The sequence below is a fragment of the Hypomesus transpacificus genome, unplaced genomic scaffold (assembly GCF_021917145.1).
Source record: "Hypomesus transpacificus isolate Combined female unplaced genomic scaffold, fHypTra1 scaffold_235, whole genome shotgun sequence".
NCBI classification, from domain to species: domain Eukaryota; kingdom Metazoa; phylum Chordata; class Actinopteri; order Osmeriformes; family Osmeridae; genus Hypomesus; species Hypomesus transpacificus.
The window spans coordinates 55,024-125,393 of NW_025813769.1; the positions used below are offsets into that span (position 1 = coordinate 55,024).

General features: G+C 47.2%; 3 protein-coding genes across 12 annotated transcripts in view; 1 reads left to right on the forward strand and 2 right to left on the reverse strand.

Annotated features, from left to right (window-relative positions):
• Positions 1-536: 536 nt before the first annotated feature.
• Positions 537-5,108, reverse strand: LOC124462718 (ras-related protein Rap-2a-like). The gene is made up of 2 exons (XM_047014316.1): positions 4,280-5,108; positions 537-1,136 (listed from the first exon to the last, which is right to left on the reverse strand). Exons 1-2 carry the CDS (start codon positions 4,591-4,593, stop codon positions 899-901), a joined length of 552 nt encoding a protein of 183 aa, XP_046870272.1. The 5' UTR covers positions 4,594-5,108; the 3' UTR covers positions 537-898.
• Positions 5,109-9,862: 4,754 nt separating this feature from the next.
• Positions 9,863-49,146, reverse strand: mbnl2 (muscleblind-like splicing regulator 2). Of its 10 annotated transcripts, XM_047014308.1 has the most exons (10): positions 45,648-45,944; positions 39,495-40,396; positions 20,510-20,674; positions 20,043-20,243; positions 19,021-19,272; positions 15,853-15,906; positions 15,188-15,338; positions 13,957-13,992; positions 13,026-13,120; positions 9,863-10,070 (listed from the first exon to the last, which is right to left on the reverse strand). In XM_047014308.1, exons 2-10 carry the CDS (start codon positions 39,666-39,668, stop codon positions 10,056-10,058), a joined length of 1,143 nt encoding a protein of 380 aa, XP_046870264.1. In that variant the 5' UTR covers positions 39,669-40,396; positions 45,648-45,944; the 3' UTR covers positions 9,863-10,055. The 10 variants fall into 10 exon arrangements, with proteins under 10 accessions (XP_046870264.1, XP_046870262.1, XP_046870263.1 ...); XM_047014306.1 differs by lacking the exons at positions 13,026-13,120; positions 45,648-45,944 and adding an exon at positions 48,865-49,146; XM_047014307.1 differs by lacking the exon at positions 13,026-13,120 and having other exon boundaries at positions 20,043-20,240.
• Positions 49,147-60,525: 11,379 nt separating this feature from the next.
• LOC124462709 (myosin heavy chain, fast skeletal muscle-like) overlaps positions 60,526-70,370 on the forward strand; it is an 11,994-nt gene continuing 2,149 nt past the window's right edge. The window contains exons 1-33 of the mRNA XM_047014293.1: positions 60,526-60,565; positions 60,810-61,028; positions 61,138-61,281; positions 61,389-61,545; positions 61,667-61,694; positions 61,855-61,969; positions 62,391-62,483; positions 62,579-62,642; positions 62,758-62,856; positions 62,996-63,099; positions 63,182-63,335; positions 63,423-63,541; positions 63,703-63,852; positions 64,059-64,229; positions 64,419-64,722; positions 64,868-64,932; positions 65,063-65,150; positions 65,283-65,400; positions 65,484-65,607; positions 65,884-66,020; positions 66,157-66,412; positions 66,491-66,733; positions 66,825-67,001; positions 67,174-67,319; positions 67,811-67,901; positions 68,073-68,462; positions 68,550-68,676; positions 68,816-68,934; positions 69,056-69,252; positions 69,375-69,558; positions 69,762-69,927; positions 70,025-70,149; positions 70,242-70,370. The exon at positions 70,242-70,370 is cut by the window's right edge and continues 180 nt beyond it. Coding sequence (XP_046870249.1) covers positions 60,822-61,028; positions 61,138-61,281; positions 61,389-61,545; positions 61,667-61,694; positions 61,855-61,969; positions 62,391-62,483; positions 62,579-62,642; positions 62,758-62,856; positions 62,996-63,099; positions 63,182-63,335; positions 63,423-63,541; positions 63,703-63,852; positions 64,059-64,229; positions 64,419-64,722; positions 64,868-64,932; positions 65,063-65,150; positions 65,283-65,400; positions 65,484-65,607; positions 65,884-66,020; positions 66,157-66,412; positions 66,491-66,733; positions 66,825-67,001; positions 67,174-67,319; positions 67,811-67,901; positions 68,073-68,462; positions 68,550-68,676; positions 68,816-68,934; positions 69,056-69,252; positions 69,375-69,558; positions 69,762-69,927; positions 70,025-70,149; positions 70,242-70,370 — 4,791 coding nt within the window. The 5' untranslated portion in view covers positions 60,526-60,565; positions 60,810-60,821. The remainder of the gene's footprint in view (positions 60,566-60,809; positions 61,029-61,137; positions 61,282-61,388; positions 61,546-61,666; positions 61,695-61,854; positions 61,970-62,390; positions 62,484-62,578; positions 62,643-62,757; positions 62,857-62,995; positions 63,100-63,181; positions 63,336-63,422; positions 63,542-63,702; positions 63,853-64,058; positions 64,230-64,418; positions 64,723-64,867; positions 64,933-65,062; positions 65,151-65,282; positions 65,401-65,483; positions 65,608-65,883; positions 66,021-66,156; positions 66,413-66,490; positions 66,734-66,824; positions 67,002-67,173; positions 67,320-67,810; positions 67,902-68,072; positions 68,463-68,549; positions 68,677-68,815; positions 68,935-69,055; positions 69,253-69,374; positions 69,559-69,761; positions 69,928-70,024; positions 70,150-70,241) is intronic.

Genomic DNA, 70,370 nt, shown 5'->3' on the forward strand with positions numbered 1-70,370 from the left:
CCTGATTCACTGATAAATCATGTCTGGTGATACCATCAGTCCCTGTACTTCCTGTAATTCCATGGCCTGTGCCACCTCCCAAGTCAACTTGCTGTTGATCCTCAGGGTCTCTGTCTCCAGGGCTTCTGCAGGTTTAGGGTTCGAACGTCCTGTTAAGTTCAGATGAATACAGGAGCAACCCAGAGGCCTGTGTCTTCCAGGAATTGGAGGGGTTTTACCTTTAGGTTGTGTAGTGTACTTACGTATATACTATGTAAAGATTTCATAAAGGGTCTCAAATGAGCTTTTCAAGCCTTTGGCTTTGTTTGAAGGCATAAAGTTCCTGCTTGGCTCCGCCCACTGGACTAGTGGCTGGCCGTTAAGTCTAGAGTAGTAAATCACATTGAAATTCCCAATAAAGATTTGATAGCTAGCTAAGATCTTGCCAGCCATAACACCAGTGCTGGCGACCAGCTGTCACATCCAAAGATGCTTTTAATCAGTGGCAATGGTGTTTGTTTTGTTACCCAGGACAAATGCCATTAAAGGATAGTGAGACCTTTCCAAGTTAATTTATTGAGGTGCTAAAATAAAACAGTTTTACCATGTCTCCACAGTTGAGCGCAATGTCCTGTACAAGTAGAAAATCTGTAGTCAGCGATTAATGTAATGAGACAAGGCAACTAATTGACCCACAGACAGAGTCTAACATTAATTGTGTCACACATCTGTATGTCTGTCTGACTAAGGTTTGGTTGTACACATTCAACAACAGTGGAACAAGAAAGTCCAGACTGAAGTAATCAACACACTCACACGAAACCAATTCACATTTGATCGTTTCACCACTTTTGCCACACGAGCTAGTAAATATTCAGAGTTTTGCGTTTGTTGCGCTTGGTTCCTCCGACCCTCCGGGTTACTGCAGACTGCAGGCGGAGCAGCATGGCTTGTCTCGGTCAGGCAGGGAGGACGAGTCCATCTGCCTGACGATCTCAGTGAACAGCTGGTCCACCATGGTTTTGCTCTTGGCTGAGGTCTCCATGAAGGGGCAGCCCCAGTCCTCAGCCAGGGCCTGGCCCTCATCACACGACACCTCCCTCTCGTCCTCAAGGTCCACCTTGTTCCCCACCAGCACCACCGGCACACGCTCGAACCTAGAGAGAGAGAGAGAGAGAGAGAGAGAGAGAGAGAGAGAGAGAGAGAGAGAGAGAGAGAGAGAGAGAGAGGGAGGGAGGGAGGGAGGGCATTCATTATTAAGAAACTGAATGTATGGTACATAGAGCAAGGAGAAATGCCATTCCTGAGATCATGGCCGCGCATGGCATCATGCTGTTATGCCTTAAAGCGACCTAAGCTTTCCATGGCGCCTGTGTTTTCGCTCCATGGTTTGAATCCTTTCCTCTCATCTTGTCCCTTTCCCGCCGTGCGCTCCAGCTTGTCTCAGGGTCCCCCAAAGCTCTTCCCCGGACGTGTCGCTGACAGTTCACATCAGAGGAGCCTCCCTCAGGCGGCAACACGAACAGAGAGGAATGGGACCGCTCGTTGAATAATTGACCAGATCTAATGGGAAGTTCTCAGAGAGCCTGTGAACGCAGCGCTGGGCTCCCTGTTACAGACACTTCCTCCCGCCTGGGAACCCGCTGGAAGGGGGGATTTGGGTGTTCAAGACAATCTGCATGGCGCTGATGGGAGAAACGATCTGGATTTCCGCCCGCGAACGAGAACGTTCATTTCCGCTTTTTTTTTATGAGGTCTTGGAATACAGACCGTTTGTTGGATGGACTGAACAAATGATTGTCCCGGACGTCGCGTCGCCGGGGAAGGATCGCTTGGGGCTCCTGGGAAACGGTATCAGAAAGGAGAACCTGTGTCTCCAGAAGGAAGGATCACCATGTGGTGGCTATGCTCAGAAGTGTCTCTTTGACTCAGGAGTGCTGAGTCATGGAAACAGCTGGGAGCATCATCACTGTTATTCTTATCTGCAATTGGGAAACAGGAAACTATCTCGATTTATTCACTTGGCATGCACACGACATACCACAACACACACGCACACATACACTCATGCAGACAATGGTGCAGATATCTTTGCTTTTTACCAGTGCTAAGCATGTGTCACTTTGGGAGTCTTGCAGCCTACAAGGTGTGAAGTGTGTAGGAGGAAAGTACCACACAGACAAAATGTCATGTGGCAGAGATGCTAGAGAGGCTCTAAATATAGCTGGCGAAGCAAGCGCCACCTCGAGGAACTGCACAAGAACTGCAACTGGTCCTTCTGCTAGCTCAGTCACCAGATACAAACTGTATGTGCACACCTATGATGTCGCATATCTACACAGTTGCTGTGTGTAGGTACACAACTAGGGAGCTACGAGCCATCATCGATTGTGTCTCTGCTGTACAAAAGATCCTTTGGTCTCAGTTTTGGCTGGGATTGGAAGCGGTCTCATTGTTGAGGGGGGTCTGTTTGAGCTGTTATGAAAAGCATCGCTCCAGCTGAGAGGCAAAGATGGATGCCTCGTGAAAACGTCCACACCGCAGATGCTCACAGCCACTGTGCGAGATAAACACACGTGACGGAAAAAGGTTTCCTGATTTTGGCTAAAAGGAAAAGGCTCCATTCTTCGGCCATTTCACCCTCAGGCCAGCTTGACGTGGCCAAAGGCTTTGACGAGAACTTCACAGGCAACCTACCCTGTGAACTCGACACCAGCTTCACAATCCTCCGTGCGATTCGACTAATTACAGAGCAGCACAGTCTCTCTACAGCTCAATGGCCCCCAGGCCTGGAGATTCTATTGTTCTTCAGCGTTCATATGTCCTTAATTAACAGGGAAACTGGCCTACGCAGTAAACAGTTCTCACCACTGGCTTAGCTGTTATTACAGTGACGCAAGCCACTGTATATAGCAGAGTTGGAGAATGGAGAATCTTATTTATGGTCTCAAGGGATGCAGTTACTGTATAGTTTCAAACCCCCCAGCTGCTTCTGATGGGAGTCTTTTACAGTGACTCCAACTCTTGTTGAAGATTTATGACGCGAGCCCGAACCTACTTTAGAAAGCTATATTTTCAAGGCACTTAACGGCAAACCGGGACACCTCCAAGAAAATAGGTTTCTGTGTAAAGAGACGTGACAAATGGGAGAAAGAGGGCTAATAAAGACAGAATATGCACAGGATACAGAAACCTGTTTTTGTCGGTGTGAGCCAGTGTACTGCTGATGCGACTCGGGCCACAGCACACAGTGGGTGCTTGGAATACAGTAGCTATGTGAGGAGTTCAGAACTTAGGTCAAGATCTCTTTCACCAGTTTTTAAGCCGATATTCTAGAGAAATGCAGAAGGAATCCTGTCCAAGCAATTATTTCGCAAACAATGACTGCTCTCTATTGGCACCTCACTCGCGGGCCCATTGAAGTACAGTCGGTAGAGGATATGGGTTGGGCCTCAGTGTTTAGCAGTTCCCCCCTGGGAAATGTTGTTTCAGTCTCCATCCCATTCCTCGTCTCTATACACTTAACGGCTCACTGTGAACATGCTGTTATTAGACACAGCATAAGCACAGCGTGAGAACCCTCTGATGTGCTGGGCAAACATTGGCCCTCCACCCCATACAATCATAAACCTTAGCAAGCCTCGGAGGAAATCATTAAATCATTATGTGGCACACCCAGTTTGGATTTCCCTGTGAGGGCTCGGTTTATTTGGTTCTTCTGTGGAGCATTGCAGTTGGGGGTTACACCAACAGCATGTACTCTGATGTAACACATGTGACAAAGACACTAGCCACTGTCTTTGTCTAAGATGTGAAGACTTGCTTTCCTGAGAATCTCCCTGGGTTATAATTTAACAGACCAAGGATTTGGTTTGCAGGTACCTGGGTTTAAATCCTGTTGGTCACATTGAAACAGAACAGCCTTGATGGTACCTCTCTCCAGCTCCCTATTGCTTTCCGGGTGCCAGGAGTTAAAATGTTCCTCATTGCTCACTAATGGAGGCCTGATGTCTTCTTGGCTTCCAGCTGAACACAATCCCATTAGGTTCTGGTGAGTTTGCAGAACTCAGCGTGATGTGATTTCTGCTCGCTGGCTCAGCACTTGCTGTTATTTTAGGGGGAAAATCCCCTCTCAGAGATGAATGGCCATATTCATGAAGACACTTTAGTAAAAGGTATAGTGCGTGCTGGATAGCTCCTCGCCAAAACAGTACAGTTACAAAGACACAAATACACCCACACACAAACTTATGACACCTGCTCAGTCTAGGAGTGCTGTAATTTGCTTTTTCATACTCACCTTTTAACCCTGATAATCTGATCTCTCATTGGTTTGATGTCCTGAAAACTTTGTTGATTGACAAGACTGTAGACCAGAATGAAACCTTGTCCGTTTTTGATGTAAAGGTCTCTCATAGAGGCAAACTGTTCTGTTCCAGCGGTGTCGAGAATCTCCAGCACCGATGGAGAGGAATCCACCTCGATCTCTTTCCGATAAAAATCCTCAATCGTAGGATCATACTTTTCGATGAATGTTCCAGTCACGAACTGAACCGTGAGGGCGGACTTTCCCACGCCACCACTGCCGAGCACCACCACTTTGTACTCGCGCATTGCGCTCCAACGCAATGTGATCTGATCAAAGCTCAAAATACAGTGACATCGTACATCGGATCTCAAAGCATTGCAATATAGTACAATGCATATATCATGACATTGACAAGGAAAGGCCAATTGAGAAATACAATTCCTACTCCACGTCTCATCAAAAGCAAATAAACCGATTAAGAAAACACGAGAAAACCATATTATTAAATAGAGTGACTTAAATATGCGGCACACTACATACAATTGTATAAACTTCCTGTCCAAATCTATAGCAGTCTTATGCGCGTAGTTTTCTTTTGCACATGAGCAGTATATATGATGTCCCTTCTAAATCGCATCCCTAATAGCGTAATCTCGCCTCTTGACTACGTCCTTCAGTCGCCATTTGAAGGAAAAAATAACGGACTCCGTGTTGTCTAGGCTCCTCTGCGAAGATGCCAGCCAGCCAGAGCCACATTCAAGCAGCACCACAAACCCATATTGCTCGTGCGCGTTTTGCACAGCAGGATACTCTGCCGGTGTAACACTGACATCTTTAGACGGGGGAAAGCATCGAACCAGAACTAGGATGCTAACTGTTGAACTGTAATGTAAACGACATTGGATGCTGTTTCTATGACAGCAAATTAGTCTTTCAAATGGGTCGTGGAAGAGACTTGCTGTTTGTTTAGACTTTTATTTTGAATCTGGCTAATCTTAAATCCATACAATTAAACAAAATAAATGATTTGAAGCATACACATGCTCTCATTCTATATAGGCCTAATGAAAAACAACATGAAAAACCTACATTTAAATACAAATAAAAGGATAACAAACATTGAATAACATCAGAACACACACATCAAACAATACCTTGCTTATAGCCCAAGTCTACATGTTACGAGCTTTGTGGGTTAAGAATGACGTTCAATGTGCACGACCACCAACCTGCACCGGCACATTTAATGACGCAAGGCTGGAAACAATCTGATCCGTGAGTCTCTGGACTTGACCGAGAGGATATAGGTAACAGTGACGTCATCGGGATACCGATTTCATGCAAGTGTATGGCAATTATGTATATCAACTCAAGATTTAAATATCCTCACACATGGAAACGAAAAAACGTACGGGAATTTATGACGTACACAAATAGGAATGCTTGTTGCATCTCATCTTGTTTTGTGTTTTGCTGTCGTTCACACGTAGAAGCTAGTAATAATCATGCGTATGAGGCCAATGTATCTAGCGCCATCGTGTGACATACAGTTGCAACTTTTGAATAATCCGATATCTAACTACTTTTGCAATTAATTCTCACAATGTCCCCTTGATAAAAGCATTTGTTCGTCGATACTAAACAGATGAAAGGTCCACCCGACAAACAATCTTTAATTTTCTTTATTTCTTTCAATAAATTGTACACTATCTTGCTGGAACCAAAACATTTGACTATAGGAACATAAAGTAGCACAAAATATATGCACAAATCAAACATTGAGAAATGGTTACATTGAAACTAAGAATCCAATGAGGGTCTCGGTGTCTGTTTATGTTTTAGTTACATCTTCGATCGGATACTGCATTTCGGATGGCATAGCAGTCACAAGTGATGGCCAGACCCTCCCGTTATGAATCGCACCCACAACACCAAGTTCTGAACTGGAACAAGACACGCGCCGACTTCCTGTACTCCAGTCAACTCTTTTGGCCTCATAATGGAAATTAAAAACAGAAACAATATAATATATATTTATATAGATATATATTTTTGTTCAACTGAGAAGTCACTTCAGTGGAGACCCACTTCACAACCTTTTTTTTCCTCCTATTTTAAGAGCTCTGGAACATGAAACCTTAAGCACGATGGACTAAAGATAAGGCAGAGTGTTTGGATAAGCGTGTCTGCTCAGTTGACCAACTGCTCAGAAAGTGCTTACATTTTCCTGTTACCATCAATCAGTCATTGTCAACACATTTCAATACATTACAATTCATTTCAATACAATTCAATTCCATTCATAATGCTTGGGTCCATTCACACGGACCCAAACTGGGGACAACCTGAAGTTTGTCTCAAGTGCAGACTTTTTTTTTTGTGTGTGTTTTTCATTATAACTAAAAACATTCAGTATGTTATCATGTAGTCCTAAAAACAAGGTGAGTTTCTTCTCATGCAGGATGCTTAATGAAGATAATTTACTGGTAGTAGTAACTTGTAGTGATTAATACACAGAACGACAGTGTTGCCGATGTGTTGCTAAGAGTGCTAGATCCTACAGGAATCTGCACATCAGTCACATATTACATTTTCTTTAACAGGAAGAAAGTGCAATCCATAACTCTGATGGACCATCAAGCATACAACTTTGATTAACCATTGCCTCTGATGCTGATAAAACCAATGGTCCTTTCTTAGGGGTTTTTACATCTTAACTAATTAATAGACAATTCACTTTTTTATCCTACAGAATATTGGTAACTTTGCCTAAGTGCTACAGATACACCTTTATAGAGGCTGATAAATGCTAATGAAAATATTAGGTAATTAAAATCTCAACAAATAATAAGAAATATTCAAATCTGCTTTACAATCTAGCTTGTGTACAGTGTTCTAGAAAAAAAAAAGATTCAACTTAACAATTACATCATTTACAAAAATACCGAACTTTAGTATTTGCAACTTTAGGTTGCCACAGCAACAACTTAATATCGTTATGAAATACTAGAGTGAAAAGTACATCCTTTTAAAATTGTCTTTTTTTTTTTTTTTGTAAAATGTCATCTTTACAATAAACATTTTATTTTTTATATTTTTTTTACGATACAAGCAATTTCAGAGCCTTGCTCATTACTGCAATGCGATGACCTGTGTTGATGACAAGGCGAGAAAGATCCAGTAACTTTCTATTGGTGGTTTATAAGACTCCACCCCTTAACCCTGACCAGCTCCTCAGTTCCTGAGCTGACAGACTAGACCTTGAGGAGGGACCACCGTGCAGAATGGAGCACAGCTCAATAAATTACATTCATTTCCAAATATCATAGGTTACAACATTGTCAAATTTGAGTTGGAACAAAGTAAAATAAGATAAATTACAACAAAATATATCTCATTTTTTCACCACACCAAAAGTTACATTAAAACTGTAACTTTTGTGAAGAAAACCTTAGTAAAAGTGAATGAAAAACAAAAGGAAACGTAAGCGTCAAGACCAGTGCCGTATTTTGCTGAACTAGATGTGTCTTGTTGTGGATTGTCTATGTAAATCAAGCACCATGAATAAACATCATGATTCTGATCAAATTATTTCGAACACAAACACACACACATTCCCCTCTCTCACACACACACCCACACCTACTCCCTCCCCCTCTCTCTCACACACACACTCCCATGCCTGCACACACTCACATACACTCACCCACACACACACACAAAAGCTGTGTAATACCACAGACATTGAATACACTGCCATAAAGACAGCTAATATAGTATGGAGGTTGGTTTAAAACAATGCTAGTACATTTTAAAACATATTGGCATGTAAATAACTGATTCTTCTAATGATAGTCTTGACCCACATACCTTGATAGTTACATCAAACAACACAATTTGAAATTTATATAGAATACACTGCTATGACCATGAATATAAACTCTCAAAATAAGAGACATATGTTACGTACACACACACACACACATCACAATACATCTTCGGTGTCACTTTTCCCATGTAAACTACTTTAAACCATGGTAAGAATGAATATTACATCATGAAATATTCAACAAACATTCTAGCAAGCTATCCTAATTTGACTGTTGTCTCTCTTTGTATATATTTTTTTTAAGTGACAAAATAACTGGTTGTGTTGGTGAACGACGTCTACAATGACATGCACATCACACGACTGTTTATGTTTTCTGTAGTTTTGGAGCTTTGCTTTGACCAACCTGTTTCTATCCTGCGGCAAAAAAGTAAGATTCTCCGGATGCTTATGGTGGTAAAGGATTTTTTAGGCACTTCTACTGTTTCTCGAATGGAACAGGATTATCGGTGATAGCAGGGTTGACGACTGACAGTCACAGATAGCCCTCCAGTCAAAGTTCAAGTCATCTCACTTGACGAGGATCGTCGAATGCACCTTTCGAGTCTTAGCACTTGTTTCCCTCCTCTGTGACACCTGCCCCCCCCCCCCCCCCCCCCCCTTCCCTTCCCCTGCCCACCCAAGGTCTTGTCCTGTGTTGAGGAGCTCGGAGGCCTTGGCAGGGGCCTCTGGGGGCCCCGGGTCTGTCTGTCCCAGTCTGCCGGCAGACCTCCAGGCCCCGCCACACTGCCAGGGCTGGGCTTCACCACAGCCTTCACCACAGCCTTCACCACAGCCTTCACCACAGCCTTCACCACAGCCTTCACCAGTCCTTGGCACAAAACACCAGCTGGCCAGAGGGCCTCTACTCCCTCCCCATGGCCCGTGACTCCCCCCGGATGAGCACCCCCCCCCTCCCCTCCCGCCACCCCCCCCCCCCCCCCCCCCCATAACCCAGCACCTATTCTAAAGACAAAACTGAACGGGGCACTGCTGAAACAAACTAGAAACCCCCCCAGGTGTCCTTTTCAGCAGGAGATGTGGACAGCAGACATGGCCTGGCTGAGGTGGTTAGAGAGCCGTTCCTCACCCAGACTCCTCCCTCGTCTGTGCTCTCAGCGATGGGGACTTCATGTTTGGCAAGATTCATATCGTTTGTGGTCTTTACACCCCAATCTCTTATGTTGGCAAGTGGTTCCCATTGTAGACACGGTTTACCACAGCATCTTAAAGGGGGGTAGTGGGAGTGTGTGCAGGTGCGTATGGGTGGGAGTGTGTGTGGGGTGGAGGGGGTCATTTCCATTATCACTAGGACAGTCCATTTAGTAAACACTGAGCTCATTTTGCCCTGCGACATTCATATATATATATTGTTTTTAAAGAAACAAAACTTAGCTTGGCCAAAGCACCAGGAGTAACTGGTCTAATTACATTGAGAGGGGGTTCTCTGTGACGTTGAAAACAATGAAGCACTTGACAATAAGCACTAAGTCTCTTATAGTGCAAATAAGGAGTTCTCAGGGGTGAACATTGTGCAGATGTTCCTCGTCTCTGAACGAAATATGAAAAGAGGGACCCACATTGGTTTGGGAGAAGAACAATCATTAAAACAAACTCGCCACCTCTGCCTCTATGGGTCTACGTAGAAATGTACATTTTCTTTTTGTCTTTTTCCTGTTAATAGTTTTTCTAGCAATACATATACATCTTTTTTTTTTTTTTCTTTCTTCTTGTCCGGTGCATCTTACATCAGCACTCAAGTCTTGTGGTTAACTGTTGAATGACTCTCTTAGCATGCAGGTTGCTGTACCTCGAGCTGTGAGGGTTGGTAGTATTTACATAAGAACTGTTTGGGTCTTCTTAGAGCAGCTTCTTGACACGCCATGTCGTGCCTGACCATTACTTCAGGATTATCTGAGAAAGGAAAGAGAGAACAACGGATGAGAAAGGATTCGACTTTGCAAACAACGCCAATCATTTGCTCAGGCTACTTAGAAGCCACGCCACACAAAACCTATGTGCAATGTACACCCTGCAAAGCCACTGCTCACACTAATAGAACGGGGCAGTGCAGATGACGTCTACAGAACGAGGAAGATTCTGGTGTCCCACACAGACTGAGCAGATTGAGTTGGCCGAAGGTCTGAACATGTTGGGCTGGATGCCAGAGAGTCCGAATGACAGTGAGACGGCGAGAAAGACAAAAGAGAGATGAATAGAGATCAAAAAAAGGACACGTGGCTGTCTCAAGTCGGGGAGCCAGCTGATAGGCTGGACCTAGTGCCCATCACAGGGTGTCCACAGCGTACCACAGCACAGGCCGGAGGCATGCAGGCAGGCAGGCATGCAGGCAGGGAAGTAGAGCACACAGACCACTGAGCTGAGGGGAGAGCCAACACCACGTGGAGGAGGAACAATGGAGGGATGAAGAACTTGTGATGAACTTGTTTTTGTGTTGTTTTTTTGTTGTTGACACAAACGTTGGTGCAACTAAGTGTACAACTAAGTGTGTTTCTCCCCCTTTTGCTTGCTACCTTTTAAGCCAGCTGAGCGGACATGTGTGGGATCGTTATGGAGGTTGGGATGTGATCCGGGTGTCTGGCCTCTCACTTTCCCAAGCCTGTTGGATCGGCACAGCATCAGCCCAGAGGACCGGTCAGCCCTGCTAATCTCCAACAAGACCTTTTCCGGCTGACCTGCGCCGCCTGCCTTCACAGCCAGCAGAGGGCGCCACAACCTCAAACCTCGGAGATGATGGACGGTTCCGCTTGCGGCTAAGACAGCGAGTCTTATTAATATGACCCAGACAGTGCGATATGGGCCTGGCCAGCTGGGAGTCTAAGTATGACTAAAGTCATGTGTTAACCAGCTCACAGGGACAGTGACTCAGCGATGATGAGATTCACATCAGGGACCTGTGGTGGCAGCCATCTGGGACAGAGAGCCTGTTCACACACACACGCACGCACACGCACGCACACAAACATGTGCAGCGAGGGGAGTCAAGGGTGAGGGTGGGGGGTTGGGAGGTCTTGACGCGCACACGCACAAAAGCATATACACACACAAAAGTATATACACAGAGGTAAACAGACATAAACACACACGCACACACACTTGTCTGTTTGCTCAATCAGCATTCAGGGCGGATGCTGTGTACTACAGGGAAGGGGAATGGAATGACAGAGAGCAGGAGAGAGAGAAAGAGAGAAAAAGAAAGAATGAGAGAAAGAAAGAGACAGAGTGGAGAGAGAAAAAGAGAGAGAGAGAGAGAAAGAGAGAGCTGAGAGAGAGAGAGAGAGAGAGAGAGAGAGAGAGAGAGAGAGAGGGAGAGAGACAGCGAGAGAGGGAAGGAGAGAGACAGCGAGAGAGGGAGGGAGAGAGAGAGAGACAGCGAGAGAGGGAGGTAGAGAGAGAGACACAGAGAGAGGGAGGGAGAGAGACAGCGAGAGAGGTAGGGAGAGAGACAGCGAGAGAGGGAGGGAGAGAGACAGCGAGAGAGAGAGGGAGAGACAGCGAGAGAGAGAGGGAGATGAGCAGACAGACATCAGCATTGCTCCTGCTCCCAGTCCCACGCATGCATCTTTAACAAGGCGCCCTGCTCCCCGCTGCTGCAGCCAGTCACTCACAGGAAGCGGCACTGACTCACAGGAAGTGAGCTCACTGTCAGCCAATAAGGGGGAAGAGCACAAGGATCCTCCCAAAGGGATGAATGAGTAGTCAGATCCGAGTGTTCAACCACAGTCTACAGCAACATCGCCCGGTGCTCAGGGTATTCTATTGTCGCTAATAAGACACATTTCACAACCCCCGTCTTCTAAAGTGAGATTGCAGATTGTAAATAAAACATTGAAACGTCAATAATGTCACGTGACAACAACGATCGGCAACAATCCGGCTACAGATGCCGTTGGTGGGGGACACGTGAGGAGTGAATGCTGTCTCGTGCTGTCTCATGTAGCTGCTGGTGCACTGAAAACAGAGCCAAGCAGGTGGAGTGGAGTGTTTGGTAGATGCACGGACTCTGTTCCACCGCAGGCAGAGAGCTCTAATTGTCAGCTCTAAATTGGCGTGTGTGTGTGTGTGTCTGTCTGTAGGCACACACACACACATCTGCAACTTCCTGGCCCCTGCTGACACAGAGCCACGGGTGGCCAGACCGGAGCCATTTTTAGCCCTCGTTTCCGGAATAAAACATCCTTCCTGTCTCCTGCAACAGTAATAGAGGGCAGGAGCTGGTGGATCTATAGCAGGTCTGAACAGGCAGTGTCCTCCAGGCCTCCGACCCCCCTCCCCCCCCGCCCTTCCCCCTCCCCCGGTCCCCTCCCCCAGTCTCGCTACGCCCCGGACTGGCGCTCTGCACACAGACACCACCCAACATGGCTGACGGATCAAGACTGACCACAGGGGTCTGTGTGTGTGTCTGTGTGTATGCATGCGCGTGTGTGTGTGTGTAAGCGTTCAACAGACACACAGACGACGTTCTAACGCAGATGGAAAGTGATACTTGAGACACAAACAGAAATGGGGGAGGACCCCCCAAAAGAACAGACATGCTAAACAGGAAGTTACGCGACACAACACAACACAACACCCATTTGCAAACGTGAAAAGCTCTGAATAAGTGAGGGAGTTGGACATACAGTCAAATACAAGCCCATTAACACTAGATATAATAAAAGTGGCAATGATCCTAACACTCCTACTCCCTCTGTAACCGAGCCGTTCGGCCTCATGTTTTGTGTGCCGTCATCCTGCCAGCCAGGACGCTAGCAGGGGCAGACCAGGCCAGTGAGACAGCCTCAGCTGTGTGGAACTTATTCAGAGCTCAGGGGACGGATGAGAGGAAGCTGGAAAAAAGGAGCAAACCTGGTTGGCTGGTGCTGTTGCTGCGTAGGGGACACTTGTGGCAGGAGTTGCTGCTGCAGAGACAGCGGCGGGCGAAGCGCTGTACATCATGGGGACTTTGTTCAGGAAGGGGGGAGGGCAGGCACCGTGGAGGCAATGGACAGGGAGGGGTGGAGCGTTACGGTAATGGTGGTCGATTGTGTTTTTTGTCGATGTTGTCGTCGTTTTGTTCATTTGGGAGTGGTGGATTGGTTACAGAGCGGCAAGCCATCGTGAGGTTAGACCAGCAGATGGCATGCAACCACAATGCAAAGCGAGAAACGCATGGGAGGAGAACACAAACACAAAACAGAGGAGAGAAGCTGATTACAATCACAAGTAAGGAAATTTAGCCAGACAATCAGTTTTTCCCCAGAGAAGATTAAGATACAAGTTGCAAAATGAAAAGAGCTTCCTCCTGGGTTAGATTGCCAATCGAGATCACATTTGTTCTCTGAGAAACTGATTAAATTTCCTAATCAACAGTGCACAGCAATGGACAATTTCTATTATACAACAACAAATTCAACTGGAACTGTACACACACAGTTTCATTGACACGGCATTTATGTAAAAAAAGAAGAAGCTAATCGACCATAAACTAAGCATTGACAGGAGAGTTAGAACTCAATCGGAAAATAAAGCTTCGGCTTTTTCATTCCGGGCCCCATTCATCATATCTCACAGGTGAGCTCAAATCTCCCCGAGCCATCTTCTACGGCCTACTTCACCAATTTCTTTATGCACCGTGTATGTACGGTGCGCTGCGGTCAATGGGGGGGGTCAACGTGATCGAGTCACCTGTGAGAGTTGAGGAGAGACCCCCTCCTCCTCCTCCCCCCCCCCCCCGTGTCAGTGAGCGAGAGAGAGTGAGAGTGAGAGAGAGAGAGAGTAAGGGAGGAGAAAAACCTACCAAGGCTGCTAGCAGGAGTCATGCACAAGACTGACCCTGTGTGCCCATGCAGTGGACAGTGAACAGGAGTTAACAAGGGGGAGGAAAAACAAAAAAACAAGGTTAGAGAAGAGCCAGAGGTCTGACCCAAAACAGCATGCCATTCATACAGGTTGATTCACAGGGCTATCGTCGGATTCAAAACTGCCGGAACATTCTGGAAAAACCGGGGTCCTCACATTTACTGAGGCCAATTCACAGCATGGTCGGTAGAAAATAACGTGAAAAAACAAAAAAAGTGCTTTTACCACCCTATAGGACTAAATATAGTTCTGTGGGAGGATGCTACAAGTAGGTTATTTTCAGTGCGAGAGGGTAGAAGGAGGTTAGGGGGCTGGAGGCTAGAGGCTGTTATCAGAGCGGAACATGCAGTGAGGGTGGACCGTGGCAGTCTGAACAAGCTTCCCACACAGGTCTGCTGTCGAGAGGGGATGGGGGAGAGGAGAGGGGCCACAAGGCATCAACCACCACAGAGGAGAGGGAGGGACAGATTGTAGTCTCTTCAAGCGCAAGACCGAGCAGAAATGGAACCATTAGCAACCGCTAACTCCCTTATCCGCTAGCCTGAGGTAATGTTTGGCGTAATTTGGGGGAAGAGAGCTGACTAGAGAGTCTCTCTGGGAGGAGACGACACTGATGAAGTCTGCACTCCTTCGCACAGCGAGAGATAACCCTTCTTACTATCACATCGGGCTGAACAGCAGGTGTCGAGCGTTTTTTGTCGACGCCCGCTGGCACCTCATGGGTGCTGTCGTTAAATAAGGAGGTGTCGAAAACGCCAGGTGTATTTTATAGTATTTTCAACAGCCATACATCCCGTCATCAACGGATTTAACTAGAGGCCTTTTATGACCCTGATCAAAGCTTAGCCATGCCTCCACCCAGTCTAACCACCTGGCAGCCATTACCTGTCCTTACACGGGTGTGGATTCACTAAAGTACAGGCATTCATGACCACCTCCATCACGTGTGTAAGCTTCTATTCTGATGCAAATTCATATACTCTGCTCAAATGTTTGTTAGTTTGTTAAATAAGGAGATGCCATCCCGTTTTTGGGGGGGTTTAGGTTTTACAACTATTCAGCTATGTTTTGAACTTGCCTGGGGAATTTGAAGAGTTAGGGGAAGCGACATCCAGTGACTGTGTGTGTGTGTGTGTGCGTGAGTCAAGTTGTTCGGGCGCGTCTCCTACCTGTGGGAAAGAAAGCGGGCTGCTGGAGCTGTGCGTTGGCCAGGGCCTGCTGATAGTGCAGCACACTGGGGTTGAAGAGAGAGCTGGCCCCGTTGCTCTTCTCCAGGGCTTGTCTCTTTGGTAGGGGCTGCAGCATGCCGTGGGGGAACGCCTGCGTGGGGGGGGGGGGCACAACGAAGGAGGAGGAGGGGGGGAGGGGGGGCAGGGTGGACGTTAGACCAGAGGCTGAGGCCTCGCACCAGCAACATGCCAGTCTTGACAACAAGATCACACTCTGCTCTGTCGTGGCTCTAGGCACAAGCACGGGTTACGACAAGGTCACGATGGCAACTTAGGTTTAAAATAGTCACAGACAATGAGGGAACTACACACAATATCTAGCAAGGCAGTAATCAACAATACACTTACAGCGTAAAGAAAATCATGAAATACTTAAGAATTAGTACAGGTAAACATTGTGTAACTGATACACAATTCATGAACGTAAATCAGAGTTAAACATTACTTGACCAGTTACTTAAGCAAATTGTAGGATATCTACTTCATACACATATACTGGGTGTGTCTTACTGGTTTCAAAAGCAAAAAGCCAAATTATATTCTGTGAGTTGCTACAGTACATTACAAAAGCTACATGCAAAGCAAAAGGTGAAAGGTCAAAGTACCAGGTCTACAGTTGCCTCGAGGGGTCGCTTCATTGCTTTGGCAGTCGACTGAGTCTTTTAATAGCAGGCAGCGAGCACATGATGGCAGTGGGCCAATGGGATTCAAGCGTATTAACATACAGGTAACAGCAAGCAGAGGTGCATCATGGGGGACAGCATTGCATTGTGGATAGGTGAGAAGGAAAAAAAACAAAATACAAAATAATCTGAATGCAGTATACCACATACGAAACAATAGGCATGCACATAAACAAAAATTTGTTTTTTTTGTCAAAGAAACATTGCTACGTTCTGAATTAGTACGAAAGCAAAAGCCTCTACGTTACCTTTGGTTAAAAAAGCGTTAGAACTTACAGAAGACTTGTCAAATGTACTTTGCTGCGTGCTAAACAAACTACTGGGATAGTATAGCGTAGATAGGTAAAAGTACTTATCAACAAGTAAATCAGCTTGGCTAGGATCAACAATACAGACGGCTTTCGGTAAACATGATCAAAGGCGGCAACTGTAGGAGGACGGCCGAATGCCAACTCTTTGGGTTGGGCACCCGGCCGATGCACGTCGTAACAGAGAAAGCCGCCACCAGTGACTGTGCAGACGCTGTCTGTGGTGTTCAACTGGAATAGGTGTCAGTGTGTCGTGGGTGGGAGTGGGGACCACTGGGACAGAGAGGGACATGAGGGAGGGACTGCTACCCAGACCAGGGAAGCAGGACCAGAGTACTGGTGATGGTACCGGTCTGTCCCTTGATATTCCCATTAAAAAGGGGCAGAAATACTTGTAGCACCATGTTAACATGGTGAAATGTTAGAGCGCTGGCATTTTGAAGCAGACGCACGTCGTCAATATATAATGAGACACGCTCTGGGTTGTCAGATAATCACGTCCATCTGGGTCACAGGTCGAACCTGTCTGAAGTGTAGCCTGTAGGGGCGATGGAGGGCACACTGGTTATGACAGTGACTTTCACTCTGAAAGTCTGCTCGGGGGAAGCTAAATGTGTCTTGATCGTGTTCAGGGATGAACGGGCTAGAAGTGAATGTTAAAATGTAAAAAAAGCTATCAAATGTGGATCTTTGTTCATTCATCTTGGATATGTGTCGATGGGTTTGTAAAAAAGATGTGAATAATAAACTAGAGCAAAGCAGCGCAGTCCACAAATACTGACTGGCTGCGGGGCTCAGACTTCACTAGAGGATGTGGTTTTATGAGACTTGAATGGTCACTGAAAACGATATGGGTGAGGCAGGAGCTGCGAGGCCGCGCACCAGACTCGGGTTCACACAGGATGAACACATTCCGAGTATCATTCCACATACTGCACGCCCCACGTCCAGTGTTAACAGGTTGAAATGGTCTGGTTAATATGAGCACAAGGAAGACAAGGGGGAGGGGGGGGGGGGGGGGGGAAGCGAAAATTGCGGCGTTGGACGTCAAGCAGCTTGCTATGACAAAGGAAATCAAACAGACGACACGGGTGAAGATGGAGCGCAACGCCACGACGCCCGAGAAGCTAACGACAACTCCGAGCAACAGCAGCCGCGTGGGCGTGAGCCTCCCCCCCCCCCCCCCAAAAAAAAACCTGTCACGTTTCCGGAATATTCCGTTACGCTCCTTGAAATCCCGACGGGGGAATTCGACCCCGTCGACGGAAAAGAACGAATGTTTTCCATCTCCGTCGAGTGGAATGGTGACACTTGAGGGGGCGGGGTGGCTTCGATAAGGGGGACTTGGGAGTACTCTGGGAGGAGCTTGCTCAGCTGCAGCGGAGGCCCTGCTGTCCTCAGGTCAACCTCTAGCTCTGCTCATAACCGGCTTAAGAAAACCCAAGTGTCATCAAGGTAGACAGGCGGGGGGAGGGGGTGGAGAGAGAGGGGGAGGGGGTCATGTTTCTGGAGCGCAGGGCTACCAGTGCTCCAGTCACCTTGTCACCCAGACAGACAGAGCAAGGGCAAAGGGAGGGGCGGGGGGGAGAGCGAGCGGTGCTGGAGCAGGCTGATGGATGTGCAGGCACGCCGTGGCCGCGGGGGAGCACACTGCAGTGGGGGGGAGGGGCGGCGCGGGAGCAGCAGCAGCAGCAGCGGACCCCGTTGACGACGGTGCTCGCTTGAAACCGTGATTACGGAAATGGGTTAACATGGGGGGTGGGGGGGGGACTAGTCGGTCCCCTATAGTCAGAACCTGCCGGCGTGGGTGTCTGTGTGCATCTGCTCCTCCGTCCTGGTGGGGCTGAATGGGAGGGGGAGGGGGGCAGCAATGGTGTCAGCCCGGCTCCGAGTTCTCATCCATCTCTCTTGATTCAATTTGGAGCGATCTGCAGAAAGCTGCACTTCTCATTGTGACAGAGGAGGTGGAGGTGGGGTAGCCGGGGGGGGGGGGGGGGGGGGGGGGGGGGGGCTGAATGTATTTGTATGATCAAGGGCACTGGAATAAAAAGGGCTGGGGCGGATGATAACAATATATTGTTGTGGTCTGTCATGTAACTGCACCTTCGGCTATTTCTTTTCCCCCCCCCCGCCTAAAGGCCAAGGACTCCTGTTTGGGCGGAACGATTCGACTGTAAACGTTTAAGACGGGAAACCGCAAAGGTGGTTTGCGCCTGTGTGGTGGGAGAGCGGGGCTCCGCGTTTATGAGAGCTATGCTGGCTGTGTAACAACATTAATCACTCGCTTGTGTTTGTGCACACTCGACTTAAACTAGCACCTTCGCGGAAAAATCGCGCCTAAACGATAATGCAAATGCTACGTGGGCCGAAAGCTGACACGGAGAGAAGAAGAAAAAGAAAAAGGTGGATATTCATGTAGGGTGAATGAGTTTTGTACCAGCAGAGCACAGTATGTCCACTGTGTACGTGTATGTGTGCTGGAGGACATCCACAAATGTGTGTGCGCGTGTGACTCCAATGCGAGGGGCGGTGTGTGTGTGCGTGCGTGACTAACACTAGGAGGCCTCTGTGTGTGTGTGAGTGTGTGTGTGTGTGTGTGTAGGTGTGTGACTTACACTAGGAGGGGTCTGTGTCTGTGTGTGTGTGTGTGTGAGTCTAACATTAGGGGCGGCGTGGGAGTGTGTGACTCTAACACTAGGGGCGGCGTGTGTGTGTGACTCCAACACTAGGGGCAGCGTGTGTGTGTGTGCGTGCGTGCGTGTGTGGGGAGAGGGGGTCTCACCATGGCGGCGGCGGCCTGGGCAGCCACAGCCGTCTGGTTGGCCTGGTGCTGGGCGGCCTTGATCTTGGCCTGCAGGTGGGCCGGAGGGTGGAAGTACTTGCACTTCTCCCGGGAGCAGCGGCTCTTGATGTAGTCCATGCACACGGTCACCGTGTTGTCGCTGGTGTCGATCATGGGGCTGTCGCTGGGGTGGGCGAAGCGGCAGTCTGTCTCGCCCCGCGCGCAGTTGCCCCGCTGGAACTCGCGGCACACCTGCGAGCGCGTGCACACACACACACAGGACACACACAGGGGCACGTGCGCACAAATGACATCGTCTGTCATATCAAAAAGGTGACACATCTTGGATGAAACCAAGCGGCTCAAATGCAAATTTGGAAAATGTTAGATGAGTTATCATATGAAGCACAGCCTATGAATCCTGCCGAGCTGGGCGTAATTAGGGACTAAATGAACCAGTTTATGTGTTTATTCTAGTCTGGGCGTGATCACAGGAGGTCTTCACTGGCAATCTGGGACTGACACAAACACACACACACTGTCACACACACACACACTGTCACACACACTGTCACACACACTGTCACACACACACACACACACACACACACACACACTGTCACACACACTGTCACACACACACACACACACACGGTAAACATTCTCACTTAGTGTGGGAGTGTCTCCATTCCCCTGTGGAATATGGCCTCTCATTAGAAGCCACTAGCTCAGTTGCTAAGTGACAGCACTTGGGCTCAAACACACCACTCCAGAGCTAGTCAAGGCTGCATCTTTGTACTAATTCTCGTCGAAAACAAAAAAGCATTTGAGATATTGCGTTCCAAGTGCTGAATAAAGCCGAGGTAAATAAACCCAGTCACCACCAGGCCCTACCTTAGAGCACCCTCAAATCACTAACCTACAAACGGTCCAAACAACAACAACCCCAAAAAATGAAAACAAAATAATATTGGTCAGTGGAGGACAGGGGGGGGGGGGGGGTGTGGGCTGTGATTGGTCACCTCCAGCTTGTCTGTGCGTAGCAGCTTCTGGTTGGAGGAGGAGCCCTGCACGGAGATGGGAGGGCTGCCTGGGACGATGAGCGGGGTGCTGGGCAGCATCTCGGTGGGGACCAGGCCCATGCTGTGGGTCATGGGGGTCAGGTACTGGGCGTAGCTCAGCCCCGGGCTGGAGCCCAGACCTTGGCTCACTGGGAACGTCTGCTGCAGGGGACGGGAGGGAGAGGAGGGAGACACGAGAGAGGAGAGGAAAGGGGGGGGGTATGTAGAGAAGAAAGGGTGAGAGAGATATTTATACACACACACACACACACATATATAGTGAGAGAAAGAGAGAGAAAGAGAGATAGATGGGAGGGGGGAGTGAAGAACAAAAGGAGACAGAGAGAAAACGCAGGGGGAAAACAGTGAGATGTTTCTGACACCAGGTGGGCGACCCCGCCCCGGGAGGGGGTCCAGAGGTTACTAACCACGGGCTGCATGGTGGTGCCGGGGATCATGAACTGCATCTGCTGCGCCAACATGGCCGCCGCCGTCTTCTGCTGGATGAGGTTGTTGCGCCCGTTGATCTCCAGCTGGGTCTTGAGGTGGGCCGGGGGGTGGAGGTACTTGCAGTTCTCTCGCGTGCAGCGACCCTGGAGAAGGGAGCAGAGGAGGAGGACGGCCGTGAGCCACAACAGAGGAGAGAGAGTTGAAGAACCAACTCGGAATCGGCGGCGGCTGAGTTTTTTTTCTGAAAACCAGTCGAAAAGCGGAGAGACTGGGGAGACTGGGCAACATGCCATAGCTGAATAGTGATAAGGCCTCCCCCCCTGCAGGCAGGTCAGACACATACACGGGCTGGTGCTGCTCTGCGGACAGAGGTGGGCTGTGGCCTTGAGGGCTAGAGGGGAGCTACGCTTCCCACTCTGACGTCAGCCAGCGCCGGCCGGAGAAGCGGAGGAGGCCCGGAGCTACCTCCGCACCGTTCCTCCCAGCCCGCTCCCTCGTACAGGAAACGGCAACGGGGGGGGGGTGGGGGTGGGGGGGGTCGAGGGTCACGCTCGCCAAGGCGCTCACATTCAAGGCCAATTAGCGTCAACCCAGAGGGCTCATGGAGAACACAATAATCCAATATGGATTTCTCCTTGACGCTGCTTATGAGGGAGGGAGAGGGAGGAGGAGAGGCGGGTCAGGTGGAAAGGAGAGCTAGAGAGCGAGAGTGGGAAGGAGAGAGAGACAGAGACAGACAGAGAGAGAAGAGAGAGAGAAAGCAAAGGAGAGAAGAGGGAGCGAGGGAGAGGAGAACGCAGCAGCGACCTAATTAGTGATGCGTCATTTCCCCAGTCACTGGTGAAATAGGACATCCTAGCCCGGTAAAAAAAAGTCCAAAAAAGTACAAAATATGACCTAACGCTCTCCAGGCACGCACAGTCTCACTCCAAAATAGCTCGTCTGGGCCCTATCCTCTTTAGAATGTAAAACCACAGCACCCAGAGGCCAGCACAGTTGTAATGAGTTATGAATATTAGCAAAGACGGAAGCTAATCGGCTCCCGTTTCCACAGCCCGAGTGCGGAGAACGAGACGGCGCGGCCTCCCTCCCCTCACGACGGCTCCGAGGCAACCGCATAGCCCAGCGTGTCACTGCGGAGGCTCCTGGGAGGCCCCGCTCGCCAGTTCCATCTCCGGCGTGTGTCCATGCCGGCAGCCTTCATCACCAGCGGTGCTATGGGCGCCTGGGGGACTGCACAGGGCCCAATAAAGAGACTCCGAACATATGGGTCAGCCGGGTGCAGTTTGGTCCGGTCAAGATGAGGAAGTTGATGGGAAACGCTGGTTGTTATTTTCCAGCCCGCTGATGTGGAGGGCTCCCCTGGGACGTGGAGGGTTTTACTGTGTGCGTGGGCATTACATTTGAATTTGGGGAGGCTCTGTGTTTCGAGCTGAAACACACCCTCTTCCAGAGATGTGTCACCAGGCCGGCCGCACAGGCTATCGTCATTGGGAGCGCTAGCGCGGGGCAGGGCCGGTGACGAGTGGCAACCGGACGCCAGGATGACGGACATCTAGGGGCTGTGTCTGGGATGACCCTGAGCAAGGGTGCGGGGACAACACTCCGCCCCCTCGCGGTCTCCCCACAGGAGAGGTAGGCGTGGGTGTGTGTGTGTGCCAGAGATCGCTCACCTCCGTCCAACCCAGAAGAATAATGTTAGCGCTGGGCCCCGCAGCCCAAGAAGCCTGAGAGGTGTCAAAAGCAATCAGAACCTCTCAGTGCCGCCAGCTCCGAGCAGACAGAGAGCCCTGGTGGCTGCTGGGAGGATGCTGAGAGGGTGTGTGTGTGGTGTGTGTGTGTGGTGTGTGCGCACGCTGTGACTAAGTGTGTGCACGCAGTGTGACCATGTGTGTGTGTGCGTGGGTGAGGGGGGTGAACGTGTATCTGTGTGTGTGTGTGTGTGTGTGTGAGGGGCGCAGCTGAGGCTTGGCTGCCAGCCAAACAGCAGAGACCACCCGCCCCAGGCCTGCAGGGTACGATGACGTCACTCCACCCCCCACCCCCCCCTCCCCAGAAGAGCGGCCGTTCAGCAAGGAGAAGAGCCATCACTCCCCTTTTTCATATTCTACCTCCACCGGCCCCCTCCTGTGCAGTGATTGATTCCGATTTTATTGCATCATTACTCTGTGTGAAGTGATGAGGTAAGTAGAGCTATAAAGCCCGCTAGGAGGGAAGGTTTCATCTCAGTCACGTTGGGACACTGACTGCAGGGGGAGGGGGGGGGGGGGGGGCAAGGCACAATAGGAGCAGGGCTGGGCTGCTGCTGTTAGCTCTTCCTACCTGATTTCCCCCGTGTTCGGGGCATCGCCCCTAATCCCAAGATCGATATTGAAATCAAAACATCAAATTGATGGCGCGTGCGAGCTCGTCGATGACGCGGCCGTCTGCGGACACATCAGGGGCGTCTGGGACACTTGTGGACCCCAGACACGTGCGATGACGCAAGGACAGAATGTCTGATGGGGCGAGAGAGAGAGATAGAGCGAGATGGAGAGAGTGAAAGAGACAGAGAGAGCAACAGAGAGAGAGCCAGATAAGACAATGAGAGAGAGCAAGAGACAGAGAGAGAGACAGAGAGAGAGAGACTGAGAGACAGAGAGAGAGAGCGAGAGAGAGAGAGAAAGAGCGAGAGAGACAGAGAGAAAGAGCGAGAGAGAGACAGAGAGACAGAGAGAGACTGAGAGAGAGACAGAGAGAGACAGAGAGAGAGAGACTGAGAGAGAGAGAGAGAGAGAGGCCTGGAGCTGCTGATCCCAGTCAGGAGCGCTGCTCTCCTGGCTCAGCCTCTCTGAGCTGCTTCACTGGAGGAGCACGTCTCACGTAACAATGACAGCGCTGGAAAACCTGCCACGGTAACTGATGGAGCACTGAGCAGGCGCCATCAGGGGATGGAGTCAGATGAGATCCAGCCTCGGGGGAGTTGGGGGGGGGGGGGGGAGGGGAAGAGAGACAGAGGACGACAAGGGCGGGATGTGGGTATGGTGTCGTCTTTTCTGCCACCCACTATGATGGAGCAGACATCTTTTCATCCTCTCTCTCTCTCTCCCTCCCTCCCTCCCTCCCTCCCCCCTCCCTCCCCCTCCCCCTCCCCCTCCCCCTCCCCCCTCCCCCTCCCCCTCCCCCTCCCCCTCTCCCTCTCCCTCTCTCCCTTTCACTCTCCCTCTCCCTCTCAATCTCTCCATCTCCCTCTCTCATCCCCCCTCTCTCCGTCTATGAAAAGGAGCTTTCAAAACCTGAGGCACATGACTCAGACCGCCAGAGAGAGCTGGCGCTGTAGCCATAGTAACCGCGTTAAGCAAGCGCCTCGGGGGCGCGTCGCCGTGGCTCAGATGTAATGACAGCGTTTCGCTTCCGCGCCGGTCGACGAGCCGCGGTCCGCGCCGCTCGTGACGCTAACTATTCCACGAGGACTTCATCGTCATCACTGGGGGGAGGGGGAAGGGAGGGGTGATGTTGTGTCAAAGCCCGGATCATACTCAAACAAATGGAGACCCGGCAGCTGAAAAGGCATCGCATCTTCTGTCTCGGAAAAGTTCCTTTCGTCGGGAGCGAGAGCTTCGACTTTGATACCACAGAAAAATAGGTTCTAACGTTCGCAGTGAGCCTGCAGGGGACGGCGAGGAGCGCCTCTAATTTCATAAACAGATTAGGCTTATGCCCTCTTAGCCCATTTAGACCAGTCCCATGGGGGCCTCTCTAATTAGGACCACTAATTGTCCATGCGGATCCAAGACCGTGGTTGACATCAACCCCAGATTTGTATTTCCTCTTTCCGAGCATGACATCGTGGCGGCCCTGTTCTTGGAATTTCCCCTTTGCCGTCATGTAGGCATTTGGAAAAGCCTTGCCCTGTACGAAGCTCTTTGGCAAGGAACGGAGCCGTTTTTTTCAGGCTACCCCAAAAACAGAACATGGCAGAACCTTGCATGGCTTACACCCAACCATCCCCCGCCTATCCTCTGGAAGACCCCCCCCCCCAGCTGTGAGCCGCGCCCGCGTGTCTGTGGGTGGCCCGCACAAGAGGGCCACTCTTTCCCGACGGCCACAGAACGACGCCTCGGCCGTGGCCTCCGCTAACGCCTGAAGCATTTGCATATTCTCCCTCAATGGGCCCCTCTATTCTGTACGGGGCCGAGGCGGGGGCAGGCCCGGCCGTCTCTCCAGCAGACAGCCTGGTCAGGCTGGGGGGGGGGGGGGGGGGGGGGGGGGGGGGGGGGGGGGGGGGGGGGAGAGGCAACAAGGCCCCTTATTAGCCTCCCTTCTCCTCCCGACTCAGTTCCCAACATGCAAGGCTCTGTACTTCAGACGAGTGCTTGTGAACGAGCTTGAGTTGCATTGTTGTGGAAAGTGGTCTGTCTGTCTGACTGACTTTCACCCCTCCTTCTCTAAACTTCTCTCAGGTCTTCCAACAGGAAGAAGAGATAAGTGGACCCGAAAGCACAAGTCCACATTCCAGCAGCTCCTACTCACCCAACCCAGCCCCTAGCAAGGGGAGAAAAAAAAGTGGGAAAAACTGATATTAATGGTGGACAACAAACCGGGGCGTCTCTGTAAATAGCAGCTAATGGAACAGGGCTACATTGTGTTCCCTGCTTAGCCACACCTCAGCTAGCCGTTATCTCACGAGGAGCAGACAGAAGTCCTCCTTTATCCGGTTGTCCTTCTCGCGGCGAGGGGAGGAGAGCTCTTGTGAGAGCTGACACTAATTTCTTTGACACGAAGCCGGCGATATGTGTAATCCCCTTACACCATATCGGAGAAGCTCTTGTATCTGCACTGACCCGCCAGGGTAGACTCCCCACTTTCCTCCCATTTCCCCATCCCCCCCCTCTCGTTCCTTCCCTCCATCTCTCGCTCGCTCTTAGGGCATTAATGGCTGCTTACACGCTGGCCTTTCCCCGTCACGAGAAGAAAAGCGAACCCTCTTTAGTGAACCCTCGTGCAACAGGAACCAGACAGGATGGCCAGTGGTGGAGAGGCCGACCCCGCCAGGGGAGAGGGGGCCCTGGATGCACACGGACAGATAGGCCTTTTATCTGGGGACGAGGAGTGCTTCCGTGTACCCTTTCCGGATCCCCTGTTGGGTGTGCTACCATGTCCACTTTGGTGGTGAATCTGAGGAGTGCGGTGTGGTGCTCATGCGGGGGGGGGGCTGGGTGCCGCCAGCTGGGGGGCTCTCCGGTTCGCGAGCGGATCTTCTGTTGGGCCGCGCGGAGCGGAGCGGAAATACTTTGCTTCCATTATGAAGCGACACCGGGGCCTTTGCCCTCCGCCACGACTTAGAACTCAGTCATGTGATATGAGACAGCCTATAGGCCCCCATATCTACCCTAATCGACTTCAAGGAACATTAAACAAGGACTGATTTTTCCTGTTAGATGTTGGGGAAATCCCCCCCCCCCTCAACTGCAGGTCGTGGAAAAAAGGTTTTACGACACAATGGCTGCCCATTGGGCTACATAGCCTAGCCTTTTTTAGCTAGGCTATCAAGACATTGTTCCGCAACACAGATAACCCAAACAGACACACACCGCCCTCCAAACAAACAACTACAGTATCTCATTAGGGAAACAAAGGACTGGGCCATCTTCTATCTTCCATAACATCTTTCATGTACAGTAACCAACACACACTCCACCCTCTGACACAGCCTTCATGCGACGCCTGGATTCCAGTGGCGTCTCAGTGGTAATTAAGTATGCCTTTGTTTCAGCAGCCATAATCCTACAGATTGTAGAGTAGAGCAGACACGCCTAAGACTGTCTCCGTGTACTGTGAGCCTGCTCAGGGCAGGAGGCGGAGGACTGAAACAGAGGGAAAAGATAGATGGATGGGTGATAATTCTTCCCCGCTGCTAGCTCTCCCTCTCTCGCCTCTCTTACACACACACACACACACACACACACACACACACACACACACACACACACACACACACACACACACACACACACACACACACACAGTGTAACTGGGCGAGGACATTCTCCGCTGCAGGAGTCCCTCTCCCACAGGGCCTCACGCAAACACACATTCACCAAAACACACACAAACGCACACCCACACACTCACCGAAACACACACCTACACGCCGCACTCACCAAAAACACACACCTACGCACTCACCCCCAAAACATAGAGCCACCTGGGATGTGCGTTTGAAAGTGTGGCAGCCCGCTACACAGTCACTGCACACCTATAATCAGGGACAAGCCCTTCCACGGTTTCTGAGACGGTAACATCAAGGTAGACGGCACTGAGCTGAAAAACAGAGGACCTAGGACTGCACAAGAACTACTTTCAAGAGCTAGTCTGGTCTGCCAACTGGCTGGGCTGTTCTGTGTGTTTGTGTTTGTGTATCCGTCACTTTGAGCCAGTGTGGACCCAGGACAGAGACCCAGTGGCCCTGGCTCTATGGGTAATCCAGTGAGGCCTGCTCTGCTGTAGTTAATCTGATCATCTGTGACCTGCTGAGACATGAAACCACCCTCTAGAACTGCTCTAATCCACAAACACACACCTCTCTCTCTCACAAAATCTCTCTCTCACACACACACACACACGAACACAATGCCATCTTTATCTCTATGTTGACAGGCCAGTCACAGCTAAAGGACTGAGGAATTAGACTCCCCCTTCTTGACAAGGAGTCATTTGACCACTCCAGTTCAGAGCTCTGTGACGGCTATGCCTAACGGTTTCTCAAACAAATAGTTGGGTTATTCGTTTGAAAGAGGCGGCCATTTTCAGATGTAAATGACGCCGCCTGAACCCTTGTTGGGGGAGGGGGGGGGGGGGAGAAGACAATTGATCGCAGAAAACTCGGACAATCCGATGTATTCTTTCCTGTACGCGGCCAAAGACATTAATCACCAGACCTGGGACCCGGAATATTGCGGAGAGACAAAAAAAGAACGAAAGAAAGGAAAAAGATTCTTTCCCAAGTGTCTGAGGACGGTATTGATCGTGCACGGAGGAGCGCGCGTGAGCGATGCGGGCCTAAATCCATAGCCGAGATAAAGTGGGATAATGAGATGGGGGAGAGAGACACAGAGCTGATCTATTCATCAAAGCCCCTTTCCAACGCACTCAGCAGATAGGGGCCTGTCTACGTAGTGCTGGTCTGTTCTGTTGTTACCGGCCCCGGCTTCATTCAGGGAAACAACAGCGCCCATCACTTCAGACTGGACGGCTGTGTGGTTAAAACAGAGAGTGACATCATGGTCAGTGCGAGTGTTTTGGAGAGATAATGGTGTGGGTGACATCTCTGTTGGTGGCGAGTGCGGAGATGTTTAGCCGCCTCCGGGGAGCGGGAAACAGAGGAGGGCACTCTCGAAGAGGAGAAGCAGAGCTCCTCTCTCTCTCTCTGGGTGGACCTATCACGACCCAGGATTGCTGTTCCAGGAAGTGAATAAGAGCTTCTGTGTGCTGGTGACTCATGAGGCGGTGAAGTGGAGCCCACCTCTTATCTAAGCACCATCACTGTGGGCCTACACACACAAACACCGCTGTCCTCCACCTCATCCCCTCTTCTCTCCCCTCTCTCTCTGTCTGTGTCTCTCTCTCTCCGTCTCTCTCTCTCCCTCCCCCGGCACCCTGCCGTAGGAGGGCTCTGAGTGGGCTGAAGCAGAGGGTGGGGAAACAGGTTGTGTACGTCACCACACACACACACAAACAGATGTCGTAGGGCAAGGGAGCAACAAAGAACGGTGTGTAGCCTAATCTAATCTGCGATTTACAGCGATAAAAAAGGACGGTCGACAAAACACGTTTGACAAAGCAAACAAGCGTGAACCCTTATTCCTACTCTGAGCAGCAACACTACGCTTCCCATGGGAGTTACACTGGTCTGGGGTGGATCGTGGTGCTGCCAGTGTGCCCTGCTGTCCACCACCACCACCACCACCACCCCCGCGCTCCGCCTCATGGGGCTACCGGAGTCTGCCGGCGACGGGTGCGCTGCCAATTAGTGTCCCCACCTGTCGTGGCGGGTCAGTGCTGCAGGCATCTGCTGGGTGTGAAATTGGCCATCTCACTTTCGGCCGTGAACTCTGCACATCCCTCCTCCCCTCCATCTCCTCTCACCCCCAGCAGGGCCGGCAGCCTGCCCTGGCCATGGCCTCTATCTGGGAGGGGGGGGGGGATCACAGTGCTACCAGTACTGACTGACAGACTACTCCAGCACACAGTCCTCCAGAATCACAAACGGTGACTACCAGGGTTTTCGCCCGCAGCAAGGCTGAAGGAAAAGAAAATAAACCATATTGTCAAACAGAAGGAAAAAAATGACACCTTCGGCACGGTGAAATGATTCGACTCATCGCTTAACGTAAACAAGACTCACTGACACGGAATCACAGCTGTACAATTCGGACCGATCGTAGAGGGAGCGTGACATGAGGTGTCTCTTGTTGACATGCTGCGAGAGTTCAGAGGTAAAACTGAGTGTGGCAGAAAGCAAACACCGGCTCATTAAATGAGGCGCGGGGGGGTGGGCTATTTTTGAGATGCATCTGGTGGCCTTAGTTTTGTTCATAAATCATCCATGCACTGCAGAGGCACTGGGGCACAATGGTGGATTCTGCTTTGACAGCGCTCTAATTCAGACCACCCTTGCAGCCAACACTGTACAGAATACAGCTTGATGGCTTCATGAGAAGTAACAGTCTACTGTGGCAAAAAGCAGTGTGTCCCTGGCCTCGACTCGATCCTGTCGGCTCAGCCCTTCTCTCCTCTGTCCCACCTCAGCTAGAAGCAGCCCTGGTTTATCCAACTGACCTGGTCTATCTACCCTGCTGACCTGGTCTATCTACCCTGCTGACCTGGTCTATCTACCCTGCTGCCCTGGTCTATTAACCCTGCTGACCTGGTCTATCTACCCTGCTGACCTGGTCTATCTACCCTGCTGCCCTGGTCTATTAACCCTGCTGACCTGGTCTATTAACCCTGCTGACCTGGTCTATTAACCCTGCTGACCTGGTCTATCTACCCTGCTGCCCTGGTCTATCTACCCTGCTGACCTGGTCTATTAACCCTGCTGACCTGGTCTATTAACCCTGCTGACCTGGTCTATTAACCCTGCTGACCTGGTCTATTAACCCTGCTGACCTGGTCTATTAACCCTGCTGACCTGGTCTATTAACCCTGCTGACCTGGTCTATCTACCCTGCTGCCCTTGTCTATCTACCCTGCTGACCTGGTCTATTAACCCTGCTGACCTGGTCTATTAACCCTGCTGACCTGGTCTATTAACCCTGCTGACCTGGTCTATTAACCCTGCTGACCTGGTCTATCTACCCTGCTGACCTGGTCTATCTACCCTGCTGCCCTGGTCTATTAACCCTGCTGACCTGGTCTATTAACCCTGCTGACCTGGTCTATCTACCCTGCTGACCTGGTCTATTAACCCTGCTGACCTGGTCTATTAACCCTGCTGACCTGGTCTATTAACCCTGCTGACCTGGTCTATCTACCCTGCTGACCTGGTCTATCTACCCTGCTGACCTGGTCTATTAACCCTGCTGACCTGGTCTATCTACCCTGCTGACCTGGTCTATTAACCCTGCTGACCTGGTCTATTAACCCTGCTGACCTGGTCTATTAACCCTGCTGACCTGGTCTATTAACCCTGCTGACCTGGTCTATTAACCCTGCTGACCTGGTCTATTAACCCTGCTGACCTGGTCTATTAACCCTGCTGACCTGGTCTATCTACCCTGCTGACCTGGTCTATCTACCCTGCTGACCTGGTCTATCTACCCTGCTGACCTGGTCTATCTACCCTGCTGACCTGGTCTATCTACCCTGCTGACCTGGTCTATTAACCCTGCTGACCTGGTCTATCTACCCTGCTGACCTGGTCTATCTACCCTGCTGACCTGGTCTATTAACCCTGCTGACCTGGTCTATCTACCCTGCTGCCCTGGTCTATTAACCCTGCTGACCTGGTCTATCTACCCTGCTGCCCTGGTCTATTAACCCTGCTGCCCTGGTCTATCTACCCTGCTGCCCTGGTCTATCTACCCTGCTGCCCTGGTCTATTAACCCTGCTGCCCTGGTCTATCTACCCTGCTGCCCTGGTCTATCTACCCTGCTGCCCTGGTCTATTAACCCTGCTGACCTGGTCTATCTACCCTGCTGCCCTGGTCTATCTACCCTGCTGCCCTGGTCTATTAACCCTGCTGCCCTGGTCTATCTACCCTGCTGCCCTGGTCTATCTACCCTGCTGCCCTGGTCTTCCTACCCTGCTGCCCTGGTCTACCTACCCTGCTGCCCTGGTCTATCTACCCTGCTGACCTGGTCTATCTACCCTGCTGCCCTGGTCTATCTACCCTGCTGCCCTGGTTTACCTACCCTGCTGCCCTGGTCTATCTACTCTGGTCTACCTAACCTGCTGCTCTGGTCTACCTACTCTGCTGCCCTGGTTTACCTACCCTGCTGCCCTGGTCTACCTACTCTGCTGCCCTGGTCTACCTACTCTGCTGCCCTGGTCTACCTACCCTGCTCCTCTGGTCAACCTACCCTGCTCCTCTGGTCAACCTACCCAGCTGCTCTAGTCTACCTACCCTGCTGCTCTGGTCTACCTACCCTGCTGCCCTGGTCTACCTACCCTGCTGCTCTGGTCTACCTACCCTGCTGCCCTGGTCTACCTACCCTGCTGCTTTGGTCTACCTACTCTGCTGCCTTGGTCTACACGGCTACCCTGATCTGCGTCCACATTGCCAGAAGGATTAAAGACATTGCATGAACATCTACCCTGCTGCCCTGGTCTATTAACCCTGCTGACCTGGTCTATCTACCCTGCTGCCCTGGTCTATCTACCCTGCTGCCCTGGTCTATTAACCCTGCTGCCCTGGTCTATTAACCCTGCTGCCCTGGTCTATCTACCCTGCTGCCCTGGTCTATCTACCCTGCTGCCCTGGTCTTCCTACCCTGCTGCCCTGGTCTACCTACCCTGCTGCCCTGGTCTATCTACCCTGCTGACCTGGTCTATCTACCCTGCTGCCCTGGTCTATCTACCCTGCTGCCCTGGTTTACCTACCCTGCTGCCCTGGTCTATCTACTCTGGTCTACCTAACCTGCTGCTCTGGTCTACCTACTCTGCTGCCCTGGTTTACCTACCCTGCTGCCCTGGTCTACCTACTCTGCTGCCCTGGTCTACCTACTCTGCTGCCCTGGTCTACCTACCCTGCTCCTCTGGTCAACCTACCCTGCTCCTCTGGTCAACCTACCCAGCTGCTCTAGTCTACCTACCCTGCTGCTCTGGTCTACCTACCCTGCTGCCCTGGTCTACCTACCCTGCTGCTCTGGTCTACCTACCCTGCTGCCCTGGTCTACCTACCCTGCTGCTTTGGTCTACCTACTCTGCTGCCTTGGTCTACACGGCTACCCTGATCTGCGTCCACATTGCCAGAAGGATTAAAGACATTGCATGAACATCTACCCTGCTGCCCTGGTCTATTAACCCTGCTGACCTGGTCTATCTACCCTGCTGCCCTGGTCTATCTACCCTGCTGCCCTGGTCTATTAACCCTGCTGCCCTGGTCTATTAACCCTGCTGCCCTGGTCTATCTACCCTGCTGCCCTGGTCTATTAACCCTGCTGCCCTGGTCTATCTACCCTGCTGCCCTGGTCTATTAACCCTGCTGACCTGGTCTATCTACCCTGCTGCCCTGGTCTATTAACCCTGCTGACCTGGTCTATCTACCCTGCTGCCCTGGTCTATCTACCCTGCTGCCCTGGTCTATTAACCCTGCTGACCTGGTCTATGTACCCTGCTGCCCTGGTCTATCTACCCTGCTGCCTTTGTCTATCTACCCTGCTGACCTGGTCTATCTACCCTGCTGCCCTGGTCTACCTACCCTGCTGCCCTGGTCTTCCTACCCTGCTGCCCTGGTCTATCTACCCTGCTGCCCTGGTCTATCTACCCTGCTGCCCTGGTCTATCTACCCTGCTGCCCTGGTCTTCCTACCCTGCTGCCCTGGTCTACCTACCCTGCTGCCCTGGTCTATCTACCCTGCTGACCTGGTCTATCTACCCTGCTGCCCTGGTCTATCTACCCTGCTGCCCTGGTTTACCTACCCTGCTGCCCTGGTCTATCTACTCTGGTCTACCTAACCTGCTGCTCTGGTCTACCTACTCTGCTGCCCTGGTTTACCTACCCTGCTGCCCTGGTCTACCTACTCTGCTGCCCTGGTCTACCTACTCTGCTGCCCTGGTCTACCTACCCTGCTCCTCTGGTCAACCTACCCTGCTCCTCTGGTCAACCTACCCAGCTGCTCTAGTCTACCTACCCTGCTGCTCTGGTCTACCTACCCTGCTGCCCTGGTCTACCTACCCTGCTGCTCTGGTCTACCTACCCTGCTGCCCTGGTCTACCTACCCTGCTGCTTTGGTCTACCTACTCTGCTGCCTTGGTCTACACGGCTACCCTGATCTGCGTCCACATTGCCAGAAGGATTAAAGACATTGCATGAACATCATGTGAGCCTCAAAGTCTTTGATTAACCATGCCACGAACACAAGGGGGCTGGTTAGCTATCTCTCTGCGATATCTCTGGGATTGACACGGCCACGCCGGGTCATGTGAGGCTGGTTCCGCGCATTACAATCGCCCCTCTCCACACAGCGGCACGCACAGGCGGCCGTGTCATCTGATTTGCCGGTGGCGAACACGGGCCGCCAATCACAGACAAGCCTAGCAGGGGACGGGAGCAGCCAGTGACCGTCAGTGCGGCACTAAAAGGTTACCATCCAGGCTAATTAGACAAGAGCTTTAGATTTTTTGCCGTCCACCCCATCCCCACCCCCTCCTCCCCTCCAACCGCTCCCTCCTCCTCGTTCTTTCTGAAGGCCAATTAAGGAGGTCCCTGGCTCATTAATGCGTCTGCCCCTCCGAGCCAGCTGTGCCCGTCTGTCTCTCTCCCGCTCCCCGGACGGAGAGACGAGGCATGGGTGGGAGTCCTCGGCGCTCCTCCCACCGCCGCACACCCTGCCAAGTCCACAGCCTCCATTTTACACTAACCAGTACACCAAAACCGCCGGGGCGGTTTCCTGTGCTTATTAAGAGGAGTGAATCATTTTGTCTCGGCTGTCTGTGTGTGTGTGTGTGTGTGTGTGTGGGAAGGAAGTGCCCCTCAAACCGTCTTTCGTAAACGTGTGTTCGGGCGTGGGAAACATCCGAATCTTCGCTCGTGACAAATGAGCTGTTGGGTTACGGTCCCCCGTGGGGAGAAATCTGTTGAACACCTGAAGCGGCGAACAAAAGGGAAAAGTCATGGAGGGAGGAGGTGGATCGAGAGGTGTGATGACGAAGGTAGATTTCATATCAATAAGTAATGAGCGGCGTAAAGGTCGAGCGTGTGGTGAACTTCCTGCTGCTTTGGCACTCTGGATGCAGACAGGCTGGATCTGCAGGGGGAGGGGGGGAGAGAGAGCTGCAGAGCTGCTTACCTTAGCAGAGCAGCCTAGAGCCAGGCTTGTGTAGGGGGGAGATGCAGAGCTGCCTACCCTAGCAGAGCAGCCCAGAGCCAGGCTCGTGTAGGGAGGAGCTGCAGAGCTGCCTACCCTAGCAGAGCAGCCCAGAGCCAGGCTCATGTAGGGGGGAGATGCAGAGCTGCCTACCCTAGCACAGCATCAACCATGGGAGGACACTCTGCATTCTCCAATATGGTTCATGTAGAGTAGGGAATCTATTTCTATGTTTTAAGACAAAGGGGACCGAGTGAGAAGGAGGAAAAATTAAGAAAGAGAGTTGAGATGTGAAGAGAGAGAGACGGAGGGAGACGGAGAGAAAGAACTAGGGAGAGAGAGAGAGTGTGTGTGTGTGTGTGGACCAGGTGAGAGCTCAGTACAGCTCATGGAGTTCTCTGTCCTACAAGCGAGCTGACAAGGTCGAAAGCAAACGTCCTTCCCTCGATCGCCCTCTACTCGGGAGAGACCGGACGATCAATTGAATTATCAAATCCATTACTGAACAATGACACTTGTTCCCAACACTATGTTGCACCCAGGCACAGTGCATCAAGTGCGTCGCCACATTGTCCAATACTGCTGGGCTTTTAGGAAGCTAAACTAACATCCTGCAATGCGCTGTAAAGCACTGCATCGTGGTGACCGGCGCTCCTGGCGCCGCCCCCACCCCCTCGCGCGGATGTGGGTCAAATCGATGGCTCAATTAAAGGGGAAAAGACTGGGCTCACGTCGGCTGCACAACAGGAGGGGCTCCACACATAGGCCGCTGCCCCTGCCGCCAGCGTCCACCCGGGCACCGTCTATCTGGGGATAGGTCGCAGGACAGGAACACAGCCGGTCCCCTCCATCGCTCCCCTCCATACCGGCCCTTCTTGTCTGCTCCCAGCCCCTTCATCGCCTCACCACCCGCCTCCTCCGCTTTCAGAGTGGCCGGGGCGAGGGAGGAGGTGAAGTCGGATGGACAAAAGGAAGTTTGGCGTGTTGGAAGCTGGTGGTGGTGTGTGTGTGTGTATGTGTGTGTGGGGAGGGGCGAGAGGCCCGTGTTAAGGAGCGAGAGGGGCTGATGACCTCATCAAAGGCCGGCCCTGGTCGGTAGCCTTGCGTTAGGCTCCAGCCAGGTCCTTCCTTGTTGCCGTGGATAAACCCCTGGGGGGGCTGTCCGCCCGCCGCACACCACATTCCCCTTCGTGTTTGCTCTGCGGAGGGTGTGGCCCGGCTTGGGGGATTACACCCAAGAATGTGAGCTCGCCCCCAGCACATTGTCTGAACGCGAGCCAGCAAGCAGATGTAAAGTTCAAGTTCAAATATCAAGAGTTCCCCTCCTAAAACATCCCCCTGCGGAGCCTCGTGTTTTTTGAGATCCAACTCAAACTAAGGGGAGAGAAACCCATTCCCCGAGGTGATTCGGTGTGAAAGCCGGCCCGGCTAACTCCGTTCCTTAGTCCGGCTGCTGTCTAAAAGGCCCTGCCGCTCGCTAATAGCTGAGCTTAGAGAGGTCAGGCCTTTCTCCACCCCTCCCGCCCCCCCCCCCCCCCCTCCTGAATCTTAAACACAATCTTTGATAATTGGTTTCAAATCCGGCCCAGGCTTCCTGCCTGACTCTTCACGCTGGGCACCCAGCGGAGAGCAGCTCCCACAGCCCCTTCATCCTCCCAAGACCGTTCTGTGTTTTCAGCTCGAGCTACTCGCTACCTTTGTGAAGGATTAAAAAGTTTCGACGGGAAGCGAGGGGATGAGAGGGGCGGGCAGGGGAAACCGAGATACGTGAAAAGACCCTGCTGCTACTGTTACGGCGGCTAACCACTTCTGTTTGACAACTCCTCCAGTGAAACCTGATAGGCCGGGGCGTACTCTGAAACGGTTCCTTGTAAAAGTTCAGTCAGGCAAGGAGCCCACACTCGGGATTGCGTAGTGGAACCACCGATCGTGTAGATTAGAGGAAGGCACAAGGTCAAGATCTGCCCAAAACACCTCACTTCCTCATTGTCCTGGTCTAAAAACATCCCAAAGGATCCAAAGGAAAATAAAGTGTATTCTTAGGAGTTAGCCTTTGATTTGCTTCACACACGCCAGACTATTGGTTGAGACAACATGGAGAAAAGCCTGTACGTATGATAACCCCCTATGTGGGGACTGCACCTGACTACATCAAGTCTCTCGTCCAGCTTTACACCCCCACCCACCACCTACGGTGTTCTTCTGACAACAGTCTGGTGGCCCCACCTCTCAAGAGGGCCTGCTCCCAACCTAAGCTCTTCTCTTGTCTGGCCCCCCAATGATGGAATCATCTCCCCACCTCCATCAGAGATACTGACTGTATCTCCACCTTTGAGGAAAGGCTAAAGACGCACTTGTTCCAGGAGTACAACGGTACTTAAGAAAGATTTGTTGGATCAGATGTTAGCTCATTTCCTCCAGGAACACAATGACAATTATTGAGGGACTTGTTGCACTTGTTGATTAGTTGTAACTGATTCAACTATTTGTACTCACTGCGAATTATATTACTGTTGCTTGCTTTCCTCCAGGTACACTCTAGCACTTTCGAGGATCATGTTGTTTAACCACATGCTCTTCTGGTTCTACCCATTGGCACTTATTTGCTTTTTCACAATGTATGCTTCATGTTTTGGCTACACGCAATGTTTGGGGCTCGTTGTTTATGATCATTGACTTATGCACTTTATGTAAAGCTCTCTCTTGGTTGTCGCTTTAGATGAAGACCTGCTAAATGATAAATGCAAATGCAATATAAATGTGTTAACGAGTCTAAACTGATACTGCCAGAGGCAGATGAGACTGGCACAATGGAGAGACGTGTCACGAGCAGACATACACTCCAGGGGAGAGTGGAGATAACAGCACTTCTACATGACTCATTAGACTACCTCTACTCTAGCCTGGCCTGGAACAGTTTCATGGTCAGCATGCTGTTCGAACAGGGTTTTACTGACTAATGAACTGTAAGGCCGGTGTCACGCATGGCAGCTTTGTCTGAAGTCGCCACAAATCATCAGGGAATATAGAAATTCTGCATCGTGGAGAAACTCTATCTCAAACCCTCAGGGGAGAACATAAGCTGGAGAACATGCACAATCCTCTTTGGCATTTCAAATACGCTGAGAGCAGCAAGATGAATGCAGGACACCGTGGCGACAGCCCCAAACAAGTCTGTGACAGAGCTCGTTTTTCTTTTGCGCCCCTCTCTATCTCCGAAATGCAAAGCGCGCCAACCGAAAATGCAAAGCCGGCCGTTCTGTCGTTTCCTCTGCCGGTCAGGCCTTCAGTGCTTATCTGTGCTGTGCCGTTGGCCTCGGGAGCCCATCCCCCACCACCCTGTTGGCCTTCTGGCCTGGTCTGGTGACTGCCATCCCAGCCTCTTGGGGGTCCTGGGGAGGAGGCTAGAACAAGGCCTGGCTGTTCTGGCTGGGGCTACATCACCCTGCCTACAGCATGCGGGACCTCTCCAAGGTTAGGGCTTGTGAATGGGCCTGTTCAGATGCCTGGTCTGTCAGCCTTCACACTCCCCCACAGCAGCCATGGGCAGATAACCTTAACAAGGCCAGGAGTGGGAGGACACTGGGAGGCCCTGAGGATGTGATTGGATGAGACGCCTAGCCTGACTTAAGGGAAGGGGAGTACACCGCGTGAAAGAGAAGGGAACATTTTGTCTCTCCGGGCAAAATGGAAGCTTCCCGGTGACGCTCGTCCACTTGCTCGTCACGTTCCGAGGGGGGCTGGATGGCCCGACAGAACAGGGCATCGGAGAAAGCTCGGTGACGACCCGAAAGGTGAGACAGACAGCGGTCGAGGGGGGAGGGAAACGTCAGGCCCGTGGCATGATCAATTGATCCCAATTGGAGTCAGCTGTTTGTTCGTCAGGCCGTCACTGGGCTTGATGGGCCTTCGCAGTCCACACCACCCCATCAGTCGACGGCTGATTGCTCCGCAATAACTCAGCGGGCTTACTAAGAACCGCCGCGGACGCCAAGAAAACAGCTGATGGCAACATAAACACGGCTCATTTTCAACAGTGTGTTGGCCAGATCGTGTCAAGCTGCCAAGATTGGTATAGAGTATACAGACATTTTGTAAAGAGGAGGGAAAGTGGTGCCCAATCCAGCAATCTGATGTAAGGAAGAAGAAGGTGATTCTGGATAATGTTGACTATTTCCCATGGAAATACAGGCCATTATAGACGAGGCATATTGAGAGGCACGAGACCATCTTTTAAAGGACAGTAAGAGCTGTAATTCACACTCTTATAAGGCCAGTGACTCTGCAAATGGTTGTGTTAGATTACAGTCTCTGGCCATCTCTATTCCTGTCTTGATATTATAGGAAACATTAAACTCTCTCATATGAAACTATCAATACCATGACTCTGACCCCACGTATAAAGAATGCGTTTCAAACAGCATGCTCCTCGGATTGCGCTTTGTTTTCAAATGCTGCGGTAGTTACATCTACGAAGTTACAGTAAGGACTGACATGCGAGTAATGTTCCGAAAGGTAACTGCTCTAAATTCTATGGTCGTTCATCACTGTCACCTCTGTGCTTTTCTTTTCTCACAGTCTTAAAAAATGTACTGCGCACCTCACTGCAGTCATTGCTTTGTCAAGCTTTTGTGTGGACACCTGGTTTGAATTCGATCATTCAAACGTTCTTGAACAGAAGAACAATTCCATTCTCTGACTTTTAGGGTACATAGTAGAATCATAGTGTCATGCCCCTTACAGACCCAAAGCTAGGCTACAGTAGTATTCCCAGATTACTGGGAAGATGAGAACCATGATGCTAAATAGACCGACTCATCTTCAGTCGTCGTAAAAACTTAACAGGGTAAAAAATACAAAATAACAACACTTTGGGGAAAGCGGCCATTTCCTTGTCAGGTCATATTCGTGTTGTTGTGGTTTGATGTGTAACAGCTGACAGGCTCCAAAAATAGAAACCCTCGGTCGCTAGTATAAATGATGGACATGGTATGGTAATATAAGAGGCACACATATAACCACCACCCCCCCACACACACACACACACACTTACACTTGAGGTGGTAGGGATCCTGACAGGAGTCCTCTCTCTGACCTTTCAGCCAATAGGTCAACCTCATGTGATGAGTCTGACATTGCATGGAGCGCTGACGCGCACACTCTAATTTGAGCAGTGGCGCTGATACGAACACCTCCTGACCCAAGATGAAATCTTTAACGGCAGACATCGGAGTGATGCCACAACGAGAATTAGTTCTTTGTATCTGCTCATGCGGTTCAGATGTATGGCCTGTGGCATTATTCGTCTAATGTAACAACTACAGACAGATTACATAGACATTTAAAGTGATAATTATCAAGCCCTTTGAATGGTGTTATTCAAAGCTCTCCCAATATAAAAAACTCAAACAAAACACAGGTCATAAGTGCCATTGTGGTTGGCATTTCTTACCTTTAGCGAGTCAAAGCAGGCAATCACCCTTCCGTTTTCAACCTGGCAGCTTTTAGGCGGGTGTGCAAATTTGCATTCCTCATCACTACGCGAACAAGTCCCCCTCTGAAACTGCCGGCACACTTCCAGGGTCAGCCATTTTGTGTCTCGTATTGAAGCAATGTTTAAAGCCATATCAGCGCTGGGTGAAGCTAGAACCAGCCACTACTTTTTTGGGGGGGAGACACTCGTCTGAGGGCTTTTCAGGGTGTGAAAAAAAAAAGAAAAAACTAAAAGTGATGAACCATGTAGCTAAAAGTGTTTTTTTTTCCTCTCGTTTTTTTTTTTTTTTAAATGTCAGTCGATGTTTGCCCTTGAGGACTTTAGAGAGGAGTAAATGGCCTGGTTACCCCCCTCCCCGTGGCTGCAGCTTTGGAGACCACTGCTATCAGAGAAGCTGTCAATCAGAAAGCAGTCATTCATCAATCACTTAGTCCCAGGTGCAGAAGCCTGACAAGGCAGAAGAGGCATGCTCAGAGGCAGGCTCGACTGACCCCACCAACGTCCCCGAAACGCCCTTTCCTTGACAGGAGCACTAGGAGTCCTGGAAGAGGGGGGTGGGGATCTGAAACAGGCGCTATTTCGAGGCGATGGCCCAGCTTGGGAGGATGGGAAACGTGTGCAGACCGTGGTGGGTTCGGTGTCGACTTCAACAAGAGCACAGCGGGCTCTCGGTGTTGTGGCAGCGTAGGGCCGGCTTTCTTCTCTGTTTGGGTTCCCTTCTCGCTGGGTGAAGACGAGATGGGAGGGCAGGGGCGTTTGCGGTTGAGTTATCTTCCGTCACGGTCGCAGGAGGAATGTTTGGGCTTTGCGGGGAGCTTCAAGTAGGGATGTTGTCTGACAAGGCACTTTCTGTTGACGGTCTGCAGAGAGAGAGAAAGAGAGAGAGAGAGGGAGAGGTTATTTTTAGAGAGCATAAACAATAAGCACACCAAATCTCCCATTTTGTCTAATACGCTTTAATTGTTGCTGAAATCAGGCTAATGTGCCCCTCATTGCTGGGGAAAGCACTGCGTCACCTCAATTACAAAAATCAAGATCAATCACCCTGAATACTCAAAAATATTCTCGATTGGCCTACGGTGGCATGGCAAGACTACAAAGCCGTAGATTTGATCTACCCTACTCACTAGATTCCACCGCTTGAAACGGTTTCAATGAAGATACAGAAGCCATTGTTTCTGCAATTGTTATCCAGCTAACAGCCCGGGCCCTTCTAGATCTGCGTTAGGACAGCAAACCCTGAGTAGAGCGAAGAGCTCCGGCATGAAATATATCATCCTTCATTCAAATATGATAGGCCCCATCACCTGAAAAAGCTAGTCCAGAATCCACCTGTCATATTTTAGACGAACAAAAGAGCTGTCAGACAGACACACTGACTGGCATCCTTGTCTGACATCTCTGTTCACTTTTAAGTGGGTTCAAAACGTCTGTCTGTGTGTGTGTGTGTGTGTGTGTGTGTGTGCACGTGCGTGAATGTGTGTGTTGAGCTGGCATGGAAGTGTCGCCGACACCCGTGCCCGTTCAGCCCCACAGAAAAGGCAGTTGTGGGGGTTATTCAGCAGCCACTTGGTTGAAGGCCCTCATCATTGCTGTGTGCCATTGTGCCGCGAGGGCAGCTCTCCAGCCGGCGGAATACAAAGCGGAGAATGGCAACGACCCCTGTGCGACGAGACAGCCGAGTGCAGTAAGCCAGAGAGGGATAAAGCCCCAGGGTCCACCCACCCGTCGAGAAATGCGCGGCGGGACCGCCAGCCAATAGAAAACGCGCAGCGCAGCATTATTCCAGGCAGCCGTCCAACAGGCAGGAGAAGGACTGAGACAGATGCGTGTGCCAGACGCGATTACGACACTGCCTAGCGTGCCCCCGAGCGCCACAGCCCTGACGCTGGTCGTTCGAACGAGAGCGGTGAAGCGATGACGACCCGTCGATGTTGCTTCTTCTGGAGAACACACATTTTGCCTGGTTTATGTTAATCTGAGAACAGCCACAGGTCTGGGTCTGGCTGAGCGATAAGGTCAAAAGGGACGATTGCTAGACGGATCCTGTTGCGGGACACATCTAGGCCGGTTTAGCTACTGAAACCATAACAGCAGCTACTGCCCTCAGTGCCTTCTCCTGGAACATCTGGAAATATTTTCTTTTGGAGTACCGGGGGCGGGGAAAAGGGAGTGGGGTTGGGGTTGAGGTTGGGGCAAGAGGAAGAGGGAGGGTTGTAAAAATCTGCAGCTGCTGTCGATTCCCCTCGCTGTTCAGATTGAATACGTGACACATCCCTCTGCTTCACAGACCCTAGGCATGGAGCAAAACAAGACCACCAACAAAAATGAAAAAACACAACCCCCAAAAAAACATGGAGAGTCACCATGGAGAGTTGACTCAATGAGCAAAACTTCCCACACAGATCCCATAGTAAGATGTGATGATGGGAACTTCCCCAGGCTGTGTGATAGAACCTCAAGGCCTAACTGTGACGAAAACTAGCTCAGACTTGCAGTTAAAACACCACCTCACACTTACGATCCTCAGAATATAGGGCTTGGCCTGGAGTAGCTGCTCTAGTGATAATCCCTCATTACCGATACATTACCCCTCATTAACAAAAACGTTTGACTTGGCTTAATGTAGCCTACCTCTCAATCTAAGTAGTCCAACAACATCTACATTCACTCAACGGCAATAACATAACAGATTTAGACCTTGGCCAATGATGCAAACTGAGGTTTTTACATCTTGGTTCATAGCCCACTTTCTGGGTGCGTGTCTGACAGGAGATGAGGGCCAGGGCCCAGTCCCTGGCACGGAGGCAAGCTCTCCCAGGCACTGTTTCATTTCATGCCTTCTCCCCAAGGACAGACGGTTGCTATGAAGGAATCAGGTGACAATCATGTCAGATGTGACCTTTTACAATTAGGTCTAATCTCTCATTATTTTTAGAAGTTACCCCAAAAGAATTAAGGTCTAGGTTGTGTTGTGTGAGGGAAGAGAAAGAGAAACTGTGACATTTCACGGCTATGACTTGGCTCAATTTAGGCTAAATATTTGAACAAACGGAACAGCCTAAATTTGTATTTGCCATGCATTTCTACCATTTCAGCTTTAATTGCCTCATAAATGAGATTAGCATTGTTACATTAGTCAAGTTATCAAACTAGGCTAGTTACAGCATAATACATGAGCAATTTTCCAACATCTTAAAGAGCTTGTACAAGTAGCCTTGCGCTGAAAATGGTGGGAGTTCAGTTAGAATTGCAAACATCATTAGACGTGTCTGTAGCCCAAACAGATCTTGTGCCTTATCCTTGCTCCCAGCAACAGCAACACTGGCTACAGTACATACAGTAATAGCCGAAATAAGCTAAACTGCATGAATCTAAAAGGTTGCTTGAAACGACCTGGGGACAGTAGCATAGCTTAGCCTAGCCATCTTACGTCCAAGTAAGTGCTAGTGAGGTAGAGACAGATGGTGTGCAGGTAGGACGGGCCACGCGACACCCTTGTTGTGGCCTGAAGAGATTAGTCCTCCTGAACGCCTCCTTGCTTTGTCTCCACTTTGATTGGTGCTCGCAGAGCAGAGCAGTGTGCCCAACAGGGAGGCTTGGCATTCCACAGACAAACTCCAAAACGCTGCAATCCCCGCAAAAACTAAAAACGTTTCCACCATGGACAACAACACAGACCAAGGTGATCTGTCTCCATTTAACTGGAGGAAAAATATTAAGTTGGATTTCACCAGTATTGGATTATTTAATCGTAATATCTAAAAAGGTACATTATACAGTCAGTAACACATAGAAACATAAAGAAACCGTAACCTCTCATTCCTCTCACGTTTTCACTTGAAAACAGAGGACACGCAGGGAATGAAGTTCGGCCCTGTCTTCCAGACAGCCAGCCGTCAGACAGGTTGTCATACAGGAGAAGGGAGAGTGACCAGGGGCTGGTTGAGCACAAGGAGAACAGAGATACATCGAAAGCGCCGTGCTCCTTGACCCTTTGGATTAGGACATCAGCGTTCCTCTGGCCAGCTGTCTGCAGCGTTTCCTCCAGTCTGCTTAATTGAATGGGAGCCGGCTGACCCGGTTCCTCTCCGGTGAAAGTCATTGGCTTGACCTCTGAATACCAAGTATGCCTTCTATTAGCCGTGCCTCTCCTCGTGTGTCTGTGTGGATTCAGTCAACCTGAGGAGCCTCGCGTTCGATCGGAGCCTGTTCTCAATTTGAGAGCATCTGGGCAACATGGTTAACTAACACACCAGCTAGCCAGATGTTAAACCATAGCCATGTTTTCTAATGTGGGTTTGACGCCCAAACAAATGAAGGCCAGCTCTTTTGAATTTTTTTTTCATACCAAGAGGGGATTCTAGCGTGTAAGCCTGGGCCTATTTGCATGGTCAAGAGGAACCACTGAGCTCATTTGAATGGTAGAGAAGAGTACTTCAGTCTAATGAGAAACAGTTGACAAAAACATTTGATTAACACTAGGTTTTACAAAACTGAGTCAGTCAAAGCTTGAGTCTAACCTACTTCAGTTTAGGTTCATTTGAATCTGTATTACAGCTATTAAGACATCTGCTTAAGGTTCTGTCATATTCTGAACACTTTGGCTAATCATATCTAGTTACAGTCATTGTTGTACAGCCAAAACTATTTGAGCATTGATGTGTTATACAGGCTAGAAACCTTTACTTAACCCCGATGGAAGTTCTGAAATTGTGGCGGATGCTTAAGCTCTTGAGACAATTTGAATTATCAAATGTCATTAGTGTCAGGACAACTGTATGTTAGAGGTAGGGTAAGCAGTAAGCAGATGTTAGTGGACTGATCAGGGCAGCTAAGGGGAGGCAATGCAGTCAGGATCTGACGGAGTCAGCAGAAATGTGTGCTTCATATCGTAATAGCCTTATCTAAACCCTCTTGACCCATGGTCATCTTATGCCACTCATTCAGTGGGCGGGCCTCGCTAAAGGAGCTTCAACCAATCAACTGGACCCCTCACGGGTGCAGAAGAGTAACTTGTATCTCAATGTCTGGTAGAGCCAGCCTGCTTAGTGTCTTTGTGATCATTATGAATATTTTGGTATCTGGTCCACATGGGTGGTCTGCAATGGGTGGTCTGGCAGAAATCATAAAAAAAGACACCTGAATGCTACTTCTAAGTAGGCTACCGTCACACGTCCCACTACTGGGAATCCATTAAGAGAGTTGCCCTCTGGGTCTCACAAATACAAACACACCCTCGGATTTCTTCGTTTTCTCAGCGGGAAGGGTTGAGCCCGTCTTGCATTTCAGAAAACACCCCTTTTTCCGGCAATCCCTGCCCATTTCCGATCAGTGGTCCTGTCAGGCTTTTTCCTGCCTGTGGAAGCCTGTGGTTGGTTCGCAATGGTAGCCTCTGTCCAGCCCCGATCTGGACAGACACTACAAATCTGTGGATCACCACAGAGATGATGAAAGACCTAGAGTCCTGGCCCTCATTATTTTGGTGTAAAGCTCAGGCTAATTAGAGAGCAAGCTTTTGGTTTGCCTGAGTCCATTTTCAAAGGGCGGGAGACTTTTTTTGATTTGCTAATCCCAAAATAATAAAACAAGATTTCAAATGTTATAAGACCAAGACGAGGAGGGATACATGATAAAGTTTTTAACTGCCTATGTTGGAGGCATAAACTCAACACAGCCAATCCCTTGGCAGGCGGCATATGCAACTGGGAATAAAAGAAAGAAATGTATGCTCAAACGTGTCTCTTGATCACCCTACAAAACAATCACTAAGGGGGGGAAAGAAAACCTGGCAACTGCCGTTTCATGTCGCATAGTAGAGAAACCCAACAAGTCCCTCATCTTGAGCAAGCGTAGGGGAACTGCTGCACCAGTAACCTGCAAGGGCAGTAGCTTGTCACAGAGTACCGTCTAGCTCTCCTCGCTCTCGTCCAATTCGGTTCCCCGTCTCTCCCTTTACCCTCATTTCCTCACACACTACATTCTCTGTCTCTAACTCCCTCCCCCTTACAGGATGGTATGCACCACACTGCAGCAAACTCCTTAAAAAAATAATAAAAAAATGCCGCTGTAAAAAAAAAAAGAAAAAGAAAAAAAAGAGGTAAAACCTACCCGAGAGACGGTTGAGTTCCCACCTCGTTACGTTAAGTCCGGTGGCCTCTGTTGTGCCTCAGTCTAAGCCTCAGCGGAGAGATACCAGGTGCAGGCGTCTGTGTGTGCAGCTCCGAGTCCTCGCGCTTCAGCGTCTGCAGCTAATGACCATGTGAACTGTTGTCATTCTCTGGGAGCTGCCGAGTGCTGCAGCCAGAGGCCCATGCTTAGACAGGGATTTTCTCTCTCGACTACGGAGCAGGCAGGCAGGCAGGCAGGCAGGAAGCAGAGGAGTGTCTGCTCAACTATCTGGATGAAACACTTCCAGCCATCCCCCACAGCCAGCCCCTTCCTGGCCATCCGCCTCCAGCAGGGACCGCCCCTCACTGCTCCGGCCAATAGGAGGACAGAGGTCTGATAACAGACGTTTCTGTTGGCTCACTGTGTGCTGATTGGCATGGACATCTCAGAACTTTCAATGACAGCCATCAAATGCTGATCTTAAGGGTATACCAATTTTACAATTTCACACCCCAGCTCAACTAGGGTGACACTGCTCTGTCAGACTTTCAAAATACAGTAGACACACACAAAACTATATGATTATTAATACCAGAGGGAAAAAAATTATGAATTGTGGACACTGGGTCTTTTTTTGTAACCCATGTGAAATGCTTATGTCAGACGCGAACCACAAGCTCAGCGAGTCAGCACCCTGTAACACCATAATTAACACCATCCCCCAAGGAATGAGCTCAGTCCTTTCTCTCGTCTCCCCCTCCTCCCTCTTCGACTCCCCCTCCTTTCGCCTCCTCTTCCTTTCCCTCCCCACACCGCTCCTCCTCCTCTCACTCTCCTCCCTGGTGACGGCAGCCTCTCTGGCATCACGTGAGACATGAAGCCTGAGCACCGCAGAAGTGATGAGTCAGAGGGCCCGGCTTCACCATGTTTCTGTCCAAATCTATACAACAGCTGTATTCTCTCTCTCTCACCCATTCTCTTCCTCACTCTCTCACCCATTTATCTCTCTCTCTCTCTCTCTCTGCTTTCAGCTCCCACTCCTATACAAAAACTGCAAATGATGTGACAGCCTGAATGCTTCATCAACAACATCAATGAGAGCGGACATGCTTTTTACAGTCCGCTGCCAAATAAACCTGTTAACCCTCCAGGCTAGCGTTGACAATACAGTTCTAAAAGGGGACCATTTCTTTTTTAATCTGCAAAAGGGGGTTCATCTCTTGAACCAGGTGAAATGTCAACCTCAGCAGCAGCCGATACCCACGGGATGGTAACTTTAAAATGTTCTAATATAGGGTTAGGCCAAGCAGTACTGACATAGAACCCACAGGAAGGATGGTGATTCTACTAACAGGTAACAGAGGGGGGAGATGCCAGTGATTATCCTGTGGTCCCTGTCAACAGTTAACAAGTACTGTGCAGTATCATGATTTACATTTACATTTATTCATTTAGCAGACGCTTTTATCCAAAGCGACTTCCAAGAGAGAGCTTCACAAAGTGCATAGGTCACTGATAATAACAACAAGATAGCCCATGATACATCTAATGAACGACATGTTCATCAGACCAGGAGTGTTCAGAGCAAAACAATTCCATGTTTTCAAAACCACATGTTACTTGCACGGATGGCACACAAGCAGTTCATTCATTTTTTTCAAAAATAAATAAATTCTTCTTCGTTTCAGTGAATTTGTGATGATCGGAACCATGAGCACGTTTACGTGTCTCTGTTGTCTACTGTCCGCGTTCTCTAAAATGTAGCCAAGATGGATACTTTGTCTTATTACAGACGAAATAAATCTACCTTACAGTATTAGATCAAGTAACCTGAAGGCAATGCTGCTGCGTAATGATTCACCAGTTGAACAACTGAACACTTTTTTTTATGATTAACACCTCCCATTTCAATACAAAACCAGCCATAGCCAATATGCAGGTAATTTTGGAGATCTAAATAGATTTCCCCACAGGAAAACAAACAAAGACCAAGCAGAGTCAAGTGATACTAGGCAACTTCCTTCCCTTGTGGTCTCCACTCCCTCACCCATCCTGTTTGACTCTTGAGGTTTGTTGAAGCCAGACCAGATTTAGTCCATCTCATAGGCAACAACTGACAACAGCTGTTATATGACCAGATATTTGTAGCATAGTAAAAGTGTGTAGATGTTAGTAAGTTAGACCAGACACTAGAAACAAATATCAAAGGGAGAGATGGAGAGTTGTTTCAAGCAGAAACACATCCTGACATTTTAATTTGTCTATCGTTAAAACAAAACTATAATACAGTATCCCCTGTCGGTGTGCTGCAAATAAGAGTTTACACAGTATGCCTACAGTGCAGCTTGTTGAATGAAAGCTCAAAACAAATGGTCATTGTCATATTTTTTTCAGACTAATTGAATTGTTGATTATCCCATGCAATGCACTGAGCCTCTGACAGTCTCATTCAGTAGGTTTCCATGGCTACAGTGATGTACAAAGAAAACAGATCCACAGATAACAGGCTAACTTGCATTTCAGTGAAGGTTTTCTTTTGGAACAAACGTATAGCAATTGAAAGGACATTGGTAAAAAAGATGATTCCAGTCTGAACACCACTGAGCATGTACAGATTAGTACCACAGACAGTGCTGTGTTTCAGATAGGGAAAATCCCAAATACTGGTGTCGGCTCACCAGTTCTGTTGGTTGAAGAACCAGCAAGTAGCCTATGCAGTGGCTGTAAATAGCCTACTTTCATGAAAATGAATGGTTGACGCACATCACGATTAGAAATATTTTTTTACATGGCAGATTCAAATCAGTGTCAACCCTTAGCAACAGTAGTGTAATACAGAGACTACATTTTACAAACCGACGTTGTCAGCGTTGTTTATGCTATTCAAACCAATGCAGTGGCAATCCCGATATTAGAAAGAGAATTCGGGTAAATTATTTTCAGCTCGCAATTTAAAACAGCGTTAGCTGGCAAGCTAGGACTAGCTATACGCTAGTTAGCTAGCATAGTTACGTGTAGTTTCATGCATCAGTACTACTGTAGTAGTAGCAGTAGTACTAGCTCAAGTAACTATATGCCAACACGTAGCTACCGTTTCTTTCGCTAGTAAACTGCAGTGTACAGTAGATTAGATAATACATTTGTGCAACGTACTAGCTAGTTAACAATATGGCTAGTTAACAAGCTACAGGCTAATAATAAGAGCAATCTAGTTTACCTGGTGATGCCACAGGCTGCAAGTGACCTGCCTCATCCAGCTGTCTGAATCACGATGTCGAGGTGGAGAAGAGTAGGCCCACGGTCAGCATTAAAAACTACATACGATAAGACTAACTAAGGCTTCGTGTTAATGCAATGCAAACGTTCTTAAGGATAATTTATTTAAAGGCAGAAAGTTTTGCTTGGAACTAGCTAACTAGATAACTACTTTGCAGAAGTAAGGCTGTATGGGAAGCAACAAGCGCGTTTGACAGTTCGCAGGGACGACAAATTGTAGTTTATTGACGGGGGTAAACTGAAGTAAAGATACACACAAACGCATCACTTATTTTCCGAATATTGCAAATGCATTTAAATTGAAATGATATACTTACTATGTTTATGTAAATTATACTAATGATATGACTTGGTCTTATAAAGGAATGTAGATATATTTCATACTCCAACATACAGCCTCCCTATATCTAGTTGGTATCGCCCAAATGAATTACAGTAAAGGAGGGGGTGGGGAGGGGTAGAGTTCTCGGGCGGGGGGTGGAGGGGGTGGTGTTGGTGAGGTTGGGGGTGTCTGCTTGTTACCTAGGAAACAAGTGAATCTCCCCGGGGGCAGAAAACATGTTAAACCAATGAGCCAACTAAATTCCATAGAGAATATACCTCTTTATTATCTCCGGATTTTAGAAGATCAGTGAAATCGACACTTGACCAAAGAAAACGGACCTGAAAATCGCTATGTTGTTACACATCATAATTAACTACTTTCACATATTTTTTATTTTTTCATTAGCTGATTATTAACAGGGCCTATTGCAATTTTTTCAATAATAATTAGAAATAGGCCTATGTCATGGAATCTGAATGCACTATTCACTTTTTGGGGGTAATTGTCAAGGTGATAAATATGCATATGCAGTTTTCAAATTCAGAAGAGAGAACACAGTCTGCTGCTTTGGGAAATATAATTACATATCTTGATTTAGCATTCATTTGTGATAGCAACACAAACTTTTTTCAGCAAGGAGCCAAAGTTAGAATGAGCAAGAGCAAGGATAAAATATTCTTGGAATGAGCCACACACAAATTTGGCTCCTGTGACTCCTGCCCACACCATATGCACTGGAACTGCCTATTGAGTGTGTGAACAATGCGCATTGCTACCATGATCTGTGCCCAAGGCCATTGCCGGGCCAAGTGGAATGTTAGTGACAATGCACCATGCACCCGCCTGATTAGCAGCAGGTCTGAGAACAGAGACTCATTCTAGGGATTGTGAACTCAGTACAGTAGCTCTACTACACCCATGATCCTAGTCATCAGGAAATGTCTGTGTCTGTTTTCACGGATTGCCGAGTGTTCACTATCCCTTGTCTTTACGTGTTGTTAGTTGTCTCAAAATCCATCCACCCATGTTGACCTGTGAAACAGTAAGCAGATGAGTGCTGAGTTAGCATTGTGAGTGTAACAGACCACAGAGTTTGGCTTCTGCCGTACAGCTCCTTTCAGAGCTTCTTGACAAATCTACTCAGTGACGAACCCCAAATAACATGTATGCGCTTTACCTTTACATTTCAAGGCTGCTTTCGAGAAGTGTTCTCATCGAGTTATAACAAACAGAAAGTACCAGTCCTTCTCTAAGTACATAGGAACAGATCATAATAAACAATGTCATACTGCAAACAGTTTTATGGTGGTAATGACTAGGACGAACGTGAATCCAGAGTCAAGCTCATCCCCTTGGGTCCCCATATTGATCTCACTGCAGAGGAGGCATACTGATTGTGAAAATGCTGTTGCAGGCTAAAGCATAGTTTTGCAACCATCCTCCCACACATACTGTACACACACACACACACCAACACACACACATACACCCATAAACACACACATATGCACACAGTTTTCAGGCAATGGATCAGTGTTGTTCTGTGATTGCCACTCTTTCCACCGGCGAACCAGAGGCTCAAAAACATGCAGATAGTGAAATAATGGATGTTGGAAGCTAGGAACACACCATGGGACTGGTCAGGGCTAGCAGTTTCACACAGACCAGCATATATACCTATCCTGGAGCTAAATCTGTCCAAAGTCCATTCATAGTGCCTTGTAATTAGTAGTTGGCATCGACAGTGCTATGGAGATGCTGGCTTTCTCCTTGGCAGATGTGGAGTAGGATGATGTCACCTTGGGATCATTTGAGGAGGCGTTTGGTATTCATGTGGGAATTGATCTGCATTCCAAGCCGGAAGTAATGCCTATTATTGTGCTCCTATAGTTTCTCTAAGGAGGTGAAGAAAGCTGCATTGCATTTAAACAGCTTTCTATCTTAAATCCATTAGCAAAGTGTTGCTTTGTGGTTAACAAGAAACCATGATTCATACAAATGTATTCCACAGACGTTCTTCTCGGACTTCCTCCATAGGATCAGCAGGTCACGTTAATCTAACACCATACTGGATTAAGGAATCAGGTAAATACTGATCAGTGAAGCAGAGTGAACAGACTAAATAGAAACATGAAGAAGATGGGCGGTGAAGCCCAGCCCGTGGAAATTCCAGTGGATTGACTTTTTCGGTAGGCCATTAACGCCAGACCACAGCCTGGGACATTCTCTCCAATGTGAGCATAGACCCTGAAAACCTCGCAAACCATCACACACCTGATTGGGAAAGCTTTTAACCCAAATGTTCAATGTAATGCTGATTTAACTGAATCAGATTAAAGCTGTGGTGTGTGTGTGTGTGTGTGAGTGTGTGTGTGTGAGTGAGTGCTGTCAGTCAATTTGATTGATTGAGGCTTGTTCACTTGGGGGTTTCACCTATCTGGTCTGCCTTTCATGTGCATTTTCCAAATCACCTCACTAATGCTACATTTTTGTTTCCCATTCAGACAGTTTAGCATTTCAGCAGAGATTCCTTGAGCCCTGATCAAACCTAATTTGCTGAGCGATGATCTTGTTAGATCTTGGCAGAGAAAGCAATGCCATGACCCCATTGGTGGTAAACAAACATCCTACTCCAGTACTTCTCTCTCTCTCTCTCTCTCTTTCTTTCTTTCTTTTTTCTTTCTACTATACACGGTACCTTCTACTACCATAACTGCTCTTCACTCCCCTTTTCTCTGTAGAACCGAACCACATTGACATTTACAGAATGCCAGGTAGGAACAAAGATTAGGGGAATTGCAAGAAGAAACACCCCTTAAAATGTCAGAGAAAATGACACATGATTATGACCATGTTGTTTCTAAAGCTTGTTTTTATCAGGCTTGAAGGGTTGTCTCTGCTTGATGCTGACCACCACTCAAATCGTTGGCCTTTTTCATTTCCATTTTTATTGTTTTCTTTTTGATTTGAGAGAATAAAACATTGATAGGGATGGTGAACTCAGCCATCAATGTGCCTCGCTACATTGATATCATAGGATAAAACCTTCCAATCAATCGCCCAATAGCCGACCCTGATTTCCTTTCTCGGCCTCAAGAGGCTCCAAATACAGTAAATCTCCTCTATTATTCATGAGCTCCAGGTTCAGTCAGGGCCACCTCCGTCTCTCCCTGTGTGTTCACAGCTGAGCGTCTTGGAGCTACTGTACTACTGCTCCACTCTGTGAACCCTGCTCAGCAGTCACCACTTAGCCCAGAGGATTTAGCTTCCTTTGAAATATTCAATAAAGCGCCGGGATCAGAGAGAATTCAGCTAATTACATTCTCCTAACGTCACGCTCACTCATGCTCAGCAGCTCCCACTATGGCGGACTATTGTAGACATCAAATGCTGACTGGTTGTGGTGGGGTTTTCATTCGATTTATTTTTGGGGATGGAAGAAATTAATGAATTGAAAGTGTCTGAGAGGAATTGAAAGTGTGTGTGTGTGTACGATGAAGAGAAATGAATATACACGCATATCCTGTGTTTATAGTCTGGGAGATGATAATAATAGCTTGTCTCAGGGCAGTCCATCAGCTTGAAATATTGATGGAACCCTGCTGCAAGGCTGCTGCAGAGGGAGGACAGCTGCAACCAACACTATGTTCATCTGCAAGACTTCATGTGTCTGATGCATTGGACAGCAGCAGACAAGAAGATGCACTATCCCAGGTAAGAGATGCTCTCCATCTCCCCTCCATGATGCCCAGAACAAATGGTTGATAATTGCTGGTCATTCAAGTGCTCATAAATACATATTCAGACCATGAAATCAGTCCTTTCTAGTGCCAGGCAAGCATTAACCAGAAATCCCTCAAGTGCATGTGGTTTATTGCTGTTACTATGGTGATGATGAAAGGGGAGGTTACATTTAAATATATCCATACGTGAGAGACTGGGAAGATGGTCAGTGATGGGTTGAGGAGCTGGGGGTGAAATTAGCACACCCCCCCACACAAACACACACACGCGCACACACACACACACAAACACACACACTCACTCACTCACTTGTTGCTCTAGGTTGGCTGATTGGTTTGTAGCCTTGTTAGTGGGAGTTGAGCAGTAACCTCACACCAAGTCTAGATTTAACGGGCAGCATGAATGCTAATAGACAAAGTATGTCCTGTTACCTGAAATCTGTAACAAATTGCTACGAGGTGACATTTTCTCTAAGGATACCACAAACTAGCTGTCTGTCGATGGCACAGAAGACATGACAATGTGGAGCTGTAACTGACTTCCTATATGAGGATAAGGCACCATCTAGTGGACAATGGTTGTATCTGCAGATTTTGTTTGTTTAGTAATATAAAGTTTCCTTTAGTGTATTTTAGGAAGAGAAATTAACAAATTTAGATTTAAATTATGAACGAAATGGGGGCTAATGAAACTTTTGGGGGCCTCCAGCTCTCCAAAATAGGGCTAGACACGCCCATGTGCCTAAATGACAGCCTACAGAGAGGAGGTTGACACCCTGACATCATAGTGTCAGGACAACAACCTCTCTCTTAACATCAGCAAGACCAAGGAGATGATTGTGGACTATCGGAGGCGGCAGGAGGAGGAGCATGCACCCCTATTCATCAATGGATCGGAAGTGGAGAAGGTCAGCTGCTTCAAGTTCCTTGGGGTGAACATCAGCAATGACCTCACCTGGTCTGTTCACACGGACAAGGTGGTCAAAGCGGTCCGTAAGCGCCTCTTCTTCCTGAGGAGACTGAAGAAGTTTGGTATGGACTCAGTCATCCTTACTAACTTTTACAGATGCACTATAGAGAGCATTCTGACTGGTTGTATCACAGTGTGGTATGGGAGCTGCACAGACCGGGACCGCAAGGCCCTACGAAGTGTGGTCCGTTCTGCTGAGTTCATCATCGGCAGGAAGCTCCCAGCCCTACAGGACACCTACCACACACGTTGCCTAAGGAAATCCAGCAGGATTCTAAGAGACTGTTCCCACCCATCCTTCAGTCTCTTTACCTCGTTGCCTTCTGGCAGGCGTTACCGCAGCATCCGGTCGCGCACACGCAGACTGGACAACAGTTTCTACCCAAGGGTCATCAGGCTTCTCAATGGACACTGATATGGACATTTTTACTGCACACTAGTCACTTATACACTGTCACTTCAGCTACTGGTCGCTCTTTCAGTAACATTGCACTACTGTACCTCGCCACCAGGCTCCTGTTTGGTCATTGACATAGTCACTGATCTGCAAATTTGCACTACTGCACTGTACTCCACTTAGGTTAGATTAGGTTATAGGGTTGTAACAGTTTTTTTTTTTGTGTGTGTATTAGGGTTAGTATAGCGTACTATTTATTGTTATCTGTAATTTAGGAAGTTTTAGTTAGGGTTAGTATAGTCGTTTATTTATTGCTATCTGTATATTTAGGAAGTTCACTTATCTAAGCTCAGCATAGATGTAAATTTGTTCTGTGTACTTATATGTTATGTTATGCCAGGTGCTTGCGTTGTCTTGTCTTAAGAATTTCAGTGCCCAGTCTAACCTTGTGTTGCTCTGTGCACCTGACAAATAAAAGACTTGAACTAAACATTTGAAATCACCAAGGCTATGGTATAGCCAAACGTTTAACGTGGCGTGTTTCAAATCATTGTTCATCATCGTTTACACTGTAATGCATTAGGCTAAATGTTGTAGCCTATGTAGGCTATTTAAGTTGATTTTCTATCAATGTTGAACATATTGAGAATAAGAAAATGAGAATATACATGGTAAATCATCGTTTTCCCGTTGGGTCAGTGTTACAGGAAGGTCTGGTTAAGCACCAAGTCACGTTACAGTAAGCCTGACAGGTAGCCTGACCCTGACCAAACTAGTTTTGCAGCCTAAGTTGCCATAGTAACCGGTTCAAACTACTTTAGCTAGATTTATGGAACCGAATGAACTTGAAATTAGTCCGACTAACTGACATAAGTTGGCTTATTCGGTAAACTCGCTTTATGCAACAGGCTTCAGGTATGAAATATATTTGCCTTGTGTACTGAAATACTGCATATACAGATTTTTGTAAATAACTCGCTGGGGGCGCCACATGTGCTAGGACCGCCACTGCTTGTAATCCAATATTGTTCCTTTTCTACAGTCAGGGGCGGATTTACCCATTACAGTGTCTCACTGTACCCCACTGTGTTGACCCATCTGTGTCCATAACTTGCATTATCATACTGTCTGTTCCAGCGGATCCAGGATCATGACACAGCTAATGAGCTATATGAATACATATTCATTGATGAGGTTGGATTACTGTAAACCTGGTAAAGAAGAAGCGCCGGGACAGAAATGTCATTGGCCAGCGCGCCATTGTTCAGGTCCCCGCCGAGCGTGGTGGGAAAATCACTTTGTATGCTGTAATGGGTTTTGCAGGCCCGTTGACAGTACTGTACAGTTCAGAAACAAAACTTTTTTTGCCAAATGATGTTGTGTCCTTGGGCCTTTACCTTACTTGCCTCGGGGGAATGTCCCTGTACTTACTGTAAGTCGCTCTGGATAAGATCGTCTGCTAAATGACTAAATGTAAATATAGGATCATACATCTTGAATAGTGGTGTACAAGTCTAACTTTACTAAAAGTACAACGTTTAACTAATATTAAGGGGCTGTAAGAATTTAGTAGTAGTTATGATATACAATATAAAATACAAATATAAAAGTACAAAAATACAAATAAAGTAATTTGCGGCAAATATGAAAGTGTGCAAATATGGCAATGGTTACAGTTTTTCCGAGTGCTTAGACACAAAAAGTCAAATAACACACAGTTAGTGAAACCTGTCACTCAAGGAGCAAAACAGCAACCCAGACCTACACAACTATAAGCACATTCTCAGCCTCACATAATTTTCCAAATACCACACAGTGTTTTGCAAATCACTAAACACACTTTTCTACATTAGACACAGACATTTAAAATTATGTGACTTACATGCCATTGTAATTTTTAGAAACTGTCTGGTAAAATGCCACACATGTGAACAAATGTATCAAACATCACTTACAGTTTTTTCCAATTGCTTACGTAAGCACAATTTTGAAAACAGGGCTCACGTAGACAATGTGGAAAAATACAGTAAACATTTTCATCAGTGTGCAGTATTGGTTTTGTGTGTTGTGTTTGGTCAACATATTCATGAACTTTACGTACTTGTAACAATATCTTTGACAAAATCAAGCAGGTTATGTCATTAGAAAAGAATAGTTAGTGTAAAAGTGTTAAAAGAGTTCTATTTTGCACAGCATTGTGTAACTGGTATGAACAGAGTCCAATTACATGAACCATGTGTGTGGCATACTATGACAGAAATTGTTTTTTTATAAATGATTGTGTAGTTGCAGTGTAGTGCTGTGTAGTGTTTCGTTTTGCAAAGATTGGAGGTGTTCTGCTACTTGTGTGTCTAGTTGTGTGAATTGTGTGTTGTATTTTGACAAAGTGAACTCTGTTTTCAAAATTGTGCTTAGGTAAGCAATTGGAAAAAACTGTCAATTCTATGTGAGCCCATGGTCTTGTTGAAGAGGCCATTAGCGGATGGGAAGAAACTGTTTTTGTGATGAGTGGTTTTGGTCCTGATGGACCGCAGCCTTCTGCCGGAGGGAAGTGGCTGAAACAGAGTGTGTGTGTGTGTGTGTAACTGGAGGCCATTTTCATCCCCACCCCAGGGAGACACAGAAACAAACAAAAACCGCTGCTAGGGGGCAGAGGTGGCACGACAATTGCTGCTTGCAGCTATATATTTTTTCTTTCTTATGGTAGACTACAATAAAGTTGTTGCAACTATTAGCCTACCTACTGTGTTTGGCTCAGTCAAACAAGAACTACCTGCAGCTACACTGGAATTTGAAATCTGCTTAAAACAAAAAAACAAAAAAATCTAAAAGTCTGCTTAATGAAACCAAAAAATGATCTCTCCCTTAATGTGTATGTTTATGGTATAAACGTGGTTCTAGCCAGCTAATTTAATCATTTTAAAACATTATTTTGTGATAATGTTTGCCATACGTAACACTAGCCAGGATGCTAATTTTCGCTATGTTAAACACTATTGAAAAAGTACAATGTAAGTTAGCATATTAGTATATAGCCAGTACAGAATACACTATCTTCCGACCAGCGACACTAAGGCTACCCCTTAAAAGAGGGGCCTGAGGAGAGAGTTCCGGTTTAGAGGGGCCTGAGGAGGGAGCATTGCAGTTGGACCTTCCTGCCTTTTTCAGCCCAGGGGGTTGCCCCTTGGTCAGCACATATCTTTACTGTAACTAAATAGCCCTGAATGTCTGCCGAGCCAAAACCTTCTCTGGCCTTTCAATGAAGACATGCCAAAAATATTTACTGGCTTGACATGGCATTTGACACCTTAAATCCCAAATTGGATTTCAACTATATGACATGTTTGTTGGTCCCAGCCACCAGCGCTACTTGATCTACCAAAGTAATTGCTATGTGTCAGGCAGACTCCCAGTAGATATAAAACATGTCAAAATAGTAACAACTCACACCAATAAAATGTGTCATAATAAGTTATTTCCCCTGTAGAGGGACATTTTGTTTGCAGGAGCATATAGCTTTAATTTGCTGAAATTAGTTTACACTGTAAATCAAGATCTTCTACATACCATTAGACAATGTTGCATGGTCATGCAAGAATCATGCAAAACTGCTCAATAAATCAACCCACTGCAATAATACACAATTACGTTGGTTAGCCCTTACATGAATCACTTTTTGTTAGTTAGTTTAACCATCTGACAAGTTTTACAGCCTTTCCATGTCAAATATGTTCTAGTTGCAATGTAGCCAGTCATGCAGGACAAATGGTTGGTCTAGTGTTTATTACAATGTCAATCTGTGGCCAGTGAAGAGGTCTGTCATTAACTACTGATCAATTAACAAATTAAAGATTACAACTAATAATTACTTTATTACTTTTAAACAGTTTTGAATGTTCTTAATATAATAATGTTTGATCTATACCCTGCTATATTATTAGCTCATGTTCAGAAGAGAAATATGCCTATCTTTGAATTATGTTGCTTGTTTCACGTAAACTGTCATTATGCTGTTTGCTAAAGCTTGCTTATGCCTGCATAGCCATAAGTTAGTGCTTTGTAAGATGCAACTAAGAAATGTCTGTGACACTAGAGTATAAGTCAAAGTCAAAATGTAACCAAAGTGTATAATGCCATGCAACTTTGAACAAGCAAAATAGAAGGAACATCAAGGTCATTTCTACAAGCTCTATCTAAAGACTAAACAAAAGCTATCCAGCACCATGAATGAAAAGTATTTTCTGTGCTTGCAAAGCAATGTTGATCGTCAACCCACTCCCATATTGTGATACTATTTAATTGCCCTTCATTCCTGTATTCTTTGTCCAGTCCTCTGAGATGCTCAGCTTGAGTGTATCAGACATCTGCACCTTACATAGTATGTAATAAATACATATTAAGTCTTAAACTTGTATTTGGCAACTGACTTCATTGACTTGGTACTTTCAAAGCAATAGGGTAGACAAGATACCTCTTCAACAGAAAGATGCACAACAATTAAAAAGGGTTGACTTGGTTAACTAGAACAAGCTCAGATCATTTAACCACTTAAAGCAAGAGTGGTCAAATGAGTGATGCCAAGGGTTACAACAATCTGTATATACAATTAATAGACAAGTTCAAATATAGTTTCCACAGAATATTTCCTTACAGGGCACAAGTATGTGTTCAGCGTCTGCTCACTGACACCTGTCAGTCTGACCAAGTAAGGGCCTTATCTAAATGTGGACTGGGGTAAGCTCCACAATGTGACCTTTTAACCTCAGAAGAAGAGAAGCCTCTTGAGTCTAGGCCTCAGTTAATGTCAAGACAGCTTTGGGAGGAAGTTCAACCAGAAATACTGGTGTGAATTCTTTACATGTTGTCTCCTGATAGCTGGATTTATAGTAAGCCTACCGAAGACATTATCAAGTCTATGGCTTGCTAAATCAGTAGATCATGTCAACAAATAATTTCTTATCCCAAATAAATAGGTCTTAGATTTCAATGGACTGAATAGGATTAGGATACTGGAAACCAGACTGGACACATTTCAATGTAATTATTATAAAATTCATAGCTAACTCAAGAATGTGGGTAAAAATATATTTTATCTATACTCTTCACGGTGGAAAAATAATACAACACATTATCTACGTAATGTTTACTTTAAAATAAAACATATAGTTTTCATTTTCTGGTGAACCTATTAATCATGATTTCTATGATATAGAATCAAACACAATTTTCCTTTTCACACAAGTTTAGCGAATTGGTCAAAAGGTGTGAAACTGCATACTATAAAACAACCAAAACAATTAAAGCAATGTGGAACATATTCAGGAATGTCCTGTGTCATGAACAAGAGACATAGGGGCAAGGAGAGAAAAGGAGGGATGGGCTGAAAGTTTAACTCTTTCCTTTAGGGGACAGTAGTCCACAATTAGTTTCTGCTTACTAATCACTCTCCACAATATATAAGGAGTCCCACAAAGGAGCATCTATGGACAGACAACTTCCACCTCTGGGGTAAGACACTTGTTATTTTCACATCCATTTACTGAGTTCAGGCACATAGATACAACTCATAACACTTTGTGCTATTTGTCCACTATTGTGGACAAAACATGTAAGATTGCGTTTTGAATTGAAAGACTGACAATGTTATACAATAAATGTTTGTCTTATTACTGAAATTAAATTTTGGGATGACAAACCTTTGTTTACTATTAGATTCTCAAGGGGGGAAACAAAAACACAGGTGTGCACAATATCGCGTAATCAGCACTGGACAGCGGTGCCACTAGTATTGTTGGCGTTTTATCTTATGTCTGATTGCGGTATCATTCCTTTTCTTAATCAAATGATTTTTTTTTTTTTTTACCTCAAATGAACCTAAATTAAAGTGAGCAGAAATTAAAAGCCTCATCAGAGAGACAGTGTTTATTACATTTTCTGACATTGTTGAAATTGTCAGTGCAGTCAAAACATCGGCATAAGACAATTTTGTTATATGAATATCGGCTGACGTTGATGGCCAATCTTTTTCTTATTGGTGCATCCCTACTATGTAACGTTAAAATGTAATGGGAGTTATAGCAATGACATGTACATATTGTATACAATGTTCTGGTTGTGCTTTTTGTGTATAAACTACTAAAAAACTCTAAACAAATATATTTTACAGCACCAACTAAGATTGAATTTCATCTGGGAGAGGACAAACAGGTAAGACATAGTTTGATGCTATATACTAATGTATACTGCTCAAAGCCTAAGGACCATCAGTATAACTACTACTGTAATTGTATAAGATGAATGATGATATTGTTTTATTTAGTATACACCTTTTGAAGGCTTCTGAGGCCTACGTACTTTACAGTAATATAAAGTCAATGCATTCATCATTTACACTTTAAATTAATGAGAAAAGAAGGACTACATTTTGTAACAGTGATATCTTTTTTCCCAGTAAACCGCCACCATGAGTACGGACGCGGAGATGGCCCAATATGGCAAGGCCGCCATTTACCTCCGTAAGCCTGAGAGGGAGAGGCTTGAGGCCCAGGCTGCACCATTTGATGCCAAGAATGCCTGCTATGTGCCTGATGCCAAGGAATTGTACCTTAAGGGTATGGTTGTTAAAAGAGACGGTGGGAAATGTGACGTGAAAGTCCTTATCCTTGACGAGGTAAGAGGATACTTAGCGCGGAATGAAAAAAACATTTAGTGGACGTTTTTGTACATGTCTGTGTTATTCATTTAGTGTAGGCTTCATGTTTGTTATTGACGTTTTTCAGGTAAAAACCTTCAAAGAAGAAGACATTTCACCCATGAACCCTCCTAAGTTTGACAAGATTGAGGACATGGCCATGATGACCTACCTCAATGAAGCCTCGGTCCTGTATAACCTCAAAGAGCGTTATGCAGCATGGATGATCTACGTAAGAAAATGATGAGCAACCTTAAGGAAGCAAATTACACCCTCCGAAAATGTACCATACCTGAGCTGTAATGTCAATATTTTCCTTTACTCTCTGCTCATATGCAGACCTACTCTGGGCTCTTCTGTGCCACGGTGAACCCCTACAAGTGGCTCCCTGTGTATGACATGGAAGTGGTCAACGCCTACAGAGGGAAGAAGCGTATGGAGGCTCCACCCCACATCTTCTCCGTCTCTGACAACGCCTTTCAGTTCATGTTGACTGGTATGGACGCTCACTGTTAGATGGCTGAAGTCATGGATGGATGGATGGATGGATGGATGGATGCATTCTTAGTTGCTACTCGTATCACTTCTGACACATTTATTTGTCAATTTACTTTCAGATAAGGAGAACCAGTCTGTCCTAATCACGTAAGTTTGAGACTTTAAATGAGTGTATATTTTGTATTATTTGACTTCTATATATGTATATAAATATGAAGACTACAATGCTTAATGACTCAAGAGGCTTCACAATACTTATTTTAGTTAATGCACCCTAAATCATATTTGTTATCATCTCATAAACTAGTGGAGAATCTGGTGCTGGAAAGACTGTCAACACCAAGCGTGTCATCCAGTACTTTGCCACCATTGCGGTTTCTGGAGGTGAGAAGAAGAAGGAACCAATTCCCGGTAAAATGCAGGTATGACCGTATATTTACCATAGAAAGTGCATGCCATCAATTGTTGACCCATGTTTTTACCCCCCCAAAAATGCTTTTCCATGGTACAGTTCAAGAGTGTAGGTTTCATTATACATGAAAACTGTAAATATACACCCCCAATTGTTTATTAGGAAACAATTCTTAATTCACTGGCTGCATCATCAGTTTTTTTTTATCTGTCCCCGCACATTTGAAAACAAAAAAGCTCCCTTGGTATACTTCAAATATAGTTTATATCTTCAAAATATGTTGTCACACAGCACAATGTAAATGAGACTGTTAATATATTAATTATTATTACTCATTCAGCAACTTGATTAGGTTATGGATTTAGTGACAAGAGAATTATTTTGGATGATTGGTGATCAGTCTGAATGACCAATGTTTTGTCTCCCTTCAGGGTTCCCTTGAGGATCAGATCATTGCAGCTAACCCTCTACTGGAGTCCTACGGTAATGCCAAGACAGTGAGGAATGACAACTCATCTCGTTTTGTAAGTTTGGAGGGAAAATATTCATTTTCACATTTGACACTAACTTAGAAATCAATAGGATGCGTTGAAAAAGCCCCTTCTATGACCTTTTTCAGGGTAAATTCATTAGGATTCACTTCCACATGAACGGAAAACTGGCTAGTGCTGACATTGAGACCTGTAAGTTGGTTTGAATTATTTCCCAGATGATCCTTTGAATACATGTTGGTGTCCATTCACTTGAGATTCAAATTGTTCTCATTTTTCTCTATCCTTTCAACCACGTTTCTCACAGACCTGCTGGAGAAGTCTAGAGTGAGCTTCCAGCTGCCTGATGAGAGAGGCTACCACATCTTCTACCAGATGATGACCAACCACAAACCTGAGCTCGTTGGTGAGGCACTGCAGGGATTAAAGAAACAATATGTTCTGAATGACATTTACTCCTTTGTCCATTCATTGAGGGTTCCTACTTTTACATAAAATGTACACATGCCTTGGGTGATAGTCATTTTAGTTTTGTGTCTCCACAGAAATGTCGCTTATCACCACCAACCCCTACGACTACCCCATGATCAGCCAGGGTCAGATCACTGTGGCCAGTATCGATGACACAGTTGAGCTTGATGCCACTGATGTAAGTCACTAAAAGGGTTCAACTTGAAAATATAATAACATATATATTGATGGTTTAATGTAAACTTTCTTTCCTCATCCAGGATGCTATTGACATCTTGGGCTTCAGCGGTGAAGAGAAGATGAGCATCTACAAGTTTACCGGTGCTGTCATGCACCATGGCAACATGCACTTCAAGCAGAAGCAGCGTGAGGAGCAGGCTGAGCCAGATGGCACAGAGGTAAGCCATATTATTTGTATCAAAGTTCTAAAGTGCATGCATTTAACTATATTCCTGTGATAAACGTAGCACTCTGATGCTCATTGCTCCTATCCCTCCCCAGTGGCTGATAAAATTGGTTACCTTCTGGGTCTGAACTCAGCTGAAATGCTGAAAGCCCTGTGCTACCCCAGAGTGAAGGTCGGCAATGAGTTTGTGACCAAGGGTCAGACAGTGCCTCAGGTAACAATAGACTCGAAAGCAGTAATTTTACAATGAGACTTCTTCTTTTGACTTTTGATGTGTTAGTAAAAAGAAATGTAATCACTTTGCATTGAATTAATACAAGTTAATAACATTTGTGTAAGACAGTGAAAGTAACTTTTAGCATTGATGTTTCACAGGTGAACAACTCAGTCAGTGCTCTGGCCAAGTCCATCTATGAGAGGATGTTCTTGTGGATGGTCATCCGCATCAACCAGATGTTGGACACCAAGCAGCCAAGGAACTACTACATCGGTGTGCTTGACATTGCTGGTTTTGAGATCTTTGACGTGAGTTTAAGATTGGTTATTATTAGAAATACATTCAAAAGTGGTTTATTTTGTGTGTCCTTAAACTATTTAGATAGTATCTACTCCATTTTTCTTCTCCATAATTTGATTTAAAGGAACAGCAATCAAGTGTAGATAAAGTAAAAAATGCATTTGGTATGGTGGGATCGCTCAATAAAGTTGGGTCAAACTTTGCAAATCTACAGTACAACAGCATGGAGCAGCTGTGCATCAACTTCACCAATGAGAAACTGCAACAGTTCTTCAACCACACCATGTTCGTCCTGGAGCAAGAGGAGTACAAGAAGGAGGGCATTGTCTGGGCTTTCATTGACTTTGGCATGGACTTGGCTGCCTGCATTGAGCTTATTGAGAAGGTGAGGTGTCTGTAAAAACTGTGGATGTTTCATACCTGGCAAGGATACAAGGTTATTTATAGATGTAGATACATTGAACTGACATGCTCTTATCATATCACAGTGCTTAATATATGTCTTATACAATAATGCCATTTCAGCTCACTTATACACAGTATATTTGACTGATCAAAATATATTTCTACACAGCCAATGGGCATCTTCTCCATCCTTGAAGAGGAGTGCATGTTCCCCAAGGCTTCAGACACTTCCTTCAAGAACAAGCTGTATGACCAGCATCTTGGCAAGAACAAGGCATTTGAGAAGCCTAAACCAGCCAAGGGCAAGGCCGAGGCCCACTTCTCTCTGGTCCACTATGCTGGTACAGTGGACTACAATATCACTGGCTGGTTGGACAAGAACAAGGATCCCCTGAATGAGTCTGTGCTTCAGCTGTATGGAAAGTCCTCAGCCAAACTGTTGGCCACGCTCTACGTTGCTGCTCCAGCTGAGGGTTAGTATGGTTGAATTAGATTACAAACACAAAGGTTTATACATTGAACATATTAACATGATGTGTTAATTAATTAACAATATTGTTCAAGCAACAAGACATATTCATGTATTATGCTGTCTAACTCCTGACACTCCTATAACAGATACCTCAAAGAAAGGAGGCAAGAAGAAGGGAGGTTCCATGCAGACTGTGTCCTCTCAGTTCAGAGTGAGTGAGGTTTTTTTTTAATATAATTTGGGATAGTTTCATGCTGTAATTGTACTCTAATATTAGTGAGGATTTTAACTTTATTGTGAATAATATCTGAGAGTAACAATGCTTTATAACAACCTTACAGGAGAACTTGGGCAAGCTGATGACCAACTTGAGGAGCACCCACCCTCATTTTGTGCGTTGTCTGATCCCCAATGAGTCTAAGACTCCAGGTATAACATATTGTTTCATGGATTATTTCTCTGAAGTCATTATTACCTTAAACACAGAATACGTTCATTTGATTATTATTTCTACAAATAAGTTCCACAAAGTAAAAAGCTGACCCCAAATCTTTCATCCAGGTTTGATGGAGAACCACCTGGTCATCCACCAGCTGAGGTGTAACGGTGTGCTGGAGGGTATTAGGATTTGCACAAAGGGCTTCCCCAGCAGAATCATCTATGCTGACTTCAAGCAGAGGTAGTCTTACACACAAATGCAACAAAGATATGGTAGATGGATAAAAACATAGCAAATAATAAACACATTTTCTCCCTATTCAGATACAAGGTATTGAATGCCGGTGTAATCCCCGAAGGCCAGTTCATGGACAACAAGAAGGCTTCTGAGAAGTTGCTTGGGTCCATTGACATTAACCATGATGAGTACAAGTTTGGACACACCAAGGTAACATACCGTACACTATTGATGATGGGATCCTGGCAACTCATGTTTGTGACCTACAGAGGTTCTTAAATATCTAATTTATCTGGTAGACATTCAAAATCGAGTTTACATTTTTCTATAGCAATCCAACATTCTTAATAATTAACAACATGAGAAATGTACTGTATTATAAATATTTGATCCTAATGTTATACACAACCTTTGCTTTCTATTTAGATAGCAATGTGTTTTCACCAGAAGTGTTTATTTCAGTTTTGTATCATACTTGTGTCTCAGGTGTTCTTCAAAGCTGGTCTGCTTGGTGTCCTTGAGGAGATGAGAGATGAGAAGCTTGCTACTCTGGTAACCATGACTCAGGCTCTTGCTCGAGGATACCTGATGAGGAAGGAATTTACCAAGATGATGGAGAGGAGGTGAAATGGAAATGATGAAAGGACAAATATGGATTCAAGTATTTGCATTCAAATCATATAATCATACAATCATGCATAATCTGCATTGAGCTAAACTATCTATTTTTGTCCATGCCTCTCTTTTTCTGATAATTAGAGAGTCTGTCTTCACCATCCAGTACAACATCCGTTCGTTCATGAACGTGAAACATTGGCCATGGATGAAGGTCTACTACAAGATCAAGCCTCTCCTGCAGAGTGCTGAGACTGAGAAGGAGCTGGCCAACATGAAAGAAGACTATGAGAAGTGCAAAGTTGCTCTTGAAAAGTCTGAGGCTCGCAAGAAGGAGCTGGAGGAAAAGATGGTGTCCCTCCTGCAAGAGAAGAATGACTTGTCTCTCCAAGTTGCATCTGTGAGTGAGCCACGCACATACACAGGCACAAACACAGGCACACCACATTAAAGTCTAATTAACCTCTGTTATTCTCAGGAATCAGAGAATCTGAATGATGCTGAGGAGAGATGTGAGGGTTTGATCAAGAGCAAGATCCAGCTGGAGGCCAAACTCAAAGAGACAACTGAGAGGTTGGAGGATGAAGAGGAGATGAATGCTGAGCTGACTGCCAAGAAGAGGAAGCTGGAGGATGAGTGCTCTGAGCTGAAGAAGGACATTGATGATCTGGAGCTTACCCTGGCCAAAGTGGAGAAGGAGAAGCATGCCACAGAGAACAAGGTATCAACATCTGACCAATAACCGAGCAGTAGTTTGTTAAAAAACACCAAACAATAGCTTTAACTTGAGCTAACTTTGTCTTTGTCTACAGGTTAAAAACCTGACAGAGGAGATGGCATCTCAAGATGAGAGTGTTGCCAAGCTGACCAAGGAGAAGAAAGCCCTGCAAGAGGCCCATCAGCAGACACTGGATGACCTGCAGGCAGAGGAGGACAAAGTCAACACTCTGACCAAGGCCAAGACCAAGCTGGAACAGCAAGTTGATGACGTGAGTCAAGTTATGTTTTCTGTCTTTATATCCAACTTTGTCTCTAATGGTATTGAATTTAATCGGTTTTGGGATTCAGTATGACGTCTGACTACACTATAATAATATAAGGTGTTATGAATGAGCTGTTAACATCACAGCTTAAGTATGAGAAATGCATTTTGTCCTCCAGCTTGAAGGTTCTCTGGAGCAAGAGAAGAAGCTCCGTATGGACCTGGAGAGAGGCAAGAGAAAGCTGGAGGGAGACCTGAAACTGGCCCAGGAGTCCATCATGGACCTGGAGAACGACAAGCAGCAGTCTGATGAAAAGATCAAGAAGTAAGTATTGTAAAATCATTAGAGACTTTCTTGACATTATATGGATTTCATTCACTCCAGCAATCATTACAATCAATTTTGCCTTTCACATAATAATTTCGAAGTCCAATGTTCAAACCCATTCGTAGGTCAAAGCATTTACATTTTTTGTATTGATATTTCTCAACTTGGAGTAATGCAACAATGTAGACCTATGACACTGAGTTTTGTTTCTAAGTACACTAATCAGATTAATTATACTAATCTAGTTGGTGCCGAAAATGGCTGCCTAAGTAGGCTCTCCTAACAAAGTAAATTCCTTGTCTGTGCAAACTTTCATTGCGAATAAACACCAATTCTGATTCTGATAACATAGATTACTCAATTGAATATCTTAATCAATAGGCATAGAAAGGCTTTTGTTATGAAAAATTGTGGATGTGCTTTACAATGTAATTTCCACTCAATGACACAAAACCGAAAGCTGACATGGATTCATTTGTGCACAAAAGGAAGGACTTTGAGACCAGCCAGCTCCTCAGCAAGATTGAGGATGAGCAGTCTCTGGGTGCCCAGCTGCAGAAGAAGATCAAGGAGCTCCAGGTGTGTTGTAGTTACTAAACCCCAGACAAGTAATATTTCCTGTTTTGGGATGGATTATATTTTTCTTGCTTGTACTCAAAATCCATGTTGTCTATGAAGTCTTTTTCTGCTCATATGTAGGCCAGAATTTGAAGACTTTGATGCGAAACAAAGTTTTTTTTTCTATTGTAGGCTCGTATTGAAGAGCTGGAAGAGGAGATTGAGGCTGAGCGCGCTGCCAGGGCCAAGGTGGAGAAGCAGAGGGCCGATCTGTCCAGGGAACTCGAGGAGATCAGCGAGAGGCTGGAGGAGGCCGGAGGTGCCACAGCTGCTCAAATTGAGATGAACAAGAAGCGAGAGGCTGAGTTCCAGAAGCTGAGACGTGACCTGGAAGAGTCCACCCTGCAGCATGAGGCCACAGCCTCAGCCCTGAGGAAGAAGCAGGCTGACAGTGTGGCAGAGCTGGGAGAGCAGATCGACAACCTGCAGCGCGTCAAGCAGAAGCTGGAGAAAGAGAAGAGTGAGTTCAAGATGGAGATCGACGACCTCTCCTCCAACATGGAAGCAGTTGCTAAGGGCAAGGTATGAATCAAAGCACAAAGATATAAATGCATTTCAATCATTTGTCAATAGATTCATGTAGAGTGTAACATTGTGTTTGTTCCACAGGGCAATCTGGAGAAGATGTGCCGTACCCTTGAAGACCAGCTCAGTGAGATCAAGACCAAGAACGATGAGAATGTTCGCCAGCTCAACGACCTCGGTGGACAGAAAGCCAGACTCCTCACGGAAAATGGTAAAAAAAACTATAAAAAAACATGTTTGATACGTTCAAAACTCTACATGCAGAAATATGTTCCACAAGGTGTATATTGAAAATAACCTGGTATAATCAAGAAACAGGCCTAACAAATAGCTTTCTTAATTCCCCATAGGTGAGTTTGGTCGCCAGATGGAGGAGAAGGAGGCCCTGGTGTCCCAGCTGACCAGGGGAAAGCAGGCCTACACCCAGCAGATTGAGGAGCTCAAGAGGCTTGTGGAGGAGGAGGTCAAGGTAAAATAACTAAAGGAGCCCCATGTTGACCAACTATGACAGTTTTACAGTACAGAAGTTAGCAAATACATGTTTTGGTCACTTACTACATCACCCATGTCTCCTAATATTTTCCTCTCAGGCTAAGAACGCACTGGCCCATGGTGTCCAATCTGCCCGCCACGACTGTGATCTGCTGAGGGAACAGTTTGAGGAGGAACAGGAGGCCAAGGCAGAGCTGCAGCGCGGCATGTCCAAGGCTAACTCTGAGGTGGCTCAGTGGAGAACCAAGTACGAGACTGATGCCATCCAGAGGACAGAGGAGCTAGAGGAGGCCAAGTAAGTCCGAAAAAGTCCAAAAGATAGTCATTCATAGTACCCCAATATAACATTATTGTCAACCACTCCAAGCTTGCAATCAGTACAGAACATATTTGCGATGTCATGATTTGTGTCAACAGGAAGAAGCTGGCTCAACGTCTTCAGGAAGCTGAGGAGACAATTGAGGCCACCAACTCCAAGTGTGCCTCTCTAGAGAAGACCAAGCAGAGGCTCCAGGGAGAGGTGGAGGACCTCATGATTGATGTTGAGAGAGCCAATGCCCTGGCTGCCAATCTGGATAAGAAGCAGAGGAACTTTGACAAGGTGAAAAATGTTGTGCCAGTTCTAGGTTTTGGTGTAACTGTACGTGGAACAAGGGTATTAAGGTGTAATTGAATACATATATAAATAAATACATACATTGCAAGACTTATTTGAGATGTGCCTGCTTGCCTAGATGGACCTAAATCTGCAATTACGGCTTAAGAACTCTGTTGCTCATGTCCTTGTCATGTGCTTCTTCCTAGGTTCTTGCAGAGTGGAAGCAGAAGTTTGAGGAGGGCCAGGCTGAGCTGGAGGGAGCTCAGAAGGAGGCTCGTTCTCTCAGCACAGAGCTCTTCAAGATGAAAAACTCCTACGAGGAGGCTCTTGACCAGCTGGAGACTCTGAAGAGAGAGAACAAGAACTTGCAACGTGAGTTGCAAAGTTGTATGTGGTGCTCTTCCCCACCTCAAGTACATCTGATTATACATTTTGGAATGAAACTATGTTTTCTTTTTTCAAATGACAGAGGAGATCTCTGACCTGACCGAGCAGATCGGAGAGACTGGCAAGAGCATCCATGAGTTGGAGAAGGCCAAGAAGACAGTGGAGACAGAGAAGTCTGAGATCCAGACGGCTCTGGAGGAGGCTGAGGTACAAACTCTCCACAATTCCCAGAAAAGAATAAACCCTCTTGGAATAACCATAACTAAGATTGACATTTGAAAATATTTTCATTCATTCAGGGAACTCTGGAGCATGAGGAATCCAAGATTCTTCGTGTGCAGCTGGAGCTGAACCAGATCAAGGGTGAGGTGGACAGGAAGTTGGCAGAGAAGGATGAGGAGATGGAGCAGATCAAGAGGAACAGCCAG

Excerpts from the sequence above, each read along its gene's own strand:
- LOC124462718 (XM_047014316.1), bottom strand. The coding sequence starts at position 4,593 with ATGCGCGAGTACAAAGTGGTGGTGCTCGGCAGTGGTGGCGTGGGAAAG. Across the intron at positions 1,137-4,279 it reads CAGATTATCAGGGTTAAAAG|GTTCGAGCGTGTGCCGGTGG; the intron begins GTGAGTATGAAA and ends CTCTCTCTCTAG.
- mbnl2 (XM_047014306.1), bottom strand. The coding sequence starts at position 39,668 with ATGGCTTTAAACATTGCTTCAATACGAGACACAAAATGGCTGACCCTG. Across the intron at positions 20,244-20,509 it reads GCACCACCATGCAGCCCGTG|CAGACGTTCCCAGTGAGCCA; the intron begins GTTAGTAACCTC and ends CGTCCCCTGCAG. Across the intron at positions 15,339-15,852 it reads TCGAGGCAACTGTAGACCTG|GCGTTCCCCCACGGCATGCT; the intron begins GTACTTTGACCT and ends CCCCCCACGCAG.